The 71692-nt window shown below is 47.8% G+C and overlaps 4 protein-coding genes across 6 annotated transcripts in view; 3 read left to right on the top strand and 1 right to left on the bottom strand.

Moving 5' to 3' along the window:
- Positions 1 to 49, top strand: part of LOC119457361 (uncharacterized) — an 8566-nt gene extending 8517 nt beyond the window's left edge. The window contains exon 4 of one of the 2 annotated variants that reach the window (XR_007467612.1): positions 1 to 49. This exon is cut by the window's left edge and continues 88 nt beyond it. The gene's annotated coding sequence lies outside the window, so the exon portion shown is untranslated. The other variant, XM_049669981.1, reaches the window with a different exon arrangement.
- Positions 50 to 104: 55 nt separating this feature from the next.
- Positions 105 to 2369, top strand: LOC119459238 (uncharacterized). Its single transcript, XM_049669980.1, has 3 exons — positions 105 to 174; positions 259 to 593; positions 738 to 2369. Exon 3 carries the CDS (start codon positions 786 to 788, stop codon positions 1428 to 1430), a length of 645 nt encoding a protein of 214 aa, XP_049525937.1. The 5' UTR covers positions 105 to 174; positions 259 to 593; positions 738 to 785; the 3' UTR covers positions 1431 to 2369.
- A 188-nt stretch (positions 2370 to 2557) lies between these two features.
- On the bottom strand, positions 2558 to 5511 carry LOC125946474 (uncharacterized). 2 transcript variants are annotated; one of them, XM_049669976.1, is made up of 3 exons: positions 5128 to 5511; positions 4287 to 4413; positions 2558 to 3654 (listed from the first exon to the last, which is right to left on the bottom strand). In XM_049669976.1, the coding sequence occupies exons 1-3, from the start codon at positions 5455 to 5457 to the stop codon at positions 3647 to 3649; spliced, it is 465 nt and encodes a 154-aa protein (XP_049525933.1). In that variant the 5' UTR covers positions 5458 to 5511; the 3' UTR covers positions 2558 to 3646. The 2 variants fall into 2 exon arrangements, with proteins under 2 accessions (XP_049525933.1, XP_049525932.1); XM_049669975.1 differs by lacking the exons at positions 4287 to 4413; positions 5128 to 5511 and adding an exon at positions 3850 to 3953.
- Positions 5512 to 13212: 7701 nt separating this feature from the next.
- Positions 13213 to 25000, top strand: LOC119459239 (uncharacterized). The gene is made up of 4 exons (XM_037721057.2): positions 13213 to 13373; positions 15384 to 15644; positions 18612 to 19019; positions 24978 to 25000. Exons 1-4 carry the CDS (start codon positions 13289 to 13291, stop codon positions 24998 to 25000), a joined length of 777 nt encoding a protein of 258 aa, XP_037576985.2. The 5' UTR covers positions 13213 to 13288.
- The last annotated feature ends 46692 nt before the right edge of the window (positions 25001 to 71692 follow it).

Below are 71692 nucleotides of genomic sequence, written 5' to 3' on the forward strand. Positions count from 1 at the left end.
ATCCTGTGAGTACTGCATTCATGCAATTGCAGCAAACCAGAGGTTTTCAGCAACATGCTGAGTGCAAGTGTTACATTCTTGCATTATTTATTTATTTATCAGACGTGAAGTTCTCTGAGGCTGGTGTTCAAGCCACCACTTCGACGGCTGAAGCTTCAGTGAACACCACGTCATGTAAGTACAGTCGCACATATCTCATAGCAGCCTGCACCTGAATATGACACGCGTAGTAATGTATTGTCTGTATGTTTCTTTCAGTGCTAAAGGACGCTGAAACCCAAACAGATATCACAAGCAGTGCATTAAACAGCTTCGAAGGCGACAACCAGGCCCTACGTGCAGAGCTAAACGAAGTGAAGGGCTCTTTGCGTAGACTTCAGTTGTCTAAAGCTTCATTGGAGCAAGACGACAACCGTGTAAAATTTTACACTGGCCTACCAAGCTACACAGTTTTGATAGCGCTGTTCGCGCTTCTCGACAGTGGTGTGTCGCACAGCGCAAACAATGTGCTTACTAAGTTCGAAGAGCTTGTGCTCACACTTGTGAGGCTGCGACTAGGAGTGCCCTTGCAGGACCTGGCGTATAGATTTGAGGTAAGTGGACTGGTGGAATTTGTATTGTTGCGAGCACTTATTTACAGTTGGCATCACGTATATGTTATAATACTCTCGTGGGCCAACATTTGGTGGCAAGATGGCCCTGTTTGCTTTATAATAGTGACTGGCTTTATCTTTCAGGTCAGCCAAGCCACAGCAACACGAGTAGTCAACCGGTGGATCGCGGCCATGCATGTACGACTAAAACAGCTGGTGGACTGGCCCAGTCGTGAACAATTGCAGCAGACCATGCCAATGGCCTTCAGAAAAGCATTTGGCACGAGTGTGGCAGTCATTATAGACTGCTTCGAGATATTCATTGAGCGCCCTTCGTCAATGCTCCCTAGGTCACAGACGTGGTCGCGGTATAAGCACCACAACACGGCAAAATATCTGATAGGAATAGCACATCAGGGAGCAATCACTTTCATTTCCAAAGGGTGGGGAGGCAGGACAAGCGACAAGCTTATAACAGAGTCGAGTGGAATGTTGAACCACCTTCTCCCAGGTGACACGGTGCTCGCCGACAGAGGATTCACGATTGGTGATGCCGTAGGCATTCATCGTGCACGCCTTGAGGTTCCTGCATTCACAAGGGGCAAACCTCAGCTATCAGCCTGGGAGGTTGAAAAAACTAGGAAAATTGCGAATGTGCGCATCCACGTGGAACGTGTGACAGGTTTGCTGAGGCGAAAGTACAAAATTCTTTCAAGCACCATCCCTATTGATTTGCTAGCAGTGCGAAGCGAGGACACTCTAACACAACTTGACAAAATTGTTGCGGTGTGTGCTGCGCTGACAAATCTGAGCAAATCGGTTGTGCCTGTTGACTGATCTGGATGCGCCAAATCTAAATTTTACTTAAAGGGGTTGAGACACCAAATTTTGAGGGTATAAAAGGCCTGCTGCAGGCTTCCTCTGTATGAAAGGACACTCAACATGAAGTGTTCGACACAGCAAACGTGTTAAATATATTTTAATTTGCTTCCAAAGAGTGCCTAAATGCTCGTTCTCGCGATCGAGACCCATCGCTAGCGCGATTAACACCGACGTCACTGTGTTGGAAGCGTAACGTGTTTTAGTGACGTCATACCACATTAGAGCGACGTACGATGAGCGGTGACCCACAGCACGGGGCAAGCCTCGAGTCTAGAGTGCAGTATAAGCTGCATCGGACGAAGACACAGTCGGAATCGGAGCTGCCGCAGCTAGCGATGGCAACTGTCGGCGTGGGTTTGTTTGCTTGCGCTGGTACAAAACGTGTGTGCGAGAGCAGACGATCCAGCAGTGCGTGCGTGCGTCACAGCCTTGTGGGCCCACGTGACCAAGCTTCCTAGCCAGTGACGTCACTGTCCAACTCGGCGCCGAGAAACCGAAATTGGTGCACATAAATAATGCGATATTAAATTATTTACCGAGAATATATGATCCTTCCAGCGTGTATCATGCTTTATGGAGCAATAAGAAACGTTTGAAACAAACAACGCGCAAGCCACAAATTTGATGTCTCAACCCCTTTAAATGAAGGGGCCCTGCCACACCTAAGGATCTGCCATGTACTGCAACGGAAACAACTGCTGGTGTAATGAAGCAGAGGCCGCCCCTGTGTATGTGCCAACTGAAGAGGAAGACGAAGTATCGTGCCGTGATCGCGAGTGAGCCCCGTGCTACGAAAAGCCCTTGCAGTGCCTACCTTTACGTAACGTTATTGCAACGTTATCGGCAACAATAAACCTCGTCGCACTGGAAATAAAGTTAATCTTTCCACCTAAATTTGTCTTGCACAAGTTCACTTTTCGTTCCTTGAAATCCGCTCCTACCCTAATCCACCATGTTTTGCCATGTGCATTACATGCCGAGCCCATTATGTTAAAGAACCCCAGCGACCCAACGTGTGCAGCACTCATGCTAGAGAAAACACTGCAATAGAAACAAAACTGCTGCGAATGAAAAATACCTGCTGTCATCCAAAGATTCCACATTTATTAGACTGCTCCTTCATAATGTACTTCGCTATGTAAAATTCAGTGATAAGGTGAACAGTTTGATGACTCTGTTCAGTTTCCCCTTGTATGCAGCAATATTTTGTAAGGCTAATTTCACAGAACAAGTTCACTAGGTCCTTTCATGTGTGCACTTACATTACCTATAACAGGACTACAAATATGCATATTTATCACTTTCGGGGTTTGCAACCCTTGCAGAACCAAGCCTTCGCTTTCGCAGGGCGCTTCAAGTTGGCACACTGAAAGTGAAACCATTTACCCTCACAGTCTGGGCCACTGCATTCTACCATGTCTCCAGACTCTGGACCACCGCAATAACAGAAATGCAGTGCTCCGTCATCAGAAGAGTCTTCAGGCCCATTTTTGTTCTCTGAAGATGTTGTCCAGGTCTTAAATAACAACTCTGGCAACAGGACTATCTTGAAAAAATCCCTACTCCTGTTCACGACCCCTTGACAAAATTCGGCATCCAGGAAGATTCTTTCAAGATGGCTATCTGCTGGTGTCCACACAAAAAAGTCGCAATAGCTGCGCTGGCAAACAAAAAGCTGCATTTGTATTTGCGTGTAGTAAGCATGTTGTCGTTTCAGCTTTAGTGTATTATCACTAGCAGCAACTTCTAAGCAGCCACTTTTCTGGGTCACAACGTCCTTTACACAAGCAGCTGAATATGGGCACTTAATTTCTAAAACGCCATCTTGGCAGCAGGCACAAGAAATCAGGCCATCTGGGCTTGCTGCCATGTGGGGCTCATGTGAACTAATATGCAATCCAGACTTGTTGCAAACAAACTCTTTGTGCTGGCTGGATGCTTCAGCAACGTATTGGTTCCTGGCAGTGTCCTCCTTGCGCAGACCCCAATTAGTTGCAGCAGAAGAAAACTTGCTCTCCTCCGGGTAGCAGATCTTCTTAACCAGGCTCACAGATGGCTGAGTCAAGGTCGTTCGGCAAGCTGCGTGGGCTGTCGATGCTGTGACCCGGCCTGCTCTGAAGGCGAACCACGTTGGTGAGGCCGACTGACCTCTCGTTGCCGCTTCCACATCTTTACAGACCTGCATTTTCAATACAATGACTTTTCACACTAATTCAATGTACATGATCACAAAACTGCACTTAGCTAGCAGCAACCATGCAGGTTGGGCAATGTAAACACTGGTAGTTTCAAGCTTTTAGCAGTGCCTTGTCTGTCATGCAACATGTAGTTACTTTATATCAATAAAGCTATCCTTCAATGGAAATATAAATACCTTTGGCTCTACAACATACGCCTGGGCAAACATTTCGCACTCCTCCAGCATCGCATCCCTTGACAATGGCTTGTCTCTTGCCAAGTGTCCGAGAAGAGCAATGGAGTGCTTCACTTGCACAGGAATGAACTCCTCGCAATAGTCCTTTTTCAGTGCCAACACTGCAGAATATTTGCCAGCCTTCTTAATTCTGTCGAGAAAGCCCTTCCATTCGCACTGTGAAGGCTTCTCAATAGTGGTGGCTGGTTTCTTTGAGGATGATGATCGATGTCCATCTAGCCGCCTTTTCTTGGTGGTAGCTGACGCAAAGTCGATGTGTGCAAGTGGCGCACAAGGCACAGTACTTGAGTATGGAGGCAGCCATGCATTTTCCTTATCAGTGCAAGCCTGACCATCACGAAAGTTTGAAGCTGCTTCTAAATAGGAGAGCAGTGCACCAATGTGTGAGCAGGCTTCGCCGAGACCCGCCATACACGTGCAGTGTGCAGCTTTGACCATTCCATCCTGCTTGACAAGAAGCCATGGCTCGAGTGGCTGAGTGGAAATTGCCTGGGAGTGGTTTACCTGCAAACGGAGGAAGTGATCTATTTAGCTGCTGGTTCTATGCATGCTGAGAACACAGGTTGCCCCACTGCACAAAAAGCAAGGCGAGTTACTAAATCAGCAGTGAGTGAAACTAATGTAGGTGTATCCATGAGTGTAAATAAGCAAAACACCAGCGAATGGTTTTTATGCTTGCACAATCGAATCGCAACTGCGCATACGTATGCAAAGCTCGCGGCCTCGCCGGTAGCGATAATTTGTAGAACGTAGTAAACGCTTGGGCAGGTGACGGGAATTTGCAAAAAAAAGGAAGGGGGGGGGGCGGAGAGGGGCTGGAGCAAGGTGAACCGCTGGAAGTAGCCGCTAAACAGCAAGTGTTTCTAAAGGTGCAGCATGGTGGTAGCTGACTTGTTGCGTACAAACGATTTTCTTTGGTATCGTTTTCGCTCCCTTAACTCCGGAAGGCACTGCGTTGCTGGACGCTGCGCTGCGCGAAAGCCTACTCCTGAAATTTTCATCTACTATCAAGGAGCAACGGTACATAAACGATGAAAAAAGTGCCGCTCGCTGGCAGTAACTTGAGAAAGTGCTACGATGTTTCGCTGCGCAGCGAAACATTCCGAACACGAATCACACTACTGTCACACACATTGGCAAGTATTACCCGTTAGCGTTACAATTCGACCCGGTAATACAAAGACCAACTAGCTGATGTAGCGTTTTAGATTGTCTTACCTTCGTGCGCACAATGACGTGCTCGCCGTGTCTTCTCAGCTGGGGTTCTTGAACAAAGCCGCTGGTCAAATAGTTGTGCGACTCCAGGGATTTTCTTGCTTTCAGCTGTTCGTGAGTTATGAAGCTTGTAGCGTGCACAAGGTAGTCCTTAATATCAGAAAGTTCTACCTTGGGTACGAGCGCGAGATCAAATGACGCCTCTTTGCCAGTAAGCATAAGTGGATCGACGCCACCGCAAAGCTCCACTTTCTCGACGTAGCGCACCTTCGCACCGGACTCTAAATTCTGCGCGTACGTGCTTAAGTGCATTAATGAGGGGCTGGCATTCATGCTTGCAAAGTTGCAAGAGATAGGCACTTTAGTGACTCCTCCTAAAGTAAAAAAAAAAACACACACATCGTCAGCGCTTCAACAGCGGAGATAGGCTTTGTTGACACCGGCTCCCCAAAAATATGGCGGTTTCATAGTGGCCAACGCAGCTTGTGCCCTTTCCGCTACAGCGCCCGCCAGACTGCTCTTCCGTGACGTCACGTAAATACCACCTATTAGTACCACAGAACACCTATTTAATGCAATCAACCGTGTTAGCTATTAATGTAGCTATAATACTATCCCGTATTCAAGAACATTTCCACTAAACACTCCAATTCGACCCAGAAATGTAGCTTATACTATCCCGCATTCAAGTACATTCCTCCACTAAACACTCCAATAACCTAACTCCACTTCGACCCCATGATGATGATGATGATGATTTATTGGCATCCCCTTTGAAACGAGGCGGCGACAAATAGTCACCTAGCCTGCTTGATTTAATCAGGTATACTATACATGTTCTTTATCTTGCATTTTTGTATACCTATCATTATTTTTCTTTTTCAAAAATTTACCTTGTACCGCTGCCTATGATTTTAAGAGATCAAAAAAGAGACCCCAAAAAGTTTATGGCAGCGCCGCCCCTCGACAAAAGTGTCACTATGCTTTATTGCCACTACGCTTCAAATCTTGAGAGCTGCAACGTCTTCTTTAGTCAAGGGATGGCGCTGTGAGAGCTCCCTATGAGAACCCCCCTCATAGGGTGCATATACAGTAACTCTACCCGGTAAAGTAGAGCAAGAAGTTTGAGTCGATGATGGGTTGAGAAAACAGCATATATCTGTATTAGTGGAGGCCCAAAAACAAGGAAAGTGATAGATTTTGTAGCAGTAGATGTTTATCATGTTCGGTGGTTTGTTGACCGGAACTGACCGGAATCGCAGGCCCCCAACGACGGTAACGAGCGCCACCACCTCTTCACAATGAAGACGTTCATCATATCCATCCATATGCGCTTTCATCCGTCCATGAATCCACTGCGTTCGTTGTGCCAAGTTTGTTCTTTATTCTCGTAGAGTTTCTCACTTTATTATGGTGTTATAGTGAGAAACTATGTTTATTCTATGGTGTACTGCAACGTGGGCTTAGGCAAAACGATCGTCAACAATCGTGTCCCTCTATTTACGCTCGCGTAGTCGGTGCAGCGGCGCGAAACTATGTCGGAATCCCGCCCCACAAAGCGCCGTAAGGTGTACCTGGATCGTCACAAGTTCTTTCAGGTGCCTGTATCAAGTCTGTACAACCGACTAAAGGACCACGCCGCAGCTACGTCAAAAGTCACGAGCACAAGTCTCTGCAACGGAGACGACTCTCCGGCTTCGGAAGAAACGAGCGCACCGTGTGTTGCACACAGTGACGACGACGGCAACGACGACGACGGTGCCAATGGCAGTGCGGGCACTACTCCGAGCAGTTCTACGTTAGGGTGCCTCGATGCCAGCGCCGCCGTTCAGGGTGGTGCCAACCTTTGACCGCCCCCGCGCCGCCGCTTTCTCGCTGCGACGCCATATTGTGTCACAGCGAGCCGTTGCGATTGCTTGGTGCCGGTGCTGAGTTCGAGGCACAGTGCGCGCGGATGCTTCGCGGACGCTTCTACTTGCTAGACAGTGTTCAGCCGCATGACTGACAAGCTATCAAGTGCATCGTGTCGACATGACGGGCTGTTGTGTTCCCAAGTGCGCCGGATCGACGCGTAAAGGACTGCGTTGTTTTCGCTTCCCCCGGGACCCAGAGCGACGGAAGAGATGGGAAGCCCAAGTAAAGCGCGATCACTGGAAGGCAACGGATAACTCCTGCATTTGCGAGGTAAGTGTCAAGAATTTTTAGACTACCGCACCGTGTTTTTCATTTAAATAAGAAAGTATTCTCTGATCCTCGCTCACGTACCTACGTTCGCTCACGAACTAAGTAAGCACTGCACCGATGCTGTCTGAGTAGCGTATGGTTTGCGAGCGCGCGTCGCATAGGCTTTTTTCGTTTTGATGGGCGCAGTCTGTACCCTTATTTTAAGGACTGACGAAGATGCTTAGCCGCGAAATAGTCTTACATTAGCTACGAATCGTCACGTAAGCCACCTGTTTTCCTTTTTCACGGGAAGCACACATCGTGTGTGTCTCTTGTTTCTTTTTTTTTCGGTACTGGTTATTTGGGACTAAAGAACGCAGTGCTTCGTCTGGGGAGAGCGGCTGTTTTGTACGTGGTAAGCGAAACATTGTGATTTTCTCTGATTTCTCAGGAGATATCTTGCGGACCTCAGGGTGTTACGTTACATAGTTGATTTTTTAGACTTGTACATATTTGTAGCGTGGTGATCGTAAGCCGATGGCCATTCGTGCTCATTCCCGATCGTAGTGGGTACTGTGACGGTCTTTAAATGCCTGTGCACGGTATGCCCAGGTGTAGTAGAGTTAAGGGGCATCATGGGACCAAAATGTTTCGGCGCTTTCTGGCATGGTGTCTGTTGTAGCCTGTGCATTTCTTCGAAACGTGTGAAGCGAGGTAATACAGCATTGCTTCTGCTAAAATTTATTTTTAAGCACTGTAATGGGTTCTCAGTATTTACAAGGCAACTTTTCATATCAATAATCACTTTTGTTGTTTTACCTGTACTTAGAAACACTTTGAAGAGGACCAGTACGAGGGAAATCGACAGGATGGGCGCCGTCTGTTAAAGTCAACAGCCCTACATCATCATGGACTATATTTTCTAAGTGAAAAACATTGCTAATCTGTATTTGACTCTCTTAGTTTCATTTACGGTTTTTGTACGTGATATGTATGCAGTGTTGTTTATTTTTTCAATGTAGTTATCAGTGTTCTAATGGTTATTTATGAAATGTTCTGTACTCGCCATCGATGTGTTTGGCTGATGCGACGTATTCGATGGTAGCTGATGTATGTATTCTGGCTGGATATCTGGCTGGATATCTTGATTAATATTACCCGCGGTTGCGTTTTCTTGTTTGCATTCTTGTTTTCGATTTATATTGTGTGTAATAAGGTTGATGCACTCACTTGAAACCCCCCCCCCCATGTAATGAATAAATAAAAAAAAACTCTCCCTACCCCGAATTGTGTGTGTCGAGCCTACCTTGCGAATTAATTTTTTATCTCGTCTTTCAACATAACCTTCAGGCGCCACACAGTACATATAATTTTTAATGTACATATCTCTTTCATGATTGATTGTACTAGACATTATAAGTAAATGTATTTTGTGCATCGTTTGATTTCTTGTGTGTACTACGCAAGATTGACACAGGCAAGTTACGTTACATTTTTCTCTACAGCACTAACTAAACCTTATTTTCACATCGCAGTTTTTTTACACCAGCTTAATCCTGTCAGCACACAGTTTTGTGGGCAAAAAAAGCAAAATTGCGTGTAGATATTGTCAAATAATTGCAACGAACGCGAAGAGCACGCGCGACGCAAGGGAAACTAACCGCCGTGCGCGAGTGACTGGCCACGGTAAAGGAGGCGTGACGTGTAAACCAAAATACAACAGCGAAAAAGAAAAACTTCCACACACAGGGGGTCGCAAACCTTATATACCAAGCATCGAAGCGCAAAAAAAAAATCAGTGCGTATTTTAAACATACACACGGCATATTAAATGTGATTGAATTAGGCAACTTGGGGCATGTTCCCGGCGCCATACATTTACGTCTTCGACCTTCGACGAGTTAACGGCTATTGGTTATAAAGATATGCAGATGGGACACCGATAAAAAAATCCTCATCAAGGCAAAGCACTTGGAAGCGCGCCGCGAGTAACACTTTATGAACGCAAGCGTAGCTGAGTCTCAGCTCGTGTGACACAATATGGCGGCGCCAGCGGGGTTGTCTCCACCCTGGACGGCGGCGCTGGGCATCGAGGCACCCTAGTTCTACGTACAGCAGTAGCGCGCACTCGCGAAGTGACGACGAGCAAGGGAGCTCTGAAGATAGTGATGAAGAGAGCGACGGTCTTGAGGAGGCACAGTCTGAGGACGGAGACAATCGCCAGTTTTCTGGCTTTAGCCAGGAAACCTTGCCAGGCTCACAAGTCACGAAAGCTGGCGCAATTGCGGCAGTTATGTCATATGCCATTGCCCACGGTCTCACTTGGACGGCACTAGGTGATCTTTCAAAGCTTATTAACTTTCTGTTTGGTGCCAATGTATTGCCGCGCAGTGAGTACATGTTTCGCAAGCTGTGGAGTAAAGAAGCAGAAGAGGTGCTACAATACTATTATGTATGTGATACATGCAGTGCAGTAATGACGCCACAAGGCAAAATGGCAGAGTGCCCAATTTGCGAGCGCATTGAAAGGCTTAAGGCCTTGAAAGAAAAAGGCTCATTTTTTATCATCCTTGACTTTCACAAACAGCTCAGCTTTTTGATAGAAAAAACAAAATCTGAGTTAGAGTCGAGTTTGGTAAAAGCACGATTGCTGGTATCGAAAATAAGTGATATCACAAATGCTCGGTGCTATGCTAAACTGAAGAAGGCAAGAAAACTTGCAGATGATGACTTGACACTGACCATAAACACTGATGGAAGCCCGGTCTTCAAGTCGTCAAAAACATCCGTGTGGCCTCTTCAGTTCATTGTTAATGAACTGCCACCGCATTTGCGCTTCAAGCACCCGGTACTTGCAGGACTTTGGTTTGGCAAGTCACATCCAAACATGCAACTCTTCCTCAACAAGTTCGTGCAAGAAGTGAACAGCACGAAACCAGTGAGATGGACTTACCAGAACAAAGTGCATACATCTAGACCTTTCGTACTTTGCTGTTCTGTGGATGCGCCTGCAAGGGCAGCTGTGCAAAACATGGTGCCCTTCAATGGCTATTTTGGGTGCCCTTGGTGCCTTATAAGGGGTGAGCATGTGGAAGGTGAGTAGTTCGTTACTTTCTTGCACTCTTCTCCAGGACCGAATGTGTGCAAGACAGTTATGCATGTTGGAAAAGTCACACACTGCAGTGTTTTGTACAATTTTCATATTTCTTATTTGCTTTAGGGAGCATGAGATATGTCACAGAGCCAGTTGAGGCACGGACTTCTGACCTACTCAAGAGAGATATGAAGATGGCACTTCATTACAAAGATGTCATCAATGGTGTCAAAGGACCTTCAGCATTGATCAACTTGGAAGGTAACAAATGTTAATTGTTTCCCTGTCAATTTGCTTAACTGATTGCTTAACTGATACGGTGCTACACAGAGCACTTCTGATTGAACTTGAGTCTAATTGGAATCAAATTTCTTGATCAGTGATTGTGTCCTTTGTGTAAGCTATAAAAGCCAATCTGTTACGTCCGGATTTGGCGCATTAAAAATGCCCAGCGTTAATTTTGCTATTTGTTTGTGGGTTGTCCAAGGAACATGCTACTGCTTTTGACATTCTTGACTGGTGTCAAAAGAGCTGTCCTTCAAACTAGATGTGTGAGTAGACCACAGTGGCTACTATTATTTTTTATCAAATAGGCTGATTTCACCACATTCAGAACACATGCACCAGGGCCCTGTCAGCACCATGGTTACGGCAATCCTTGACGCTTTCACACTGTACTCAAGTTCAAGGCAACATTAAGACGAATGCTGAGAACTATGACAATGGAGACTTTGCAGTGCAATTTAGTGGGTATTTGGGAGAGTGCAGAGCATTTGCTCTACCCCATTCCAATGTTAAATCTTTTTGTTCTCACTTCCCTGGCTATTAATCTCGAGGGGTAAGTTTGTCATGCTGCATACGCAAAATACTTTGTACCATTGTTGCAATTCAGCCTGCTAAGGACATCTGCTATGGGCATGCTTTGTGGCAGCAGTTTTCTAGTGAATGTTATTATGAAATTGAGTCTGTTGCAGATACATCTGTTTTCTTACAGGTGCTTAATTACACTTACTGCACTAATTAATGGTAAACTGCACCAGCACCCTAAATTCGCTTGGTCGTGGACCAAAATTCAAGAAGTAGTGAAACAATTCTGACAAAAACGCAGCTAGCCTTTCATTTACTGAAATCTTTGTTTACCATGAAATTATTCTTTATTCTGCGTCATTGCTCCCAAATCTATCAGATAACTCCTTTGGGTTGGACCCAAAAATTGGGTTCCTTGCACTCGGGCTGTAGGGGCACGCAATCTTCAGACTGTACAGCACCAGTAGTGGTTCAAAATTCACCTGGTTTGCTGATGCCACTCCACAGCCTCAACCTATCTTTTTTTACACTGACTGTACAGAAGTGCATGCAGCGTGGCTGTCACATCAAGTACAGGTCACTAGCCAAAGCGCTGCACACCAAATCTACATTGGCATCCGAGACCTCTTACAACTGATGCATCTGACGTAATTGATGGCTATAAAAAGCTATGAAAAAGATGCGTGGCTTTGGTGGGGACACTTCAGGCATCAACAGACATGTAGATAAACAATATATTTCTCATACTCATTAAATTACACTGTTTTGTGTGATTTCATAAAAAAATTACATTTAATAAAGGAGAGCCTGAAGCCCGTGAAGTAGTGAACAGGGGGAGAAAGGAAGGAGGCATTCCTCGGTAGTTGGCATCAATTGTAAGTCGCTGGAAAAGTGGTAGTGAACACTTGCACGTGTAGGGGCGCTTGCTTGTAATTTTACAGTATTTATGCTTAGGCTGAGGATGTACAAGTTAGCAAAAGTAGGATATGTTGCTGGCACTATCTTTATATAAGCTGTCATTGACACATGCATAATTGTCATTGGCCGCTAATTCTGGCAAAATGAAATAGTGTAACAAATGGTTACATTAGGTGTCTGTGTTGCTTAGTTTTGCTTTTACAAAATGTGTGTCCTCTGGTGCAGTTGCATGTTTTTGTGGGTTTTATGCGAGTGAAAAAGGTCTAATGTGTTTCTTATATTGTTAGTAAGCAGTTGTTGCGTTATGTAATTGTGAAGATTGCATTGCGAAGAAACAGCACACGCAAAAAAAAAGCAGAGACAAGAAAGATGGACAGGCTAAATGGTGTCCGTTTCTTCGCGCTGTTTCCCCATAATGAAGCCAAACAACAAGCTCAAGTTCAGACCCTTTCAGAATATTGCATGTTGGTTATCTTGTCACTGGTGTGCCCTATGACAGTGTTGAAAATTTCTCTTTTTACATTTCTTTTTGTCATTGTTTAGTATGCTTTCAATTACATTGTTAATATTCTTGATTATGTGCCCTTCAAGAGTGCAAAGTGTTCTTGCGCTGTTATGTACAGTGCCTTCTGGGCCAGTCAAGCTGTTTATGGCTGCTTTTAGTCAAGTGTTTGTTTCTAGCATATACTGGAAACAACATTGCAGTTGAACTAGATAGCACCTCGGTGGCATGAGCACTGTGTAGTGCTCCTAATTTTAGAATATTTTGGACGATTTTCAATTTCATAGCAAAATGAAAAGTTTTCCCGCTAAAGATAGCAGATAGAAGAGAAAACAGCGCTCTTTCCTTTCTGACTATTATCCCTTGTGGTGTGAATTCACAGTGAATAGGAAAAATCTTACTCAAATTTTACTCAAAAGTTGGTGCTGCTTCACATTGAATCAAAACCAACCTGGCCAACTTTCACCGTTTTAACAAGTGCTTGTATTTATGCTAGCAGTTGGTTGGTTGGTTGGTTGGATGAATGCAATACCTGCAAGTAATTTTCTGAGCTTTTATTCTCTTGTTTTTGGCACAATTAATATGCTATTTTAAACACACTACTGTGAACTGTGTTGACTCACACAAAGCATGCTTTCATTCTAGGTTTTGATCTCGTGAATGGTCAGAGTGTGGAGTACATGCACTGTGTACTTCAAGGTGTCACCAAACAACTGACTGAGACGATCCTTTCATCTACAAACTGCAACCAGCGCTTCTATGTTGGTAATGTAGCAATTTGAAGTTATATGCAGTTTATTTCGGTGTTGCTTGATCATTCACATGTCATTTGGATATCTTGCCACATAGCTTAGAGTGTAGAATGACTTGCTATTTTGAGGATAGCAGAATAGCAGTCCTCAAAATTGCATTGTATGTCCAGTATACAACACAAAAATCTGACTGCAACAACAGTCACTGCTTCTTATATACTCAGGTTGAGGTCCCAGTTAGTCAGACATCAAGGGCGGTATTCTGTAAGAGTCTACTTAGTGGACTGTCCATTTTGGCTGTCGCTGATTGGCTGCTGCTTCATGTGCAGGAAGAAAGGAGACTGGCTGGCACCTTCCTGCACGTCAAGCAGCAGCCAATCAGCGACAGCCGAAATGGACAGTCCACTAAGTAGACTCTTACAGAACACCGCCCCAGCACATCCTACTGTATGTAGTCATAAAAAAATACTGTCCATGCACTTAAGGGGATCAAAAATTGATTTTCTAGAGGGTGTTTTTCTGTGGCATAGTGCTGAGTATAACCTCGAAGGTACATAAGGACATGGTGACTTTTTCTAAAATTATGTGAGTCTTTTAGACAATCGCATCTTTTTCACGGCACGATGGCACATGTGCCCTGCCCTAGCAGATTAATCGCAAAACGTTTTGGAAGGGATGTGCGTGCAGCTGTGTAGTCTGATTTTGGGGGAAAGTCGCCCCCCCCCAAAAGATGCACACAGATGCGCACTGCAAAAACTCGTGCCATATACCGCGTTGTAACTCCACTGGTATATAGGTCTACGTCAGTGCTGTGCCGAAGATGTGTGTAGTGTAAGACTGCAACTCTACTTAAACACATCTTCCAGGGGTTCGTCCCAACTGCACCGTGAACCATGTAGTTGCCACCTTGCCTTGATGGCTAGCAAATTTATTGATAAACCCCTGCGTTACACTTGGGACACTTACACTCTTCTTGCAGCATTGGCTCTCTCTTGCTGGTGGTGGCAGTGCGTGCCTGATTTCACATACTCGTTTAAGGTGCGGTAAGACTGGGTCGAGAAGGGATTGACAAGGCACTGCGACGCCAGCGATTGGCCAACTATTCAGCACAGCGTGTCGCTCAGACCATTTTATCTTAATAGGCCGACAGTGACCGCAAGCAACAGGCACGAGTTGTCATAGTGTGACTGGCCTTCTTGTCGACGGCACCTACAAAGTCAGTGTGTTGACCATGATCACTCGACCGAACCCCTCACGATTGGCCATTGAACTGACAATGTGATATCTGCAGTGCCTTTGCTTGTATATATAGTTATAATCACGCTCAAAATTAGTCTAAACATGCCTCCGAACTTGGAATGCACAAGCTTCAGTTCTGTCAAGGTGTGCATATGAAGTTTGAGCCAATGTTGATCCTGACCTGACCCGTCCGTCTCTTTGTCTTATTTGTTTTGGTGTCGACCCATATGCTCTTGCAACAAAATTATTTGACTGCCAACTAGCCCAATCTGCCACCTTTCTGTTGAACGGAACTTAGTTGAGTAAATTTACTTCACCGTCACAGCTACTATTCACAACGCAGAGCAATGTCAGTGCTGCATTCAATTCCTTGGGCATTACCACCGTTTACTGCAAAGTTTGATGTTGGGCTAGTTGGATTTCCACTAGTTTTCCCACTTAGTTTTCCTGTGCTAGAATGACATTTCCACCATTTACATGTGTGCGATGTGTTGGAAATGCAATGCGATGAGCCATTGTCATAGTCATGTAAATACCATGATTTCAGGTACTTTCAACTGTAACTGTGAAACGATTGCTTTTTACTGAAGCACACTTTGTGGCTGCATAGCTTGTGGTGAATGCAAGTTGTATGAAATGCATCAGGTGTATGCATGATGTTTAGTCACTATGTAGAGGCAAGCATGAAGACGGCAATGTAGTTGCTTGTTTTTATTGAGAAATAGTGTGTTTTTAATAATTTTTTTATTATATGTGACTAACTCTACATTATTTCTGTTTGCAGGTGCACCTTCAGTTGCTGCAAAGATAGAGTCACGGCTACTTGCCATAAAGCCCCCACACTGCGTGACCAGGCTGCCACGCCCACTCAAAGATCGCGGCCACTGGAAGGCATCAGAATGGAGGCACTGGATATTGTTTTATGCACTCCCTTGCCTTGATGGTATCCTGCACCCCGAGTATTGGAAGCACCTGTCTCGGCTCTCAGAAGGCATCCACATCCTCCTTCAGGAAGAATTGGATGCCCGTGACATTGACAGAGCAGGTAGTTTTCGTTTTACCATGTAATTAGTAAATGCTGCATTGAATTCCGAAGCACTGCAATTTTATAGTGTGCCTATGTGCTTAGATATACAGTTAAACCTGGATGTAACGAAATTGAAGAAAGTCCGAAGTATTTCGTTATATACAGGGTTTTGTTACATGCAGTTTCACGTCAAAAACCGGAAATTAGCATGCAAAAACAACACAAAACGAGGCTGATATCACTTGATGACTGATATATTGATGACATCAAGCGGCGTTCCAAACAAGCTAAATCATGCAATGCGGCTTCATCATCGTGCGCGCCGATGGAACGACGCAAGAGGTCCAACGCGTCCATCACCTCTCTCGCGGCAGGCACGGCAAACAGCAGATCTGCCTCTGATGCACCTTCCTTATCACTGCAATCTTGCATGGTTTCAACAAGCGCCGCATCTTACATTTCTTCAGTACATACAGCGCCATTGTCAGCATACAAAAATACATCAAGTTCAACGTCGTGAGCACACCACCATTCGCACGTAGCGCATCCCACACTTTGGGGACATCAGGTGTGTTTTCGGGCTCCTCTTTGTCGTCGCAGGATCCAGCTTGAACTACCTCTATTTGGGCCTTGGTGAAGCAATTTGACACCGTCTGCGCTCCAACTTCCTGCCACGATGCGGCAAGCATCTCAATTGCTTGGTATATGTTTATCTTCGTTTGCCATTCAAAATGGATGTTCAGCATAATTTTATCCATCACCCGATGGCAGTAGCAGCATTTGAAGTGGTTGATAATTCCTTTGTCCAATGGCTGTATCAAGGATGTGTAATTGAGAGGACAAAATATAAACTCGATGTTTAACAGCTGAAGGCCATCGACGTGATGCGAGGAGCAGTTGTCAAGCAGCAAGCAGATTTGCCGGCCTTGATGCTTGACGTCTTCGTTAAACCCTTTCAACCAGTAGGGAAAGATAGCCCGCGACATCCACGCTTTTGAATTGGCCACATATTTAACTGGCATTCGCTTCGTTCCCTTAAAGCATCTGGGCTGGGAACTTTTCCAGATAACTAACGGGATTCCTGTGTCACTGCCATCGCTGTTGGCGCAAAGCAAAACCATCACGCGGAGCTTGCTTTGCTTGCCCCCGCGGCAGTCTTCTTCTTTAAGTGCCAGCGTATGATTTGTCAACATCTGATAAAACAGCCGTCTCATCAGCGTTGTAGACGTCAGCCGCCTCGCAGTGACTCAAAATGCCAAGCAGCTTCTTTGGCCACCCATGATGCAGAAGCATTGCTGTTGGCAGAGGCAGACTCGCCGCTAATGATTTTCCCGATGACTCCATTTCGGCTCTTAAATCCTTACAACCAGCCGTTGCTTGCTTTGAAGTCCTCGTGGCCCAGTATGCATGCAAAATTCTTCACTTTTTGCAGCAAGATCGCGCCTTTTATGGGCACGTTCTGAGTCCGTGTGTCCAAAAACCACATAAACACGGCTTTGTCCATTTCGGCGTAAGTCGACAAGTTCATCCTTTTTTTGTTTGAACTGGTACCTGACTCCACTGCACTGCGAATGCTATCTTTCGCATTCAAGATAGTCGACAGGGGGCAGGCTGGTATGTTGAAACAGCGGTGACCGCAATCACTATTAAAAGCTTGTCCTCAAAAGACAAAACTTTGCGCTTCCTCGCCGAACTCATTGTCGAAGTGAACAAACACCGTGAGATATGTGCGACACACTGCTGAAGTTAACACTCGCGTCGCGTCCGTTCTCACGTTCACAAACCTGCCACTGTGCCACCATACTACAGTGTACTAGATTGGGGGAGTGGGTCCAATGAGGGCTCTGCGCTGAGACATTTTGTATTGAAAATCCAGGTGGCGCCACCGTCGCTTTCTCCCGAATGAGCGGCCCCGCTCACTGGCCAGACGCTTGTCGCATTAGAGACCCTACCGCAGCTGCATGGAGCTTTGACAGGCGGATACTCGGTGGCGGTAACACTGAATTTATTCCCCACCGACCTATTGTAAATCAAATGGAAAAAGAGTGGCGGAAAGAACGCAAACGACGCAACAACGACGGTGCGTTGAGCAGACAACAGCTACTCAGCCCGCGAGCTCGCCTCAGCCAATGAGCGCAGCCGAAACAGCCGGAGCCAACATTTGTTGGCCGGAGATTCAGTGAAGCGATGGCAGTGCAGCCACATTTTCCGCCTTTTTTGCTTCACCCTCAGTGCTTGCTAAGGCGTCCGCTGGACCCACTCACCCATTCTAATAAACTCTACACCATACAATGAAAAACCGACTTCGGTGCCACGCCAACACGCATAAGCCTAAAAAAATACTGAAACACAAGAAGGCACGGTAGTGACACCTGGTGTCACGATGCATAAGCGAAAAATGCAGAGGCTCTCCGCTTGTGGCAGAGCGGCACTAAGGGAGCTAGCGACTTTCATCATCGCGGCACACTGACTCTATTGCTCTGGCTCGCGGCGATCGCATGCGTTCCTCTTGGGATTGGCCGCTTGCCTTATTCATCAGTTACAAACGTTAAGCATTATTTGCCCAAATTTTCGGCAGAGCTACTGCTCACGATCATAAATGATGAGCGTAGAAAATTTGTTACATCAAGGTCAGTTGCCACAATGCCTTTGTTACGTCGAGGTCAGAAATACATGGGCTTCTGTGGGGGGTAGCGGGGTTGGGAAATGAAATTTTTTTTAAATCCTGGTATTTCTTACATCCAGGTTTAACTGTATATGCATAATAAACACCCCTGGGTGGTCACAATTAATCTAGTGTGTCCAACATTTGGTATTTCTCATAGCCTACAGTGCAGCTCGTGGTTGTTTAAACCTTTTAATTGGAAATTATGTTGTGTAATGTTTACAGAACTTAACTTACTGAAATAATTTTTGCAGTGTTAAAGTTCTTTTGAAGTACTGTTAAACACTTGCAACATCTTGAGGCAATGCTTTCTTTTTCAGAGGCCCTCTTGAGCAATTTTGTTTGCCGCTGCGAGACGTTATACGGCACAGCATTCATGACGTTCAATGTCCACGCCCTGCAACACTTGGCAAACTGTGCTCGCTCACTTGGACCACTTTGGGCACATTCAGCGTTTGTGTTCGAGGGGGGGAATGGCAGCATTGTGCGCCTAGTGTCAGCTGCAAACGGGCTGCCATGGCAGATAACTGAACGAGTCATCATGGCACAAAAGCTGAATCAGCTGATAGAAAGTGTCCTGTTGTCTCCTTCAGAAAGAGAGCTCTGCAATGAGTTCATTGGTTACCCACCCATAAAAAAGGCATTGAATGTTTGCAATTTGACTTTGTTGGGGAGGGGAAAAGATAGAGTCCTCAGTGCTGATGAACAGGACAAACTTCGCCATTCCTGTGGGATATCCATAACGAGGGCTGTGGAGTATGAGTGTTTTGTGATGAACAAACAAGTCTTTCACAGCACTGCTTACCAAAGGGCATCTAAGTCGGACACAAGGTTCATCAGAACAAACAGCAGCTGCTACAAATGCATTGAAAAGATACTCTTTGTAAAAGAGGCAGACATTTGTGCTCTCTTCTGCAGGCCACTAATTATTGCTGATACAACTGCAGTGCCTCCTCACATTAAGGAATGCTTCTTGTCACCAGACAGTGATTTAGATTTATTGTTTCCAGAGGAGGTGGCCGACACCTGTATGTACATAAATTTCACAAATGAAGAAAAAACATTCATTTGTGACTTGCCAAACAAAATTGAAAGAGATTAAATTTGGTTGTAAATGCATAATGAGAGGGGGCCCATAAAGTAAGAATTTTTCATTCAGGTGGGAGAGGGGCGTTAAAACTGATGTACGTCACTAGATACACACAGCTGCAAGCTGTCAAGGCCCTACCCTCCGGATGGCGTGACCCCGTTCCTGCCCGCCGGTCTGCTTCGCCCCTGCCATGGCGACACCAACACCTTCCTTTACACCCTCCTTTTCTCCCACTCTCCCCTCCCTGTTGGCGCTGAGCCGTGCTCCCTCAAGGGCTGCAGAAGATAGCGCCAACCCCTTCCCTTTCCAAATGAACCACTTAGTAGTACTAGATACACATACTACACTGTTTCCGAAGGCAAGCAGTGACCTTGTGCAAAGTCAAGTCTGCTCACTGCATTGCTTTCTTATAAGCCTCTATTGACTGCATCAGTTTTGCTGTGGTGGACATAACATCTGTGTGCTTAGTTTAGTTCATTCCTGTCCTGAGAATTTTTTTGACATCAAAAGGCTTGCTAATTTTAAATGTGTACTGTAAGTCCGGGCAGTCAACTAGCATATTTACATAAGTAATTATGTGATGTGGTTAGGAGGAAATGCCTTATTGTGGGAATGTGCAGTGGGCTTGTGCACCACAGCAATACCCTCGCCCACAGAGCATGTGGCACTTTTTGACAAAATGTGGGATGACAACCGTACAACATACCTGCTCCTTGAATCTTGCCCCCGGGAAGTAATTTCCAAGGCTAAAGCAAGGGCGTAACTTTTTCATGTCAATTTGTTTTCTGTTAATCACTAAATTTTTAATGACTCGTTCATTGTTAAGAGCTATCGTTATTGAAATATCACCAGTCCATTTGCTATTTTCAGTTGCCAATTACTACAAATTTATTCCTGTTTTTGAGTATAGCGATGCATAACTACTAAAAAAACAATTGAAGCTTCTTATTTTTTGGTATAGAAGCCAAGCTGTGCTTTTCTTGTTCTCCATGTGGTACCCAGCATTGTGAGGAATGTCATTTGCTCAGGCACAGGCTACAATGCGTTTCCGTCGAGCGGTGTCGATGCAAGGCAGGCTGCCAATGGTTCAAGCTATTTCTCACTATGATCAGCACTACTTTGATAAAGCTCCACACATGACATACTAGAGCTTGCCAGATCTAATTGTTTAGTTGAACGGAACAAAGATCCAACAACACGATTCCAGCAATGAAAAAGGTTCAGTTCTTCACTGTAGCTGCACAACTCTGTGCGACCATTTTAAAAATCCAGAGGAACCAGATTTCTGCTTGTTCCTACCAGCAATGCTCAAGAAAACATTAGTATTTGTGAATCTGGCACCATCTAGTGTATCTGCATTCATACCAAATTGATTACACTTCATTTGTCTGTGACAATCGTTATACAAAAGGAAATATCTTGACAAATGAGACTTGTCCTTGGCATGGAAAGAGTTACAAGAAAGCCTGTTTAGAATATAGAGGAGGTAACGAGGAAAATGAATGAAGCACTGAGGGAAACTTGATTTCAAAGGTTCGAGAGCAGTTTTGAACATGTTTAAAAGCACTGGGAGGAATGTATTGTCTCTGGCTAAGTTCTTTGCAGGTAATTAATATTTGGTAATGCTTGACAAACTGTTTTAATGAAAAAAAGCAACTCCAATTACTTTTGGGTCTCGTCATAAACACAGCATACTTTAAGTGGCAGGTGACAAGACGGCTAAAACAAGTGGTTGGATAGTGCCTCTAAGCTGCTAGAACATTGTACGGAACAGTGCACACATGGAGAAAACATGATTTTAATTCATGCCAGTACAGCTTCAGCATTCCTTGTACTTTATCAGAAAATGTGGCTATGACGCATTAGATGTATTGAAAGCTCAGTCTGTAGGCCTCATCTCTAGTAGCTTTAAAAAATTGTGTTGGAAAAAGCAGCGTGGTTAAAGTAACCATCATGATGCAGGCAGAATGAAAAAAATTTAGGAAATTTAAGAGTTCTCTTAACGCATTATAAGACAAGTAGAAAGAACAACACGTCTGATTGGCAATGCCATACGGAACCGAACAAATCCTGAATAAGAAGTCCAGCATTCTGAAGAAATATGGTTGGAATGAGAAATGGACGTGAGGTTTTTATGGTTTTAGAATAATTACAATTGAGCAAGTCATTGACATTGAGAGATGTCAAAATGGATGGCTTTGATGGTTTGGCCAGGAATTGAAAAATGGTAGCTGCTTTTTAAAAACTGCAAGCTGGGCTAGCTGATCTTAGGTCGAACTTTCAGTGTAAAATGGGGATGGAACAACAAACACATGGACATTTGTATCTGTGTGTACCTTGTTCTCTTTGCCCTTTTTGCACCTAAATAAATATCAGTATGAGAGCTCTGATATTGGCAAGGAGGACTGCGGTCTGCCTAAGAGGTGGCAATAAAATATGCACAAATCTTTAAGCACTAGGACCCTGAGGGAAGGCTGGGTTGCTGAGAGGGCAATGTAGAGGCAACTGACGAAGAATAGTGACCTCATTTACAAATGTAGGAATGGACAGAAGGATAATCAAGGTGGGAATGCTAATGTGCATTGCATTTACGTAATGTGGAAGCATTACAAAGCTCCTATCAAAGTATGTGCTTCTGGTGATAGGTGACACTTTCATATGGGCTATTTGAGCTATATATATTATTTGAAGTGTAACTGCAAATTAAGGGAAAGAAATGGTCTGGGCCAGAAAGTAAACGGCTGTAACAAATATTCTAAATGACATTGAGAGAAAAAAATAGAGGTTGGCAGGTCATGTGGTGCCTAGGGCAGATACCCAGTGGATCATTGGAGTTACAGAATGGGCGGCAAAGGAAGCGAATTGCAGTCGAGGATGGCAGAAGATTAGGTGGGCTAATTAAATTGAGAAATTTACAGGTGCCAGTTAAATTCGGCTAACGCAACATGGGTAATTGGAGATCACAGGGAGAGGCCGAAAAACACCTGTGTATTTCGATTTACGTGCACGTTAAAGAACCCCAGGTGATCGAAATTAATCCGAAGTCCCGCATGCGTGCCTCATAATCAAGTGGTGGATTTGGTGCGCAAAACCCTGTAATTTAATTTTTTTAGAGGCCTTCATCCTGCAGTGGAAATACACAGTATGCTGATGATGATGACTATTTGATTAACATGCAAAAACAAAAATTCCTTTTACTTGTAAACAAGAGGCAGCTTTATTTCATACATGTTAACAAAAGTGGTTTTGTTACATTTTGTTCAACCTGTCCTATCTGCCTTTCATTTGCCTTCATTGTATATAGCTTGTGTTCTGTGCCTGTTTTTATGCTCTTGTGTCATTTCTTATCCATGCTCGAGAGTAGAGGGAGTACTACATGCAATAATTTTTAAGCGAAGCTTTATAGGCTCACAAGTTTCGGAGGTGGTGGTGCTGGTGGTGATGTCACGCTGAAAAGTGGGCCGATTCTGGTGATAGTGCAGAAAGGGTCCATGCTCGTACGGATTATGGAGCGTGCCAGCACTAGCCCGTGCTGGCACGCTCCAGCACGGGCTAGTGTTCCCAAAAAGATTAAAAAATGCTACGCTAAGAGATCGGGTGTCGGTTGTTCCTCTCCCGCAAGAGCCCACGATTTTACCAGTCTATGTGGGCGCTCGTTGCCACAGGATCAAGCTGTCGTATATGGCGGGCAGGGGTACTTCTTGGACGGATAGTCATTTAGCTTAAGAACTAAGCTCTGTAGCCGAGCAAGGCAGGTCTTTTGCAGCAAGGAGAGAACGCAGGGCATCTCCTTAGCAGACAGCGTGCTAACGCTAGCTCATTCGTGTCGCAAGTGCCACAGGTTGCGTCTAGAGACTTGTCAAGGGAGTGAGTTCTGAATAGTAAGCTCAATCTACGCTTCTTGTAAAGATTCAGCTTACAAGCATTTTAGCATACAGGCAACATAACAGGCCTGTCAATGAGACCAATGGCTTGCAACTGCTGCTTGCTGCTTTACTGTGCACTACCAGAAAACTACAAATCTGCTCTGGTTCTTTTGTGTCTCTTGACAGTGCATCCAAAATGTACAGGCGCAGTGTTGTAGCGATTTATATTCTGCTGTTAACTTCTTCAGCATGCACCTCTACTTTTCTGATTGAGATATTTTGTCGATTCTCAACAGTGACAATATATTAGTACTTTCAGTGAATGAACATCAGTACCTTTAAATTCACCTAAGGTATTCTTACGTGTTTTCCTGTTTGCCCACTGTAAAGCACATGATTTGCTAACCTGTTTCTCTGTTTATCTGCTGTATTTTTTGTTATTGCATTATAGCATTAAGGTCTAAAACAGCTCAAGTTTTGGAACATTGTATGCTGCCTAAGCTGAAAAGAATGTTTTATTTGTTATATGTATTATATTGTGTATGAGATGTTGAATAAACAATGCTGTGAAGATCAAACTTTTTGAACTTGTTCTTGGCCTAGTTGGTGTTTACTGAAGGACATGTATACACCACTACAAAGATGTAGAATAGACCGGATCATGGTGTTGTCTTGTTTTTCCATCTGTGCTTTGTCTTTTTAGCGGTAAATGTGTCCTCAAGTAACCCATTTTGAAGCAAAATGTTTTTTTTTACTTATCAACTGGCTGCCATGACCAACAAATGGCACACTATTTTGTTCTAATATGGGTCAACAGTGGTTTTAGTTACTGCACTTTTTGACAAAAAATGCTACAAATAAGTTTGACAAGTGCACCGAACCTAAAATGAAATTTTGGTGGAAATGAAAACATTATTATTTCTTGAGATGGAATCGAACACATTGTTCGTGGCTTATATAGAAATTACCTAGTTTAGATTGTGAAGAAAGGTAGTGAGAAATTGGATTTTGTGACACATTACTGTGAAACAGTACTAGGGCTGGATTCCTGCAATGTGACTGCAAAAGCCAGCATATTATTTTAAAGCACATTCCTTATATTTTATAGGTGTCGTGTTTTATTCCATGCATACTGTGGTATAAAAAACTTCATGCTTACAAGCTGTGCTGCTTATGTGGCAGCAAATACAATGGTAAAACTGGCATCCCTCTTTGCGTTTAGATACGCATTACACCATATTGCAGTTTCGTACGGATTCTAGTTCTCATTGTGCATTGAAGCTGAAATTCTTTGCTCCAGATCGCTAAGGTTTTCAAGAGACAATATACTTCTGAATGGCAATATGCTGAACTGTGCATCACTTGTCAAAGTACAGCTGTAGTAAAAGCATCATTTTGCATTTGAACACCTAATTATTTTTGTTACAAAGTACACATATGGCTTGGCTTGACTTGTATGTGACCAAAGCAGTGGACAGGAAACCATGAAGACACATTGTTATCATTTCAGAAATAGTTGAGCAGTTCAAGGAGCACGAACTGTATAACATTGACTCGATAAACAATATTATTTCTTATGGCTAAGGCCACGCTAGTCAGCTTCCCATATGTGCTGGTTTAAATTGCCATGGTGTTTACCTATCACTGTTTCCAGCATAGGAAACAAACACGGCTGTGACTGCACACTGAAAAATTCTTAAGAATGTTCAATGTTCTTGTCACTTCTGCAGTATTGGAGATCCTTGACCAGTAACTTAAGCCTGAACTATTGCAATTAAAAAGATGAGTACGACCAAAATTGGTGGTTGGTCTATTTAATGCCTACGTCTACGCTAGCACAATTTACAGCTTTAATAAGTAGAAGACAATGCATCCCCTTGTAACAGTACTTATACAGAACACTATTGATAATTTATTTTGTGATTGGGACACTTAGCATTTATATACTCAGTCACCTGTTGTGCAGATTGGTGTGCCTGATGTCCGGATTTCCCAATTGTAGATGTTCATTGCATTACGTATTTAGCAGCATTATTTAAATGCTGTGACTACACCAGAGTTGGAACTGACCCCTTCTTAATGAAGTCAACAAGGATGTTGCCGAATCGAAGTGCGATTGTTAGGGGCAGATCAAAAGGCATGCATGGACACACAGATACGTTATATTGTAGCTGTACCACGTAATACTGCCGATTGACACAAAACTTAGGCTGAACATCATTCTACATCCATAAAAATTTGAACTTGTTCAGTTTTATTTCCACTCATAAAAGAAAGATTTTAGTCGTAACATATAAATATGTATAATAGTGCAATAGCATGGTTTCACGATTATTCACAACAGAATGAAACCTTCATTCCAGCATATCAGAAATGCTACTATGGGCTTTCCTTTCCGTTAATTGTGCTTAAATTGGCATTTAAAACTGCAACTCCGTGTATCAAAAATTAGTAACTCTGTCCCTGTATATGCTATGAGTTTTTGTGCCCACTGTATTGCTCGCTGCTTTCGAGTGTCACCCATTACGGCCATGGCTATTTAAAGTAAGCATGCCCACCATTGTGTCTTTCTTACCCAGTATCTGGCTCCTATATCCCAGCATTGTATAGCACAACCCATCATCCTTCACACTATACCCATCTATTGCCCGTTCCTCTCCAGCATGCCCAAAATGATGGGCACAGCCTCCCAGCATTGTAGAACGTTACCCACCATTGTTTACACTACGGCCACCATACTGCCCGCTGCTTCCCAGCACTGCCCACCATAGTGGGCACAGCCCTCCCAGCACTGCCCACTATACTCACCATGAATTCCATCATGCCCGACACGCTTTCCATTATACCCAGTATTATTTCCAGCACCCACCATGCTGTTTTTTCCGATAGGGCGGGCAGCCATCCGACTCTGCCTGGGCGTCCCTCGGAGCTCCCAGATCGCCACCACCCTGGCAGAGGCTGGAGCATGGCCTCTGTCGCTCCTCTTCCTGCAGTAGGGGCTAAGGCACGTCGACCGCCTCCACCATGCTCCTGACGGCAGAGGCCTGCTGCGTCGCCTCCAGTCCCGGCCATCCTCACAGATGGGTCAGCTGTGCCCCCTCTACGAGGAGGTGGTCGGCAATCCTCCGGTGAACGTGGTACAGCTGCCCCCACCACAGAGGCCCCCAGTCCCCATCGCCACGGAGCTCCCCGGGATTTCCAAGAGGCGCTCGCCTGCCTGCGCCCTGCAGCAGACGGCCGCCTGCCTCCTCGATGAGACCCTCGGAGACCACCTCCTGGTGTACGTCGACGGATCGGTGGTACCGGACACCGGCTCTGCCACGGCGGCCTGCACGGCACCAGCCCTGCAGAAGAGCAGGCAGTGTCGACTGCCCAGACACGCCAGCTCGACTGCAGCGGAGGTGGCAGGCCTCCACTTGGCCGTCGACTTACTCTCCGAGGAGCTTCCTGAGGTACCGGCGGCCATATCTGCGACTCCAAGGCAGCGTCAACCTTTCCCTTTCCTCACGAACCACTTACTACTACTCTTGTCGGCCGCACAGGCCACGGATGCATCCAAGTGATGGGGGGGTGAGGGGGTGTGCACTGTTTCGTCACACTGTGTTTGTTCAGGAGGCGAGTCGATCTCGCCATGCACGGGAGAACTGGTTGGTTTCTCGACGGCTTGGGAGGGGGCGAGATCATGGCTCACAGTTGCGTCTGAGGTAGCTGCAGCGTCGTGGGAGGCTGCGGCCTTTGCGTTTTTGGGCCTTCGCAGGGCCAGACGTGCTTGAACGTAGGCGGGAGAGGGGAAGGCGCTTGGTTGCGCGCTTCCTTTTTCCGGCCTTGCCGTTCTTGGAGGCGGGTTGATGGGCCTCGGGTGGTTCCTCATCACGGAGGAAGAGCCTTCGGGAGGCTTGTAGGAGGGCCTCCATGTTTCGCGAGCAGCCGGGGGTGCCGCTTGGCGCAAAACCGGAGTCACCGTCCGATTGGTCGCCCATGGTGATGGCGCTGGGCTGGGGGGCTACATGATGAATGTAGCCGCCTACCTACACAATAACTCAGTTAAACAACTAAAGCTCAACTCCCGTAGGAGCGGTCGTGGGAGAAGAACAAAGGCGGCGCGGGGAGCAACACAAAACACGTCGTACTCCGATTACGACGCTGGGAGGTCTAAACTGCTACATTGGAGATTGTTGTGGAAAGGGGTGAAAAGTTGGGTGAAGTGCAACGCGATAACTGTCTCTCAATAGAGCACACCTCAACCGCGTTGCACAGAGGGGAAGTGGGATTGACAGTTAGAGGAGAGAAAGATCGCAGAGAGAGCAGCAGCAGCATCCGAGGCGCCGGAGGCGCGGGAAAAGGGAGGTCAAAGTTTAGACACGGTCAGTTAGGCCGGTGTCGTCAACGAAGCTCAGGAGGGCACGGTAGAGCTTCAGGTGACTTGAAGAGCAGCCCGAGGGGTGCAGAATTTCGTGTGTTGAGGAACATGGGAGGCCGTGCGCACGGTAAATGCGGGCGAGGGTGGCGCGCGCCGTGGAGAATGCAGGGCACTCGCAGAGGAGATGCTGCAGCGTTTCGGAAGCGCTGCAGTCTTGGCAGAGAGGCGAGGGGGCTCCGCGGAGGCGATGTTTTCGCTCGGCAGGCCAGACGGAACCGGTCCGGAGGGCGAGGAGGAAGGCGCGCTCTCTTCTCGTGAAACCGGATTCCGTAAGAAGGCGTGGCGGGCGCTCTTGTGCGACGCGGCTGTCGGGGTGTCGCAGGGCAAGGGCGGCAAGGAGACGGACTACCCCAGTGCTTAGGATTCCCCAACCTCGGCGGTAAGCCGGCGCTTCCTTACTTCCTTGTTTTCCAGGTTGTGTTGGTATATCTAGTGTGTGCTAGATAGACGTAATTTTGTGGGCCTAGATAGCGCGAGCCACGCGGCTGCGCAACCGCGATGGCGAGCCAAAAGCGGCTCAAGCCTTTTACGTTCTTCGGGCGTGTCCCGCAAGGCGTAACCACTGTTGAATTGACAAAATGTCTGACGCAGAATTTCACCAAGAGTGAATTAGGTGGAGTGCAAGACTTCACTGGTGGGAAGTATGAAATCTTCCTGAAAACGCGCGCAGCGGTCGAGCGGTTTTTAACCGAACCTGTCGTCGTAATTCGGGAGACTGCCGTGCAGTTCGAGTATCGAGGAACCCGAGCGAAGGTTTTCGGTGTTTTCGGATGTTCTGCCGAACACCAGGACATTGAATTGACGAAGGCGATGGAGAAATACGGCAAGATTCTCAGCGTGACACGAGAGAGTGTGCCTGGGTTTCCTTCAGTAACCACCGGCATCCGCCGCGTGAAAATTGAAATGAAATCTGCGGTACCCAATCATTGACACCACTGTTCAATGCGAGTTTCAAGGTGTAGTGCGAGTGTGTAGGCGCTGCGGTCAGGAAGGCCATTTTGGCGCCTCCTGTGACACTCCGCAGTGCGTGAGATGCGGGGCATACGGCCACGACGTCTGCAACGACCCATGCCCGAAATGCGGAGAAGACCACGCGGTCAGCCAATGCGAGAAACGCACGTTTGCCGCGGTGGCAAGTCAGGGGTTGGATGGTGAACAAGAAAACATTGTCGTGGCCGACTACTGGGAGCAGGCACGCCCAGTGTTCCCCCAACTTTTGGCGACAGTGGCAAACAGCTCCCAAGATAAGAAAAAGCCTGAGGAAAGCCCGCGCCCGCCAACAGAGCAAACCTTTAGCAACGGCGAGCAGGCAAGTCCTGTCAGTACCGAACAGGGAGCACCAGAGGGTAACCAAGAGCAGGTCACTGCCGTTACCCCAAGCGTCAGTGCAAAAGACGCTGGAGAGACCCCGAACGCGGCTGTCAAACGTAAGAGGAAACCAAAAAAGAGAAACTCTACCACCAGCCCCACCAAGGAAGGAACAGAGTCAGATAATGAAAGCTCCAAGGGTTCGAGCGATAAGCCACATTGCAAACGGCAAATCCTCGCACGCAGCTCGGACGAGAGCAATTCAGATAGTGAAGCAGAGAGTATGAAGTCAGTGGAGTTACAAAGACCCCTATGCCAATTCTGCCACTTGAGCAATTGCGATTGTTCCCAGCTTTCGGACAATACGTACTCGTCGTCTAGCGAGGGCGTGCCCTTGGCCGCTGCCTCCCCGTAAAGGGAAGGCTGCCCCCCTAACCTCTGTATTTTAGGCGCACCTTCCCCCGTCCTTCCAAGATGGCTCTTTCACTCAAAATAGCTTCTCTCAACTTTCGGGGTTTGACGAGAGCAGCTAAGCAAGAGGAAACTATAAAATTGGCACGCCAGATGGGAATTGATATCCTGGCACTTCAAGAAACTTATATTCACCACATCGATCAGATGCGGCAATTCGATGTAAACTTTGGCACTAAATCTTACTGGAATTTTGGAAGGAAGGGTTCAGCCGGTGTCGCAATTGTTTTTCTCCATGACTTGAATGTAAAAGTACTTCGCTATGAACGGGACAATGCAGGTCGCACTTTAAGCATTGATTTAGATAATGGCAACAGAATAATTAACGTGTATGCCCCCTGTAAACGCGGTCAAAGAAAATTTTTTCAATCATTAGAGCAGTACCTTGTAGGACCAGCTAAGGTCATTCTCCTGGGCGATTTTAATTGTGTCTTAGAAATGAACGACAGGCGCTCCAAACGCGGTACGCCCAGGCGTATGGGGCGTGATTACAACGGTGCGCAAGCACTGCGCTCTTTGGTAGACGAAATAGGACTCGTAGATGCATGGAAAGCCTTACAGCCCAGGCAATCTGGAATGACGTGGACAGCTCGCGGCCTCGAAAGCCGCATCGATCGTTTATATGTTTCAAATACCTTGGTAACTTCTTTTCAGTCCGCGTGGGTATTTCCCACTGCGTTAAGCGATCACTCTTTTTTAGTTTTCCGCTTCACTGACTACGGTCTGGCGCCACGAGCAAAGGGATGCTGGCGCCTTAACATAAAGTTACTTGAGGATCCGCGCGTAGTTGATGAGATCAGTGACGTGATAAAAACCTCTCTCAAGTCTGAGCCGACAGCTACAGCATGGGAGTCATTCAAAGCAGCCGTCAAGGTATGCTTCCAAACATGGGGCACAAAGCTAGCCAGACAGGAACGCGAGGAGATAAGGAAAGTCTCTGACGCCATTTTAATACTCAGCGCACCGCTATCACAAGGCCCAAGCATAGCAGGTGCTTTGTGCGAGCTAAGAAAAGAGCTCCACAGCCTGCTCAACAAAAGGTGGGACCGGCTGCGTGCCACAGCACGCGCAGAAAGATGGGAAAGAGAAACGTGGTGCTCGAGACATCTCCTACGTCGTCGGCTAGCGACGAAGGGTTCCGCCCTGTGCGCAATCACAGACCCAGCCACGGGGATAACAACAACAAAGCCCGAAGAGGTAACAGAAGCTGCCAGGCTCTTCTATGAGCAACTATATCAAAGAACCCAAGGCACTCCCCGGGGCTTCCCTCTGAAGAGCCCAGAAATTAGCCCAATAGTTGTGGACATGCCCTTCGATGCCGAAGAACTCTTCCTTGCCCTTAAGGCTATGAAACAAAACAGAAGTCCAGGTACAGATCGCCTCCTACCAGCCTTTTACACAAAATTCTGGCCCCTTCTGGCCAAATATTTCACGGCACTAGTCAACGCTTCCCTAGATGAAGGGAAATTACCAGTTTCGCAAAGAGAAGGATTAATTACGCTATTATGTAAGGACGAAACAAAAGCATCCGACCTCGGAGCATGGCGTCCCATTACGCTCTTAAACAGCGATTATAAGATTATCGCGAAAAGCCTTTCGCTTCGTCTGACACCTGCACTGACAGACATAGTCGGGACCTACCAGGCATGCTGTATTCCTGGTAGATCAGCTGAATTGCATGGATTAGGCCTTAAGGACCTATTAACATGAGCTGCGTCGAGAGATCTACCAGGGTACGTATGCTCACTAGATCAAGAGAAAGCCTTCGATAAAGTAAGCCATGAATATCTTTTCCAGGTACTAGAACAGGCAGGAATTAGCAAAGATTTCCGCAAACAAATCCAGTGCTTGTACAATGGCCCAACATCCGCGGTCTTAGTACAGGGAAGAACGTCGGCAAGCTTTCCAATAGAAAGAGGTGTGCGCCAAGGCTGCCCGCTTAGTCCGCTACTATATATACTAGCCATTGAGCTACTATTACAGAACATTTTCTCTGAAAGTGGCATTAGAAATTTTCCCCTTCCAGTTGGTCCGCCATGCACCCCGATATTCGCATACGCGGATGATATTACGGTGGTCGTACCAGATAGTGATTCGGTTGCTAGTTTGCTTAACACAGTCGATTTGTACTGCCAAGCAAGTGGAGCAAGCCTCAACCGCGCCAAAAGCGCAATAATGAGCCTGCTTCCCGAGCTAGGATCATCAGGATGTTTGCATGGTCTGCCTCGCAAAAAAGAAATAAAAATGCTTGGCTACATATTTGATAGAGCAGGGCCATCCCGCAAGTGTACTTGATATTTCGAATGGAGTAAAAACGAAGCTAGAAAAAATATTTCGCTTCCTCTGGCATGGAGGACCAGATAAAGTTAAGAGAGTAATAGTAAAACTACCACGATTTAAAGGTGGCCTAGGTGTTCCAGACTTGAATGTAATGGCACTAGCTTTACATACCAAGTGGACACAGACATTCAGCTAACTGAGTCTAGAGCTATTTAAGACTCTGGCTTACTTTTTCCTCAGTACGAGAATTGTTTGTTTCACCGGCCCCCCTCTCCCACATTCCGCACCCCGCTCGGAATTCCCCCTACCCTTTTATAAAGAAGCCGCGAATGCACTATGCACTATGTAAACTGAAGGAGGTCATTCCAGACTTTGACATAAGAAACACGGCTCTCAAAGTGCTCATTGAGCACCTGTCCCCGAAGCTCCCGAAACAATTGGAGCACTTCAACAAACCGGCTGAAAAACCGAGTTGGAAATTGATCTTGGCAGATTTTCTCAATGCACGTAGAGCATCATTTATGTGGCGTTTCGCTAGAGGGTGTCTACCCATTAGAAAAAGAGCCTTTGTAACAGCTCAGGCCGGGCTCAACGAAAACTGCCCATTTTGTAATGCAAAAGAAACACCTGAGCACATATTTTACGAGTGCTTGATCCCGGCAGCACTAATTGAGAGAACGAAAAATCTCTTCAAACTGCCGGGAGTGCCATACCAAACTGTCCGTTTTTTTAAACCCACTTTCTAAGGAAGGGGTGAACCAATTTGCTCTCCTGATGACCGAGTGTAGCTACCAGGTATGGCTTGCGAGATGCAAAGCGACGTACACTGACAAACAGCCAGGCCTCCACGAGGTACTGGCTAAGATAAGGAAGGAACTTTGGTTCCACCTGGAACGGGAGAGACGTCATTTGGGTACACTCCAATTCTCCCAGACATGGTGCCGACCGATGATAATTTTCTCACAACAACAAGGAAAGATCGTTGTGGAGTTCTGAAGAACCTGTTCGCTAACTACGAAAGCGCTTGTAGCGCGCTCACATGCACCGCGAGCCGCTCGTGCCGGAGTATGGAGGCTCGAACTCGTTCCGAACATGACCTCCGCCTCTAACCCAAAATCTCCTTCACCCATGCGGTGTTGGGGGCCTTGCTTGAGGCGGTTGTACGGATGATGATGGTCGGCTGAGATCTGAATTCTCACTAGGGGACAGCACTTATTTGAGCTGGCCTCTCTTCCATCTGACAAAGCAAGGCACGGCGGGCTCGTGGGCGCGCTTCGCGAGGTCGTCTACTCGTTTCCGGCAATACCGACATGGGAAGGTATCCACTGGAGACAGAGATCGCACCCCTGTTGCTGCAGTGCGTGGAGTCTGCAGGCTACTCGTTGCGCCAGGAGTGGGGCGCGCTCGTCGAGGAGAAGCTGGTGGAGAGCGGCCCTAGAGTCGCTAAGAATTGCCACCCTGTTTAGGAATGGCATCTCTTCAATAATGTCGGCTGCCAGGTGGAGCCCGACAAGCTCAGCTGTGGTGGAGGAGGCGCGATATGAGAGGCGGCACTGTCTGGCGATGTCAAGGTGTGGCACTACACAGGCGGCGGCGGCGGAACCGTCCTGACGAACAGAGCCGTCTGTGTAAAGGTGAGCCCTCCCCACCAGGTCGTCCTGGATGCGTGCAGCAGCCTCGCACGACGGCGCAGTGAGGCGTGTGGTGCTTGGAGCGGACGCCCGGCAGGTCAAGGCACACGCGCAATGGTACACGCTTGTTTGGTGGCGGCCAGGCTGCAGGGGGGTCGACCACAATGCTGTCGTAAATCTCGAGGAGTTTCCCCACTCGAGATTTAGGGAGTTGGCGCAGGTAGGACAGGATGGGGCTGGCACCCGGGGCACGAGAGAGGCGCTCGATGTGGCCGAGGGCGCGGAGATCGGCTGTGAGGGAGACGGGCCAGGCGCCGGTCTCTGCGAGGGTCTCCGCGACACGGGATGTTCGGGGCAGGCCGTGGCACATTTGGAGGACACGTCGATGGTCGACATCGATGTGCCGCCATTGAGATGGTCGCAGGTCACACAGCGGCAACGCGTACAACACACAGGAGAGGGCGACCGCATTGTACATACCCGCCGCGAAGGAGGGGGGGCAGCCAGCGACTCGCGCGAGGAGAGCACGCACAGCGGCCTCGACACGGCGCATAACGGCACGGAGTCGCTTCACAGCGGGGGACCAGGTCAGGCGGTGATCGATAGTGAGCCCCAGGTAGCGGACGATGGGTCGCCAAGGGAGGGAGACACCATCGATGATGATGCGGGTGGTGGCGCGGGGGTGGACCATGAGGGCCTCCTATTTGGTCGCGGACAGGCGGAGGCCAATGGCACGGAGGAATTGGCCGACCGCATCAACAGCCACCTGGAGGTGTCGACGCATCTCCGCCATGGCCGAAGGAGGGCCACGGACGAAGAGTGCCACATCGTCCGCATAGATAACGGCGAGCACAGGAAGGTGCCCACTGTTTCGCATGCACTCGCTGATGGGCGCAAGCGCAAGGTTAAACAGGAATGGGCTGAGGACACTCCCTTGTGGCACGCCGCACGTCACAGGACGGGGAGAGCTGATGGCCTGGCCGACACGGACAGCAGATGTCCTGTCACTGAGGAAGGCTCGTATGTAGGCGAGAAGTCTGCCCTCCACGCCTAGGGCGCGTACAGCCGACATGATGGTTGCATGGGGCAGTGAGTCAAATGCGCTCTGTACGTCCAGCAACATAAGTAGGCGGCGTGGCCATCGCGTCTCGCTTGTTCCAGGGTGCCCACGACGGCAGCAAGGCAGTCGGCGGTGGAGCGATGGGCGCGAAAACCACACTGCTCTGGGGGAAATGCGCCACGGACGTCAGCGATCCACTGCAGCCTGGACAGAGCCATTGCCTCCATGGTCTTGCCAGGGACAGACGTGAGGGAGATGGGTCTGTATGAAGTGAGGCTGCGGGGGGGCTTGCCACGTTTAAGCACAGGGACGACGAGAGCACATCGCCAGGCCCCAGGGAGGGGACCCGTTGTGCATGACATCATTGTATGCATTGAGGAGGAGGCGGCGCTGATCATCGTCCAAGTTGCGGAGCATTTGGTGTGTAATTCCGTCCTGCCCGGGAGCACTGCGGCGGCGGACACGGCATAGGACGCGCTGGAGCTCGTGGAGAGTGAAGTTCTCGTCGCACATGCTTGCAATTGCCTGCGCGTGGTCAGTTCCTCGCACGAAGACAGCCGCGTAGAGAGCGTGGAGGGCGACCGCAGGGGCGCCGAGTGTGGGTTTGGTAGCGGGGGCGGCAAAGGCATCGGCCAGCTGTTCAGCGAGGGCAAGCTCGCTAATGCCGTGTGCCACGTACCGCGATGGCCAGGACTGGGGAGCGGGGCGACTTGGCGTTGAGGAGCGCAGTGAGGATGCGCCAGCCGCGGTGTTGGTTGCGGGGGTCATCGAGGGAAGAGCAGAGGCCCGCCCAGCTGCGTCGGCGCAGCTGCCTAGCGTGCCGCCTGCAGACAGCGTCGAGCCGGTTGTAAATGGCCCAGTCCGCGGGGGCACCGGAGCGGATGGCACATCGCTGAGCTCGCCGGCGATCTGCGCGGACGTTGAGCAGCTTAATGTCCCACACTTTGGGAAATAGTATCTCGAGAATGAGACTTCATTAAGCACCACTATGGCTTGGGTGCCTCTTTGTGCATTGTACAAGGAGTAAAGGTGGGCGAATGTAAATGTTTTCGAATACGAATTGAATAAAATATTATGTATCAAATATTCAATAGTCATACGACGACACATGTACCTGTAGTAGCAATATTTATTTCCATATAATTAAATTAGGTACCACACCTGAACTCGTGCAAGAAGAGAGCTAAATATTGGGGACAAAGGATAAGTTTTAAATGCAGGACTACTAATTGTTACGTGAAAAAAAATAACATAAATAGTCTATCAACAACTTTAGAGCCTGGCTGCAAAGAAGCTTTCCAAGAAAGAATGGCTGCTGAATGGCTAGCTTTCAAAAACATGCAATATATTGTTCCCAAGAAAACATCAGTTGCAGAAAAAAAAAGAAAAGCTGATGAAGGACCTACGTGTCGTAGACATATGTAAAACTATTCGTTGCAAGGAAAACAGCACAGATATGTAGCATAAAAGATCAGTCTGCTAGATCAAGAGATGTGTGGTCACCTTACGTGAAAAAAAACGCTTATGGGAAAGTTTTGTTGCCAATATGACTGAAAGATACTTTCGTCAACGTGCTTGCCTTTGGGAGGCTACATACACTTGTTCACATGCAGGTACTTACCTGCCACGTATTCATTGTTAAAGAAGTTAAATTAATATTGCCACCTGGTGTTTTGAGCCCGCAAACAATCATCATTGGGTGCCCAGCAAGAACGGAGAAGACGAAGAAATCGAAGATCCCGCGCCAGATGGAGAACCGTGCCTTCGTGTCTGGCTGCTCGTACTGTTGCTTGCCTTAGCGCGTGACAAACTGGTGGAGGTGCGGGGTAATCTAATCTATGCACCAAACCCCTCCGAGAAGCAGGAGCTCCAGTCCCGTACCGGTGGTTACGCCTGTACACCGCGCCAGCAGAAGTATCCGTGGACAAGTCCCTGAATTTGGGCCGTGGACAAGCCCCTGACTCCTCCCAGAGACAATGGCAGCTCCGACCATCCCAACCGGTATGGAAGGCAGTACGCCGATTCGGAGGAAAAATGCGAAAATAAAGTTGAAGTTGTACCCTAATCCATCCGCGAACGCCGAATCCCTTCCACGGTGCCATGCATCAGGATGTTGAAGATTGGCTGGTGCACTATGAACGTGTTGCCTCGTTCAACAAGTGGCACGACGCAAACTGAAAAACGTATATTTCAGCCTCAACGATGGCGCACGTGTTTGGTATGAGAACCGTGCAGATACCCTAACTACATGGGAAGAATTCAAACGCCGTCTTTTTGAGACGTATGCGAGCCCTGATCGCCGAGAACGAGCTGAGCGTGATCTCCAGTCCCGTATACAAATGCCGAACGAAGGTGTCGCAATGTATGTCGAGGACATGACGCGTCTCTTTCGACGAGCCGACCCCAGCATGTCGGAAGAAAAGAAGGTGCGGTACCTGGTGCGCGCAGTGAAAGAGCTGTTCGGCGGTCTCGTGCGTAGTCCTCCCAAGACTGTGTCAGAATTTCTTTCCGAGGCCGTCACCATGGAACAGACTCTTCAGCAGCGGGTACCATCATACGAACGCCAAGTGAACGCTGCCTCACCTACGGACTTCTTCGGAGCTCTCGGGGGCCACGTCAATTTCTTTCGAGAGCTCATCAGTTCCGTAATCCGCGAAGAACTCCAGAAACTGTCGATACCTTCGCAGCCAACGCTCAGCTCTTTGTCCAGCGTTGTCCGTGACGAAGTCCAGCATGAGCTAAGAGAAGCACCCTTCAACACAGAAGCTCAACCGCTAAGACCTGACAGCCCCCGTATGTCGTATTCGCAAGCCTTGCGGCAACCCGCCCCACCTTCCTCCCCATTTCGCACCGCGGTCCCGGGCATACTACAGCCCGACCAAGTGGCATCGTATTACCACGACAACCGACAGGCCCCAAGAAAATCAGACGTGTGGTGGGCACCTGATCGTCGTCCCCTTTGCTTTCACTGTGGCGAAGCTGGGCATGTCTACCGACAGTGTTCATATCGAGAGCTCGGACTACGCGGATTCCCAGCAAACTCGCCACGACCTAGGTTCGGTGAGCGTCCTCCTGCAATTGAAGAATACGTTGCCCAGCAGCGGGGATCCTCATCAGCTCGACACCAGTCACGATCCCCTTCGCCGCGGCGATTTTCTCAGACTAGCCGTACGTATTCGAGCGTGGTGCAGGGTCGGTCGCCCAGCCCACGCCGGGAAAACCAACCACAGCGGCCTTCGAGGGCGAGGCCGCTCAGTCTGGACGTGCTCAAGGACCCCTGCTGACGCGTACGCGGACCAACGATACATCGACCACGACAGTACCTGCTGATTACGGAAGAAAAATTTCCTTGGACATTCCTGTATTGCTCGACGGTCGTGAATTGACTGCTTTAGTGGACACTGGAGCGGATTATTCATTAATCAGCGAAAAACTGGCCACCCTTCTAAAGAAAGTGACGACGCCTTGGAATCGAACGCCAGTTCGTACAGCTGGCGGGCACATCGTCACACCACTCGGCATGTGCACGGCACGAATAGAGATTCGCGGGTCCACGTTTGTTGCCAGCTTAAGCATTCTCCCTGAGTGTTCTCGAGACCTAATCATCGGCATGGACTTTCTTAGGGAGCATGGAGCTATCATCGACATTAGAAAACGCCTCGTCACTTTTTCGACAAAGAGCGCCGCAGCGACGACCAACACCTTCCACCCTCGAGCACCTCTCTTCGTGTCATCGACGACACTGTAACGTTACAACCGCGTGCAAGTGTCGTGGTTCAAGTAGCATGTGACAGACTTGCACGGTGTAGCGGTCGCAGAAAGCAATCACTCTCTCCTGCTTTCTCAAGGTGTTTGCGTAGCAAGAAGCCTTATTGATCTCCGTGATGGCCACTGTGACGTTCTTGTCACGAACTTCAGCTACGAACACCGCCACCTTTTCCCCGGTACTGTCATCGCCTACGCCGACCCAATCGCCAATGTCACTCAATGTTTTGTTTCCGAGGCAATGGACACCGCTGAAGCACATCTACGCAACGTCGACATTAGCCCAACGCTTCCTGAAGACAACAAACAACCCTTGCGCGATCTGTTGCTCGAGTTTCACTCTTGCTTTGCACGGTCGTCGAAGATACGTCAAACGGCAATTACGAAACACCGTATCATCACCTATGACGACGCGCACCCCATACGGCAACAGCCTTATCGTGTTTCCCCGACCGAACGACATGCCATTCAAACGCAGGTGAAGGAAATGCTTCAAGACGGCGTAATACAGCCTTCATGCAGTCCCTGGTCATCGCCAGTCGTGCTCGTTAAAAAGATGGCACGCTTCGGTTTTGTGTTGACTACCGGAAGCTAAACAGCGTCACAAAGAAAGACGTGTACCCGTTGCCTCGTGTCGACGATTCTCTGGACAGGCTGAGGCGCGCAAAGTATTTCTCTATCGATCTGAAAAGTGGCTACTGGCAAATTGAAGTAGATGAGCGGGACCGAGAGAAAACTGCCTTTGTGACTCCGGACGGCCTTTACGAATTTAGAGTACTCCCTTTCGGCCTCTGTTCCGCTCCAGCCACATTCCAGCGAATGATGATACCGTTCTCGCTGACCTCAAATAGAAGAGCTGCCTCGTCTATCTCGATGATGTCGTTGTCTTTTCGGAAACTTTTGACGAGCACCTTCGACGCCTTCGGAATGTACTCGAAGCCATTCGATCGGCTGACCTTACCCTCAAGCCTGAGAAATGCCATTTCGGTTACGAGGAACTGAATTTTCTCGGTCACGTCGTGAGCGCGGCAGGTGTTCGGCCCGATCCCGAGAAGACTGCTGCCGTAGCTGCTTTTTCAGCTCCAACAGACAACAAAAGTATCAGACGATTTTTGGGCTTTTGCGCATATTATAGACGCTTCATTGAAAATTTTTCGAAGATTGCAGAGCCGCTATTTCGCCTTACGCGTGACGACGCGCCATTCCTCTGGACTGATGAACAACAGACCGCCTTTGCCGAGCTACAACGTCGATTGTCTTCTCCTCCCGTGCTCGGTCATTTCGATGAGGACGCTGACACAGAAGTACGCACTGACGCCAGCAATATCGGTCTCAGAGCTATCCTGGTGCAAAGGCAAGACGGGACTGAACGAGTTATAGCCTACGCGAACCGCACTCTGTCACGCGCCGAGTACAATTATTCCACCACAGAGAAGCAGTGCCTCGCGGTCATTTGGGCTACTACAAAGCTCTACAGGCGGCCATTTAAAGTTGTGACCGATCATCATGCTTTGTGCTGGTTGGCCAACCTCCGAGACCCTTCTGGACGATTAGCACGTTGGAGTCTGTGACTCCAGGAATTTAACATCACCATCGTATACAAGTCAGGCAGAAAACATGAAGATGCTGACACGCTATGACGAGCACCTGTTGGATCCCAGAATCCTGACGAGGAAGATGACAGCGCCTTCCTGGGAGCCCTCAGCGGGCCGGATCTGCTCGCTAAACAGCGATCGGACACTGAGTTAACACCTATCATCGATCACTTAGAAGGCGGCATCGCGTCCATTCCTCGCTCTATTTCGCGACGGTTGTCATTTTGCCTACGAGAGGGCATCTTATGCAAAAGAAACACAAGTGCTGGCGACAAACCACATCTTCTAGTAGTGCCTCAAGCCCTTCGCGACATTTTATTAGCCTGCCACGACGAGCCGACATCTGGTCACTTGGGCTACTCAAAGACTCTGGACAGGGTGCGACAACTGTACTACTGGCCTAGACTGCCTGCTTGCGTCAAACGCTACGTCAAAGGATGTCGTGAATGCCAGCGCCGCAAGTCACCCCCCTTCAAGCCTGCAGGCCTTCTACAACCTATCGACCCTCCTCGTAAGCCGTTTGATGAAGTTGGAATGGACCTTCTTGGACCATTTCCCTTGTCTTTCTCCGGCAATAAGTGGATCATTGTCGCAACCGATTACTTGACGCGTTACGCTGAGACGAAGGTACTACCACGCGGGACAGCATCTGAGGTTGCCCAGTTTTTTATGCATCGCATTGTGCTTCGGCATGGCGCACCGTCATTCATCATCACTGACCGAGGGACGGCATTTACGGCGAAGCTCCTGGACGACATCTTCAAGTTGAGTTACACTAGTCATCGAAAGGCCACTGCATACCACCCTCAGACTAACGGCTTGACCGAAAGACTAAACAAAACACTGGCAGACATGATATCTATGTACGTGGATGTGCAGCACAAAACATGGGACGAAATCCTGCCTTACGTAACCTTTGCGTACAACACCGCCACGCAGGAAACTACACGATTCACGCTGTTTCGCCTCGTTTATGGTCGAGATGTTCAAACTATGCTCGACGCCATGATTACGTATGACGACATCGATCAGCTCGACCAGTTAGCTCCTGACGTCGAGGAGTACATTCAGCGCGCCGAGGAATCACGTCAACTTGCCCGTGTGCACATAAGACAGCAGCAGTGTACAGATGCAATAAGGTACAATGTCCACCATCGACAAGTACCTATGAGCCCGATGACCAAGTTTGGGTTTGGACCCCCATTAGACGGCGAGGCCTCAGCGAGAAACTCCTGAGCAAGTACTTCGGACCGTACACAGTACTAAGGCGTGTCAGCGACGTGAACTATGAAGTGATTCCTGACGGAGACCTGCCATCGTCCAAGCGCTGATTACCACGTGCAGAGATTGTACATGTCGTCCGCCTCAAGCCAGATTTTACACGGTGATGTTCATATAGTGTACTGGTGAACAAACTTTTTGCTGTAGTCGCGTCGTCCTCCGAAGAACTGCGAAGCGATTTTCTTTTCCCCGACCACAGAACGCAATTTTTGCTTCGTGTGCTTGTCCGTATGTGGGCTAGCGCGTTTACATTTTTTTGTGTGTGTTTGTCTTACCTAATTTGTGCACTTTCCGTGTACGTCTTGTGTTTGAGCATCGAGTCGATGCTTCGTTGGGAGGGGGAATAATGCCACCTGGTGTTTTGAGCCCGCAAACAATCATCATTGGGTGTCCAGCAAGAACGGAGAAGCGACGAAGTCGAAGATCCCGCGCCAGCTGGAGAACCGTCCCTTCGTGTCTGGCATTCTTCGTGTCTGGCTGCTCGTACTGTTGCTTGCGCTTGCCTTAGCGCGTGACAATATAATGACTCGAGAGCCTCCTCTGATCAGGAAAAAATAAGAGTTGTGTGGTCATATATAGATAACATTTAGAATGTCAAGGTACCCTTTCCCACATTATGCAAGTACTCATGAAATACAAGACTGCAAGAAACAGCATAAAACTAATGCAAAATCCATAACTCATTATGTATATGAGATTTCCATTTCATGTGGCAAAGTATTTCACAGGGCAGATAGGATGTGACATCTGTGATTCAGAGATACGTCATTGTATCGGGGCACAAGTATTGTACAACTGATAATTTTGGGAATAAAGAAATAACAAACATTGATTCCCAGTATGTCACCATGCCACTTGTATCCTAAAAAAACTATAATTTATATGTCAAGCTTGCACCATCATGTTTATGTGACCATACATGTGTACCCCATCTGTAATGAACCGTTGCTTTAAGTTATGACCACTGTCATGTCATTCCTGTACATTAATTGTGGTTTTGCACGATACAGCTAGAAAGCTTTTGAGCGGCATTGCAGTATTTTTCTTGTATGTGCACACCGGCTTTCTGTCACAACACCCACTTCGCGTCCATGATAAATGCTGCAATCAAGCAAAATAGTTTCAGACTAAGGTACCTAAACTGCTTTCATTCCAGGAAACCCCAACCAAGGTTTAGGTTCTTGAGGGCACAAGTTATTTGCGTCCTTTGATCTAAGGCTGTTTTCTGCATGCAATGAATTTTAGGATTTCTGCTGTGCAAATCAATGTTAACCTGATAAAACTGATGGCGAGCCATAACTTGCATTTGTGATACTAGTTACTACTGTGGCTAGATTAACCTATGGGCTAAGGGGGCTGCAACTCCAGGCCTGGGGGCCCTGTGAGAAAAATGTTTCCTTGAATTAAACTTTATTTCTTACGTACAGTACAGAATAAAACATAATGTGAACAAATACATTGGGATCCCTAGCTCGAGGCTAGTTGCGATCCGTAAGAAAACTATGTAGAGGAAGCAAAGCAATTAATTTAGAACAGACACATGTACTTAAACTCAGCAATAATATGCACTTTACATTAGAAGAATTAGAGAATACAATAAATACAAAGAATCTTCGAAATGCAAACGGTATCATTGAACATCTTACAAGTAAAGGAAAATTCACCAGAAAAAAATAAAAGTGAAGCGGTGAATGTATTAATAAACATACGAAAGAATATCACAAAAATGCAGTTTTAATTATCTCTGAAAATTAGCTGCATTTCTAACTTCTGTGGGCTGAACGTTCCTCTCGACTACTCCAACACTTCAAGTTCTCCATTTACCACACACATTACAGGCCTTTGGAACCAGAATATTTTGTTTTAGTGCGCTGCGTGTACAGCGTCCTGATTCGGTAAAGTTGGTAGCAGAGAGTGGGTAGTCAGTAATGATGCTATTATTAACCATTACAAGAGTTTAAAAATTTTGTAATGAAGCAAATGGTAAAATGTGTACGCGTTGAAAGAGCGTTGTTGTGTTAGCATTGTAATGTGAGGAAGTCATAAAGCGGGCAGCCCTCTTTTGAAGTTTTTATAATTGGCTCAATGTATGAATGGCCCCGAGATGTAACACAGTACCACAGATGGCTATGGAACAAGCTGAAATAAATTTCTCGAAGGGTTTCTGTATCAAAACAATTTCGGCACTTGAGCAGAATATAACAAGCCTTGCTGAGATTTTTGCAAAGCTTGTCAATGTGAGGTTTACATAGAAACGACTCATCTAATTTGTACAACCCCTTGATGGGCCCCTCAGCAATTTAAGAGGACCGTTCGCCAGGGCACTGTGGAAAATTTTAGTTATACTATAAAAGTTGTAAAGTGTCTTCCAAGGAGTATTCTACCACAAGAATTCTTTAAAACGGTATAGTAGCAGCCGAAATAGAAGCAAGGAATCTGTAGTACAAGAAGGTGACCTGCTCTTCGTGTACAGAGGCATTCTTTCTTTGTATGACCAGCAACGCAAAGGACCTTTCTCTTGCCTACTCCCATATAAGAAACCAGGGTTCACTTACTACTCCGTTTTTTTTGCAAAACACCTGAAGCACCTTTCTTCAATTTTTTTATTTAGATCATGACAATGGCATAATACATCCGTGTTATATTGAGAAGTCGAACTTCAATGAGTTTGTTGACATGATGGCAGATAATTAATGTAAGGAGATCGATCGTTGCGAAGGAGCATGAAGCTAAATATTGTTCCCTCGTCAATTCCACGCCTTACGTCTGTCATGTTGCCTAGCTTTCTGTTGTCCTTTGGCGAGGCTGCATGGTGACGTTCACAAAAGATTCACAAATGTTAGGCCCTTCTCACATGCCCATCTTGTACTATGAATTACTGTGGCGGTTAGCACTGGTAACATTAGTAGCCACCCTAACCGTGATTACGCAGCAACATGGCACCACCCATGCAGCCCAGACCACCCACTTCAATCCAATCCCAATTTGCACTTTTACTAGCTGTACACCCTGACAGCAAGAAATAAATGGTAAAATCCATCACTGCCTAGTCTCATCTCACACTAAGGACAAAGCATTAGGTATTTTTTGTTGTTCTTATTGAGATCAGCTGTTTGTTTTGACACTGCTAGGACTACACAGGTAGTAAAAGTGGCTCGATTTCTATTTAGCAGATGGCACCACTGCAGTAGCGATGGTGATGCATTGACGATGCAGAACGCTACGAAGGTTTCGTTGTTCACTGCATCATTAATTTCCTACTCTGCTCTAGTATGGTACGTCATGACAGTGGTGAGCAAACGCCAAATATGCGCTGAGCAGATGGCACGGTGCATGTGAACATTCATCAGGGGGTCCGCTTTTACTAAGACTGGCTAAGGAGGCTGCATTGAACTGCTCAGATAGCGTGTCGATGAAGCGAAGCCCCACAGTAGCATTCATGGTAACGCAGCTTATATAGTTACAACATAGGAACATTTGTTGCATCACTGCACCAACAGTGGTGGATGTATCGAAATGGTGGCAAGCATACGCTGAGCAGCTGACGTAGCGTGGATGAACACATCTTGAGGGGCATTCAACCTTCCTATTGGCTAAGAAGCCCTGTAGCTGCCTCAGTGGTGCAAGGACCTAGTGAGATGCAGTATAACTCGCAAATCACATTGTTCAGCATGAAAGGTTGGGCAGTGGCAGAGCAGGTGTGTTGCTGTGTCATCACATCCACAAAAATAGCATGCGGCACATTTGCATTGTTTACATTACAGCACATGACACCTAGCACAAAATTAATAATTGCAATACATGGAGCAGTGATATAACTTTTAAGCTGTTCCCTAGCCTCCCCTTTTCGTAAAGAGTGAAATGTGCAGAGACAACGCTGCAAACAAATAACACGTGCACAAAGCAAGGTAAGCTGGTTTGATACAATACCTATACTGAGATGCAAAGAGCACGAACGACCAGCAGTGCTTCTGCAGTGTTTACTTCAGAGCACATGCATAAAAAGCACCCTAAATAGCTTGTACTGTGTGTCCAACTAAGCAGCTGCTTAGCTACAAGAAAGTTCGGCTAAGGAGAAAGAGGTTTCATTATTTTTCAATGTATGTGTACAAGTACGGTTCCCGCCTCCTTGAATTTTGGCATCCTTGTATTTCGGGTCTAATGTTCTGTACAAACCGTTCTGTATGCACGGTTCACTTCAGAGCATATGCACATCGCACAAAACGAACACTTATATGCCTAGCACCACTGCGACACATTGCACGTATACGTAACAGTACCCTTCACTTCGTAAAGTAAGAACCCCAGCACTCAAACGTTCTGTACGTGTTCACGATCACCAAGGCGCATCGCAGCCCCCAAAACAGCTCACATGAAGCCAGGCACAAACAGCACATTACGAATGGCTGCGATGACGCGACAATAAAGCTCGTCGCTACAGGTCGTATTGTCACTTCTTAAAAACACAGCACTGCACAATGCATATACACGTACGCGCTTCGCAGCGATGAAGCACGCGCACACAACACCTGGGCACACCATACGCTGAGGTGGGCGATCGCACTCGTTTTCATCCTGGTGCGTACTGAATGCATGTGTCATGCTTAGTATGCGCCTGTATGTGATGGCCTTCGCGTATGTACTGCGGGTACTGCACACGCGAAATACGGCCCAACACACACGAAATCGCCGGTTTCATTGCTTTCGAACTTTGCGTAAACATAACACATTTCCGTCTGTTGCCGTTGACGATCGCACGCACTGAAGAGGTCAGGCAGGGTACAGCGGATTGCTGCGTTCGAGGACTATCTCTGCGAGTGCTCGATAACTCTTGCAATGATAAAAAACCACAAAAAACAAACTGCCACAGCAGCCTAGGCGCCTAGGCCTCGCGCTTCGCTTCGAACTAGCGCCACGTTTGTGCGGTCGCCGCATACATGCTGCATGCTGGAAAAAGTTCACGACCGCCTCTCATGACGTCAGAGCGGCCATTTTAAGCGGACCACGCAAGATGGTGCGGCTTGCGGCCATGGGCGGCTCGACCGTGTACAGGCCATATCTCCTGCAGAGCGTCGTGTAATAGACCTCTCCAAACAGCGTGACGTCACTATGGGGGCGCCTCCTCTCTGCGGCGCCGCCAAAGGGGGCGCTGGTTGGCAAAAAAAAAAAAACGCTCGAGCGACCTGTTCTCTCTGCATAAGAGCGCTGCTTGTATATCAACTGCCACGATCGTAAGTCCGGCATATTGCGATTTTTTGAAGTAACAGGATTTACTAACTGTAAATCCTCCATGATGGACATTTTCGCGGTGGCAAAATGACTGGTCTTCGAACACAAATTTGTATTGTCGTAAATGCACTGATTTGTGCCCCATTTACACTGTAGCTCAAAAGAATATACAAGATGAACTTCGTCTACAACTACACGTCGACTCAGTGGAGCCGTACCAAGTAGTGGCGCCTAAATTCAGAGGAGGGAGAAATGCAGAAAAACTTATTACCCTGCTTTAGGAGCATGGTAAGATACCCTATTGATGAACAAAATTAATCCGGAGCCTTTCGTTACACTGTCCCCCATAAACCGCTCTGCAGCTTAGGGATGTTGAACACCATAATTTAACTTTAATTATTAGTCTTGCTCATGTGAATGTACAAAGCAAAATCTTGCACAAGTACATGATCCGTTGCGCGCTAACTTCACTGTGTCTGCTACCTCCTTGGCTGCTCTCAACTTTACAAGACCCAACTTTTGCATGTTTATGTGCATTGTGACGGCGCAAAGTCCGTACCATGAAGGTGAATACACCAATACCGAACAAAAAGAAAGTTCAATTTTACTTCGGACCCGTGAGATCTGCTAAAATCGCGATAATTTCAGTGGCTTGCCTTTTGGGCGTTCCCCGTGGTTAAATGTTTACACGCAGCTTCGGCGACGGTCAAAACATCGAAGGAGCTCATTTGTAGTCATACCTCCCAGTCGATAAATTATTCCCAAACGAAGGGCTTTCTTTCATATTTTTTTCTGCACACAGCGCGAATGGCCCCGAAATACATGCGCTCACTAATCATCGCGCCTCATTCATTCTCACCTGTTCAATAATTACGGGTCCTGAAGTTCTGTCGGAGTCTGATTACTACGACTGGTCTTATTACACGCAAGACGCGTCCACAGTCTCGTAAGCGAGATGTATTGCTAAGCGCGCACTCACTCACTCTGCAAAATTGAGCCGATATTGTTGCTGTTCTCACCGCACACTTTACCACAGCAAATGTGGCACACTTCCTTGGAAAAGCCGATATTCTTCATTACACAATCCATCGCAGACAACCACCTCATCGTTCGCATTCGCAAGTAAAAAAGGCCAGCCACGTTTTCATCACAGTTTACCACACAGCGACGTTCTCCAACACATCACTGCTAATATGGCCTGCAAGAGAATTGCGGAGGTTGACATAAAAATAAATAAAATAAATAAAAATACGCGCTACGTGGCGCCCACCTACACCAACTACTGTGCGACTGCACCACGCAGAAAGCCGGCGGCGACTGTTTTGCCAACTAGGGTCACCGCACGTGCGCCGTTGACGTCACGCGTGACGTCGCCGCTGCGACACACCCCAGGAGCGGTCTATGAACGAGCAAGTCGACATGCTTCGACGGGATGTTATGCGACTATCAAACAGTCCCTGGGCGTCTCCGGTCGTTCTTGTTGCGAAGAAGAACGGTTCTGTGTCGACTACCGACGGCTCAACAAGATAATCCGCAAGGACGTCTATCCGCTGCCAGCAATAGACGACGTCATTGACAGCCTCCAAGGAGCTGAATTCTTTTCATCGCTCGATTTGCGCTCAGGGTACTGGCAAGTCACTATCGCCGAGGACGCTTGACCGAAGACGGCTTTCGTTACGCCCGACGGCTTGTACGAATTCAACGTCATGCCGTTCGGACTGTGTAATGCACCCGTGACCTTCGAAGGCATAATGCATACCGTCTTGCGCAACCAGAAATTGCACACGTGCTTGTGCTACCTCGATAACGTCGTCGCTTTTGCTCCGGACTTCTCCACAGATCTTCAATGCCTCCGGCATGTTTTTACGCATTTGAGCAATGCCGGTCTACAGTTGAACCGAAAGTGCCGATTTGCAGCACGGCAGGTGACAATACAGGGCTACGTCGTGTCCAAGGATGGAATTCTCCCAGATCCAGCCAAGCTTCGGGCCGTAGCCGAGTTCCCCAGACCTACGTCTATCAAAGAACTGCGCAGTTTCGTAGGACTGTGTTCCTACTTTCGATGGTTCATTCGAACCTTCGCCACTATTATATCGTCACTGAGGAAGCTCCTTGGCAGTAAGGGGCCCCTCGACTCGTCAGTGTGCGAGGATGTGTGCGGAAAGCTCCGTGGTTTGTTGATGTCTCCGCCCATACTACGCCACTACGACCCTACGGCCCCTACAGAGGTCCACACGGACGCCAGCGGTGTTGGCCTTGGCGCTGTCTTTGCGCAGCGCAAGCCAGGGTTCCCTGAATATGTTGTGGCGTATGCAAGTCATACGCTTACTAAAGCCGAGGCCAACTACACCGTCTCCGAAAAAGAATGCCTGGCGATCATCTGGGCCCTTACGAAGTTTTGCCCTTATTTGTATCGTCGCCCATTCGATGTCGTTACTCACTACCATGCACTATGTTGGCTGTCGTCATTGAAGGATCCCTCAGGCCGTCTCGCCCGTTGGGCCATTCGTCTGCAGGACTACGACATCTGCGTGCTCTACCGCAATGGACGCCACCATGTTGACGCCGACGCCCTCTCGCACTCCACCTTACCCGACAATGCCCGCTGCTCAGGATCTCAGCTGGCCGTTTCTTCCATCAACCTTCACACCATCGCTACAGGACAGTGCAAGGACCAATGGATTGTCTCGCTGATAGACTTGCTCACTGATCCGTCGGCAACACCACCCCCTCGCGCATTGCGTCGTCAAGCCCACCATTTCGCTATTCGCAACGAGCTACTTCACCGACGCAATTACAGTGCCGACGGCCGCCAGTGGTTACTGGTAGTACCCCGCAGTCTCCGTTCTAAAATATGCGAATTGTTCCACTCTGATCCGCAGTGTGCACACTCTGGGGTATAGAAAACTTACCACCGAATTCGACAACGGTACTTTTGACGGGCAATGTACCGGTACGAGCAGAAATTTGTTCGCTTCTGCCTCGATTTTCAGCACCGGAAATCTTCGCTGAACCTCTCGCCAGCAGGTCTACAACCTTTACCTTGTCCTACCCGGCTGTTTGGGCGCATTGGCATCGATTTATACGACCTCTTCCTCTGACGTCGGCTGGTAACCACTGGGCCATCGTTGCTGTTTACCATCTCACGCGATACGTCGAAACTGCTGCCCTTCCAGCGGCTACAGCACAAGATGTTGCATTCTTCCTGCTCCACTGATTCATACTGCGTCACGGTCCACCCCAGGAGCTACTCAGTGATCGAGGTCGTGTTTTCTTGGAAGTCGTCGACGCCATTCTCAAAGAGTGTCATGTCGTTCATCGCAAAACAACTGCTTACCACCCACAGACAAACGGTCTCACAGAGCGATTTAACTGCACGCTCGGCGACATGCTCTCAATGTACATCGCCGCCGACCACACAAATTGGGATGTCATTCTGCCCTTCGTCACCGACGCCTACAATACCGCCCCTCAGAGTACTACTGGCTTCTCACTGTTCTTATTGTACGGCCGCCACCCGTCGCACACGATCGACACGATCCTTCCATACAAGCCAGACACGTCTGAGTATACGCCTATATCTGCCACAGCCAGACATGCTGAAGAGTGTCACGACCTTGCGTGAACCTTTACTACAAAAGAACAAGAGCGGCTGAAGAGCATTTGCGGTGACACCACCACTTCTGCGCCCACGTTTTCCCCTGGGGCGCTCGTCTGGCTTTCAGTCCCTACCACCGCAACTGGATTCTTCGAAACTACTGCCCAAATACGAAGGCCCCTACCGTGTCGTCGAACGCACGTCCCCAGTAAATTACCTCATCGAACCCGTTGAACAGTATTCGGACATGTGCCGTCCAGGGTGCGACATCGTCAATGTGGAGCGCCTAAAGATATACTATGACCCACTCATGGTGACAACCTGTTAAGTCGCCAGGCGGCTCGCTTTTCACGCCCGGGGTAATTGTAGCGAGCGTTGGATCTCTGAAGTGGGTCATCCGCTCCAGAGCCTTAAAGTGGGTTTCCTCCGGTACATTCTAGTGGGTCGTTTTCTTCGACTCTCGAGCACCACTCGTGCTGAGCGTCCGTGCTGCGCTTTTCGACTGTCGCCCTTGCGCTGCTTCAAGTGCCGTCTATAAACATCCTTATAGAAACTATCGCATTATTAGAAGCTCTGGTATACATACGCTCACTGTCAAATAAGTATATAAGTATATATTCCGATTGTCTATTACTACTCATTGTGTTATCTTCTTTTACAACCACTAATGTCTATGGATATCAGGTCAAACTACTCATAACAATTTGTGATTAGCGCCGCATAGCTCTTTTATCATGTGCCAGCGCATCGAGGAATTGATGGCAATGAACTAGCAGTTCACATTGAAAATTCTGCCGCATCACACGGTTTATCAGGTTTGTCCTCGCCTCTTCAACTTCTATTAAAACACAAATGCGCACCACATCTTATGCGCAGTGAAAGGTGGTGTGGACACGGGATAACGGCGATACTGAACTCTTTCAATGGATTCCTAGCATCCATACTTTACCTCCCTTCTTCCCACCCCAAAAAATCCAATGCTCACTTCATAACTGCACACGCCCGGTTGCCTTTTTATGATTTTCGTTTTACCCTTTCCCCTAACAGTAATTGTGCGTTTGGTATGACATGCACAAATCTACAACACTATTTTAGTGAATGCCCTCTGATTGATCATTTTGCCCCTTTACTAAAAGACAACCATCAAACACAATAACACCTAATAATTATAAAGCAGTACTTACCGAAAAGCAGAAGAGAGCACTACTTATTTGACTTTACTGCCTAGTTTTTTTTTTTTCATTTTCTATTTTCACCTTCCTCCTCAGCTTTCGTTCTATAATGTCCTTAGTTATGCCGACTAAGGTGGAGCTTGCCTCTGGGGACACCATAGACGGAATGTCCGACCTCTCCATTCAACTCTTTCTCTGGTTACCACTCCTATGGGCACCAACTTTACCCCTAGTCCTAGTTATCCAGGACCATCGTCCACGGTGGCAGTTGGGCCAGTTCATTGACGGGAGACATGTGATCTGCCATGATGGACCTTCGTACAAACCATCCCCACCGACGTCTGCCTCAATATCTGGAACATTACTGCTTTCTCTTCTCCCTCTTCCTTTCATTGCGATTACAATTATATGGACACTCAAAGCAGATTTCTGCCGTCGCTGTGAGGTTTCATATGTCAAACAGCGATGAAATCATTGCCACACGCCACATGCTTTTATGTCCGAGTGAAAGCGCGTGCGAGGGACGCACCCTCAGAATGGAGCAATGGGGGACGGGAGGGAGGGGGAGTGACGTTTAGCTGCGGCACCAAATGCATATTTATATACAACGTTGTGAGGTGAGAAGGTGGTAAAGACTTCCGGTGCTGCTTGACGAGTGTCCCGTTCTGATCTCGTCGAAAACGTCTGAGCCGCCCCCGGAGGCACTGGCAACAATTACCATCGCCGCGCGAATTCAGTGCGAACGTGCCCCGCAGGGGCGTCTGCGTCAGCAGGCGTTTGGTGTGTTGCGACACCACGGACCCGAGCACACGAGGGTCGGACCCTCCCGCGTCTAACCGTGCGCGGCTTAGCCGTGTCCGGGGAAAAGAGGATCCTGGGGGTTGAGGCAATGCTGAGTGCTTGGACCTTTATGGCCCCTCGGCGGAGGCAACACACCCCTTTGACCTCGGCTTCACGTAGACGGCACCCCCGGACTGACCCACCCGGGGGAAATCGGTAGTTGCCTCTTCCTGTCCCCCTCTACAATCTGCGTCTTTCCCTCTTTCTTTCAATCTTTCCAGTCTTCTCCTCTCTTCTATTTACTTCCGACTTTCCAGGCAGCGAGGGTTAACCTTGTGTGGTGCAACCAACCTTGGCTGTACATATTTGGTTATAGCGGCAACGTACAGTTGGCGTCTGCATGACTTGCTTCCTATATGCCCTGCGGCGTCCCCTTGTTGGGCTCCATGGTGGGCGGCTGGCGTTTCTGCCGAAATTAAGATATACCTATGGATCGTGCTTTCCCCAAACTCCCTGATCGCCCCCAGAAACGGGGGCGCACCGAAGATGTTTTCAAGTTTTTTGCCCACCAAATGGAGAATTTCCCGCGCTACCATGTAGTACACAGTGAAAGACCAGAGAAGACTGTGAGGATTATCTCACCGTTCCTCGTTTCCAAATGTATCACAGAAGCTATAGGCCCAGGCTACAATGCAACTAAGTTGGCCAGCGGTGACCTACTCTTGGAGCTCCGCGACAAAAACTGTATGAAAAGCTGCCTAAACTAGTCTCTTTCGGACAAATCCCAGTTCGGTCACCCCTCACCGTACCATGAACACCATCCGTGGTGTAATCTCAGACGATGACATGATGGAGCTCACTGAGGAAGAACTTTTGGAAGGACTCAAAGAACAGAACGTGGTTAACGTCAAGCGAATTAAGATGAGGCGCGATGGAAAGGAAATTCAAACGAAACATGTTATTCTTACCTTTGGTTCTAGTGTGCTACCCGAGACCATTGAGGCCGGGTATGTCAAGATCCGTGTCAGGCCATACGTGCCTAACCCGCTCCGATGTTTTAAGTGCCAGCGATTCGGGCACAGTTCACAGAACTGCCGACGCCGTCAGACTTGTGCAAAATGCAGTGCCAATGAACACCTTTCTGAAACATGTCAAAACACTCACTGCGTGAACTGTGATGGGGAACACGCCGCATATTCACGGCCCTGCCCGTCCTGGAAGAAGAAAAAGGAAATCGTTACAATCAAAGTCAAAGAAAATATTTCGTTCAAAGAGGCACGCAGGCGGGTGTAATACCTGCCAAAGAACACCTTTGCCGAATTGGCGCGTCAGGGGGCAGCGTCGCAACGGCTTCCGGCGGCTGTCCGGCCCACACACAGTGAGCCGGCAGTGACGCCATCCGCCCCCTCGGCGGCTGCAGCTAGCGCTGCTCCGCCAACTCACAAGAAAGGGCCATCGACCTCCGGGCTCGTGGCCTCCAGGGCCTCGTCCCTCGAGGCGAGGCCTTCTCGTCAAACCAACCGCTCGTAAGAGCGCGCGTCCAGCGCCTCACAAAAGGCGATGGACACAACAACTGGTCAGACGGCGCCACCAGCGCCTCAGGAGCGGCGAGAATCTCGCGATCGCTCCAAAAAAGAAAAAGCCCGCATCACAGGGCCCGACAAGGGATCTGTAGCTTAAGTTAGTCTCCTTTACACACAGCACAAAAAACACTTTCAACATGAATACACAAATAATACAGTGGAACGTCAGAGGACTCCTACACAACCTCGATGACGTCAAAGGAATCCTACACAAGTTTAATCCGAAGGTGCTGTGTGTTCAGGAGACACACCTTAAATCTACACAATGCGAAATATGGCGTATTGCCGGAGAAAGTTGCAAAGACCGCGATGACACCTTCGTGTCATCCGGCGGTGTTGCTATCGTAGTTGACAGAGGTGTTGCCTGTCGAGAACTGAAACTTCGTACGCCCCTAGAGGCAGTTGCTGTCCGAGGAGTATTGTTTGACAGGCTAGTCACTGTTAGCTCTATATACATCCCTCCTAATTATCATCTTAATAAAACTGAATTTCAGAACTACATAGATGAACTTCCGGCACCATACATAGTTGTCGGAGATTTAAACGCACATAACACATTGTGGGGAGACTCTCGTTGCGATGCGAGAGGACGCCTAATTGAAAACTTTCTCTTTTCTTCAGGAGCATGTTTACTTAATAAGAAAGAGCCAACTTACTACAGCATGGCGCACAACACATACTCCTCCATAGATTTAAGTATCGTGTCGAGTACACTGATTCCGTACCTGGAGTGGTCCGTTCTGAAGAACCCTTTTGGGAGCGACCACTTCCCAATCATGCTAAAACTGACAAAACAAGATCTGTGTTCCCCGCACATTCCCCGATGGAAGGTTGACTCGGCTAACTGGGGACGTTTCCAAGAACAAACGTATTTAAGCAGGGATGATATTGCCTCTTTAAATATAGACGATGGTGTAGCATATATAACGGGCTTTATAATTGAGACTGCCACAACATGCATCCGTCAGACTAACGGACTGGCTAATAAACGTCGTATCCCGTGGTGGAACGAAGAATGCAAGGAAGCACGGAAAAATCAAAACAAAGCTTGGGGACGACTTCGCGACTCTCCAACCGCCGAAAACTTGATTAGTTTCAAACAAATAAAGTCCCAGGCTAGAAGAACACGTCGACGTGCTAAATAGGAGTGTTGGGAGAAGTACATCTCCGGTATAAATTCTTACACGGATGAGACAAAAGTGTGGAATCGAGTTAATAAAATAAAAGGCCGGGAGGTACACCCATTACCCTTAGTCAGTACCCATGGTGAGAGCCTGGAAGACCAGGCAGGTTGTCTGGGCGAAAACTTTGAACATGTATCCAGTCCGTGCCATTACGTAAAAACATTTTTCAGGTTCAAAGAACACGCAGAGCGAAAGCCCCCTGATCGAAAATGTTCACAAAATGAAGATTACAACTGCCCATTCAGCCTAGTTGAACTTAAAGCTTCTCTTACTTGCTGCAACAACTCGGCGCCAGGCGGGGATTGTGTCATGTATGAAATGATTAAGCACATGCATCCTCAAGCGCTGAAAACACTCCTGTCTCTTTTCAATGCCATGTGGTCGGCTGGGTATATCCCGCCCTCGTGGAAGGAGGCTATAGTCATCCCCGTGCTTAAACAAGGCAGAGACCCGTCCCTAGCCAGCAGCTACTGGCCAATAGCGCTAACAAGCTGTCTGTGCAAACCATTTGAAAAAATGATCAACAGGCGCCTAATCTGTTTCCTTGAAAATAACAAATTACTAGACCCCTTCCAATGTGGTTTCAAGGAAGGTATGTCCACAACAGACCACCTTGTTCGCATTGAGTCTTATATTAGAGACGCTTTTATACATAAGCAGTTCTGTCTTTCAGTGTTCCTCGACCTAGAAAAAGCTTACGACACGACATGGCGCTACGGCATTCTCCGAGATCTCTCTGCGATGGGTGTCCGTGGCAACATGTTAAACACAATCGAAAGTTACCTATCGAATCGCACATTCCGTGTAAGAGTGGGTAACGCTCTTTCTAAGTCACTCACCCAAGAGACCGGTGTCCCCGCAGGGGCGTCTGCGCAAGCAGGCGTTTGGTGGGTTGCGACACCACGGACCCGAGCACACGGGGGTTGGACCCTCCCACGTGTAGCCGCGCGTGGCTTAGCCGTGTCTGGGGAAAGGGGGATCCTGGAGGTTGAGCCGATGCCGGGTGTTCGGACCTTTAAGGCCCCCCGGCGGAGGCAACACACCTCTTCGGCCTCTGCTTCACATAGACGGCACCTCCAGACTGACCCACCTGGAGGAAATCGGCAGTCGCCTTTTCCTGTCCCCCTCTTAATCTTTTATCTTTCTCTCTCACTTTTCCATCTTTCCTGTCTTCTAGTCACTTCTTCTCACTTCCGAATTTCTGGGCGGCAAGGGTTAACCTGGTGTAGCTATCCAACCTTGGGTATTTTATATTAGGTTATAGCGGCGATGCATAGCTGGCGTCTACAGGTATTCCAACCTCGTAGCGTCCCCTTGTTGGGCTCGGTGGTGGGTGGCTACCATCGCCGCCGAATTTTCCAGTTTTATATGGCAAACCCTTTTCCCCCGCTGCCTGATCGCTCCCTGAAAAGGGGGCGCACCGACGAAGCCTTCAACTTCCGCATGAAACCAATAGAAACATTTCCCAAGTACCATGTGATACATAGCCAAAGTGAAACAAAGACTGTCCGTACGATATCCCCATTTGTGGTCGCAAAATCTCTTACAGAAGCAATTGGCACAGGTTACAAAGTAACTAAGATGGGAAGTGGAGACCTTCTTCTAGAAGTCCGTGACAATCTCCAGTACAACAAGCTGTCAAAACTCGTGGCGTTTGGGGACATTCCTGTCTCCGTGGGACCACACCGGTCAATGAACACTGTGCGCGGCGTCATCTCTGATGACGACCTGCTTGAACTTAGTGAGAGTGAGTTGTTGGAAGGATGGCAAGAACAAAATGTGGTTAAGGTCCAAAGAATCAGGATAAGGCGCGACAATAAGGAAATCCCAACCAAACATGTTATCATTACCTTTGGTACAAGCAACCTCCCTGAGACGATTGAAACCGGCTACTGTAAACTGCGTGTACGACCGTACATACCAAATCCGCGCCGATGCTTCAAGTGTCAGCGTTTTTAGCATGGGTCGCAAAGTTGCCGAGGGCGATCTACCTGTGCAAAATGTGCATCTAAAGACCATTCCTCAGAAGTGTGCACTTCCACAAACCACTGTGCCAACTGTGACGGAGACCACCCCGCCTACTCACGAACATGCCCGACATGAAAGAAAGAAAAGGACATAATAGAACTCAAAGTGAAACTAAACATCTCCTTTCCAGAAGCGCGCAAGCGTTTTTCTTCTTTAAATCAGTCTAATCCGTCCTACTCTGATGCGGCGCGCCGGGGGGCTGCACCACATCTTTCGGCGGCCGCCCGAGTCACACGGAGTGTGACAACGGTCACGCCATCAGCCCCCCTGGCAGGAGCAGCAAGCGCTGCTCCGCCCCCAACCAAGAAGGGCCAGCACTTCCGGGTCTGCAGGTCCCAGGGCCACTGCTCGTGCAGACAGGCCCGAAAAACCCCGCAGTGTGCTCGCCGAGCGGGCGGCATCCAGCGCCTCTGAAGAGGCGATGGAAGCAACCACCACTCCTCCGGTGTCTCAAACGCCGAAGGAACGGCGTAGCTCCACAGAGCCCGCCGGGAAAAAAGAAAAATCACGTATCACGGGGCCTGGAAAGGCCTCGTGAGCCTATTCGGTCTAGCTCTTGACACACAGCAATATACGCCTCCAGTATGGCTACACAAATAATACATTGGAACGTTAGAGGTCTACACCACAATCTGGACGACATAAAGGAACTCCAGACAAGTTCAATCCACGGGTTCTCTGTGTGCAAGAGACAAACCTCAATTCTACACACACAAACTTTCTGCGGCAATATGCCATTTACCGCAAAGACCGAAACGACGCTCTCGCCTCATCTGGCGGTGTCGCCATAATAGTCGATAAGGGTGTACCCTGCCAGCATTTAGAGCTTCAAACGCCTCTTGAGGCAGTTGCAGTCAGAGCAGTGCTTTTTGGTAAGTTGCTGACAATTACTCCTTTATACATTCCGCCAAGTTATCAACTCTCCAGAACAGAATTTGAAAGCTTTATTGCACAACTTCCGGAACCGTACATTGTCGTTGGAGACCTAAATGCACATAATACGTTGTGGGGCGACTCTCGATGTGATGCCAGAGGGCACCTGATAGAAAATTTCCTGTTATCTACAGGTGCATGTTTGCTAAATAAGAAACAACCAACCTTTTACAGCGTCGCAAACAAGACATTTTCATGCATAGATTTAAGCATTGCGTCAAGCACAGTCGTGCCCTACTTGGAATGGAAGGTGGTTATCAATCCATACGGGAGTGACCATTTTCCAATTATCTTAAGATTAACAAAACAAGACGAAAGCTCACCACATGTGCCCCAGTGGAAAGTCGACTCCGCGGACTGGCAGCGATACCGAGACCTTACACATTTGACCTGGGATAACATTCGTATGCAAAGTATTGACGATGCAGTGGCATTTTTAACAGCATTTATTGTGGATGCAGCGTCAATATGTATCCCGCAAACAAATGGATCGCCTTCTAAACGACGTGTTCCCTGGTGGAACGATGAATGTAGGGAAGCGCGAATAAAAAAAAATAAGGCTTGGAATAACCTCCGTGACTCGCCGACTACAGAACGCCTTATCATCTTCAAGAAAATAAAGTCGGAAGGTAGAAGAACGCGCCGCCGTGCCAAAAGGGAAAGCTGGCAGAAATACATCTGCAGCATTAATTCTTATACAGACGAAAGGAAAGTCTGGAACAGGGTTAAGAAAATAAAAGGCCGCGAAACCCATCCTCTACCTTTAGTAAACACACAAGGAGACACACTTGAGGACCAGGCCGATTGTCTAGGAGCACATTTCGAGCACATTTCCAGTACATCCCATTACACAGATACATTTCTAAGATACCAGCGACAAGCAGAGCGACAACCTCTGGGTCGGAAAGGCACACCCAATGAAGCATACAATCGTCCATTTAGCATGGCAGAGTTTCAGGCTTCACTCAATTGTTGTAACAAGTCTGCTCCGGGAAGTGACAGAATACTTTACGAAATGATAAAACACTTACACCCTGAAACCCACAGAACACTACTGTCACTCTTTAACTCCATGTTATCTGCCGGCTACATTCCGTCCGCCTGGAAAGAAGCAATCGTAATTCCTATTCTCAAAGAAGGCAAGGACCCTTCCTCGGCCAGTAACTATAGGCCAATAGCTCTGACAAGTTGTATATGCAAACTCTTTGAAAAAATTATTAACCGGCGCCTCGTCCATTTTCTTGAAAGCAACAAAATACTCGATCCCTTACAATGCGGTTTCAGGGAAGGTAGATCCACAATAGATCACCTCGTCCGCACCGAGACCAATATCCGTGATGCCTTTGTACACAAACAGTTTTTCCTATCAGTATTTTTAGACATGGAGAAGGCATACGACACAACTTGGCGTTTTGGAATTCTCCGTGACCTGGCTGGAATGGGAGTCCGAGGCAATTTGTTAAATGTGATTCAGAGCTACCTCTCTGATTGCACGTTCCGTGTTAGAGTTGGTAACGTTCTGTCTCGACAATTCACGCAGGAGGCTGGTGTACCACAAGGTGGTGTGCTGAGCTGTACTTTATTTATTGTCAAAATGAACTCGCTCCAAGCTGTCATACCACGTGCAATGTTTTATTCTGTATATGTGGATTACATATGGGTTTCAAATCATTTAATCTTAGTACCTGCGAGCGACAAGTACAGCTTGCCTTAAATAAATTGTCTAAATGGGCGGATGAGAATGGTTTCAAGCTAAACCCGCAAAAAAGTACATGCGTACTCTTCTCCAACAAGAGAGGTGTACTACCAGATCCCGCTATAGACCTTCATGGGGAACGTCTATCTGTAAGCTCCGACCATAAATTCTTAGGTATCATCTTAGACAATAAACTAACCTTTATTTCCCATCTGAAGTACCTTAAAGCGAAGTGCCTCAAGACTATGAACCTGTTGAAGCTGTTGTCACGGACATCCTGGGGAGCCGACAGGAGATGCCTGTTAAGCTTGTATAAAAGTCTAATACGATGACACCTTGACTACGGAGCCATAGTCTATAATTCTGCTACACCTAGTGCTTTGAAAATGTTAGATACTATCCACCACTTGGGTATCTTCTGCCTTGCTACAGGCGCCTTCAGGACAAGTCCTGTACAGAGCCTGTACGTTGAATGTAATGAATGGTCTCTACACTTCCAAAGGACATATTTAAGCTTCTCCTATGCCTTAAAGGTGAAATCAGATGTAGATCATCCGTGCCATTCAATTGCTCGCGATTTGTCCACGACCAGGCTGTTCCATAAGCGCCCAGCCACTAGGCCTCCTCTTTCCCTCCGGTTGAAAGCACTGTCCGAAGAAACAGACGTCCCTCTTCTAGAGAATGTCCTAATGGCTCCTACTCGGCTTCCACCCCCTTCGGAGTGGCAGACTATCGAATGTGACATCTCTTTCGTAGAAATTTCAAAACAAGCACCTGAGGCACATATACATTCACATTTCTTTGAGCTTCAGGAGAAATATTCCTGTGCTGAGTTTTATACAGACGCTTCAAAGTCTCCTGCCGGTGTTGCTTACGCAGTTGTAGGACCATCGCTTTTTACTATTCGGTACACTTAACCCACATACCAGTATTTTTACGGCTGAAGCATACGCGATCCTCTCTGCAGTAAAACACATAACTGAAACGACTCTCACTAGGGCTGTTGTGTTCACGGACTCTTTGAGTCTTTGAGTGTAGTCCGAGCCCTAATGAGTTTACGAAAACATAAAAACACTGTCTTTAACGAACTCTATGCATTGCTATGCTCAGCTTATATGGGCAAACAAGTAATCATCCTATGCTGGGTACCTGGACACCGTGGTATAAAAGGCAACGAAGATGCTGACGAGAACGCCACCTCGGTAGCTTTTAGCGACACTGACATAAACATACCCATTCCGGCCACAGACATTAAACCATACTTACGGCATAAGCTGAAGAAGCACTGGCAGAAAGACTGGGATACCCAGGTATCCAATAAACTGCACTTGATCAAACCTAAATTAGGGCACTGGATATCCGAAAAAACAGCACGATACAAAGAAGTGCTCCTTTGTCGATTAAGAATAGGTCACACCTTCGGCACCCACTCTTACCTATTGACTGGAAGTGATCCTCCATCATCCCGCAGGGGCGTCTGCGTCAGCAGGCGTTTGGTGTGTTGCGACACCACGGACCCGAGCACACGAGGGTTGGACCCTCCCACGTTTAACCGTGCGTGGCGTAGCCGTGTCCGGGGAAAAGGGGATCCTGGGGGTTGAGCCGATGTTGAGTGCTTGGACCTTTATAGCCCCTCGGCGGAGGCAACACACCCCTTTGGCCTCGGCTTCACGTAGACGGCACTCCCGGACTGACCCATCCGGGAGAAATCGGTAGTTGCCTTTTCCTATCCTCCTCTCCAACCTTAGTCTTTCTCTCTTACTTTTAATCTTTCCTGTCTTCTCCTCTCTTCTATATTCCTTCCGATCTTCTTGGAAGCCTGCCTAGGTTATTTCATATTCGGTTATAGTGGTGACGTACAGCTGGCGTCTGCAGGGCCTATGTTTACAGACACTGCAGCGTCCCCTAGTAGGACTCCATGGTGGGTGGCTGGCGTTTCTGCCGAAACATGAATATTTTATGGCTAATTCTTTTCCCGCGCTTTCTGATCGCCCCCAAAAGAGGGGGCGCACCGAAGAAGTTTTTAAATTTTTTGGCCGACAAGTTGAAAACTTTCCACGCTACCACGTTGTACACAGTGAGAAAACTGAAAAGACCGTGAGAGTGATCTCACCCTTTATCGTTGCAAAGACTCTGACAGAGACTATAGGACCAGGTTACAAGGCGACGAGGATGGCCAGCGGTGACCTCCTCCTGGAACTCCGCGATAAGAAACAACATGATAAACTACAGAATCTAGTGTCGTTTGGAGACTTTCCTGTGACTGTGACCCCGCACCGCACAATGAACACCACCCGCGGTGTTATTTCTGATGACGACCTGTTGGAGCTCACCGAAGATGAACTTTTGGAAGGATTCAAAGAGCAAAATGTTTGGCTGTAAAACGAATCTAGATGAGGCGCGATGGCAAGGAGCTAAAGACAAACCATATAATCCTTCGTGACTAGAGGTTGGGGCATAGGCTTGTACTACCTTCATTTTGTACCTCCTATTCAGCTTTATTACGACGACTGCTACCCTTTCATTAATGCTGTAGAATTCATCAATGTTGCCCGCTACGTTGTTATGCACTAGAAATCCTACCCCGGATTCTTTCTTATCTGGAAGACCTCTGTAGCAGAGGACGTGGCCGTTAGTCAGTACTGTGTAAGCCTCACCAGTTCTTCTAACCTCACTAAGGCCAATAATATCCCAGGAAATGCCTGATAATTCTTCAAATAGTCCTGCTAAGCTAGCCTCACTCGAGAGGGTGCGCGTGTTGAACGTTGCCAGGTTCAGTTTCCATTGGCGGCCTGCCTTGACCCAGAGATTCTTGACCCAGAGCCAGAGACCCAGAGACCCACTGACCTGTACAGTAGCCAAAACAGCCAAGCTTCTTCCATTCGAAATAGTGATGAACCGGATACAGAAGCTTCTTCTATAACTAGCGATGAAGTTAGAAGGGCCTTGAAAGACATGACCAGGGGAAAAGCGCCTGGAGAAGATGGAATAACAGTAGATTTAATCAAAGATGGAGGAGATATCATGCTTGAAAAGCTTGCGGCCCTTTATACGCAATGCCTCACAACTTCAAGTGTACCAGAGAGCTGGAAGAACGCCAACATTATACTTATCCATAAGAAGGGAGACGTTAAAGAACTGAAGAATTACAGACCCATTAGCTTGCTTTCAGTATTGTATAAAATATTCACCAAGATAATTTCCAATAGAATCAGGACAATACTTGACTTCAGTCAACCAAGAGAACAGGCTGGCTTCAGGAAGGGATATTCTACGATGGACCATATCCATGCCATCAATCAGGTAATCGAGAAATCTGCGGAGTACAATCAACCTCTCTATATGGCTTTCATAGATTATGAAAAGGCATTCGATTCAGTAGAGATATCAGCAGTCATAGAGGCATTGCGTAATCAAGGAGTGGAGGAGGCATACGTGAATATCTTGGCAAATATCTACAATGATTCCACAGCTACCTTGGTTCTCCACAAGAAAAGTAGAAAGATACCTATAAAGAAAGGGGTCAGGCAAGGAGACACAATTTCTCCAATGCTATTCACTGCATGCTTAGAAGAAGTATTCAAGCTCTTAGACTGGGAAGGATTTGGAGTGAGGATCGATGGCGAATATCTCAGCAATCTTCGGTTTGCAGATGACATTGTCCTATTGAGCAACAATGGAGAGGAATTACAACAAATGATTGAGGACCTTCATCGAGAAAGTGCAAGAATTGGGTTGAAGATGAATATGCAGAAGACAAAAATAATGTTCAATAGCCTGGCAAGGGAACAAGAATTCAGGATCGCCAGTCAGCCTCTAGAATCTGTAAAGGAATATGTTTATCTAGGTCAATTACTCACAGGGGACCCTGATCATGAGAAAGAAATTTACAGAAGAATAAAACTAGGTTGGAGTGCATACGGCAGGCATTGCCAAATCCTGACTGGGAGCTTACCACTGTCGTTGAAAAGAAAAGTGTACAATCATTGTATTCTACCGGTGCTAACATACGGGGCAGAAACTTGGAGGTTAACAAAGAAGCTCGAGAACAAGTTAAGGACCGCACAAAGAGCAATGGAACGAAAAATCTTAGGAGTAACGTTAAGAGACAGGAAGAGAGCGGTGTGGATCAGAGAACAAACGGGGGTAGACGATATTCTAGTTGACATTAAGCGGAAGAAATGGAGCTGGGCAGGCCATGTAATGCGTAGGATGGATAACCGGTGGACCATTAGGGTTACAGAATGGATACCAAGAGAAGGGAAGCGCAGTCGAGGACGGCAGAAAGTCAGGTGGGATGATGAGGTTAGGAAATTCGCAGGCGCAAGTTGGAATACGCTAGCGCAAGACAGGGGTAATTGGAGATCGCAGGGAGAGGCCTTCGTCCTGCAGTGGACATAAATATAGGCTGATGATGATGATGATGATAATCCTTACTTTTGGTTCTAGTGTTCTACCCGAGACCATTGAAGCCGGATACATTAAATTACGTGTCAGGCCATACGTGCCAAACCCTCTTCAATGCTTCAAAGGTCAAAGATTCGGCCACAGTTCGCAGAACTGCCGAGGCCGTCAGACTTGTGCGAAATGCAGTGCCACTGAGCATCTCTCTGAATCATGCGAAAACTCTCTCCACTGTGTGAACTGTGATGGGGAGCACGCCGCATACTCGCGGTCGTGCCCATCCTGGAAAAAAGAAAAAGAAATTGTAACAATTAAAGTAAAGGAAAATCTAACGTTCAAGGAGGCACGCAGGCGGGTATCCTACCTGCCAAAGAAAACTTTTGCCGAAGTGGTGCGTCAGGGGGCAGCGTCGCAACTGCTTCCGGCGGCTGTCCGGCCCACACACAGTGAGCCGGCAGTGACGCCATCCGCCCCCCCCCCCCCCCCCGGCGGCTGCAGCTCGCGCTGCTCCGCCAACTCACAAGAAGGGGCCATCGACCTCCGGGCTGGTGGCCTCAAGGGCCTCGTCCCTCGAAACGAGGCCTTCCCGTCAAAACAACCGCTCGCAAGAGCGCGTGTCCAGCGCCTCGCAACAGGCGATGGACACAACAACCTGCCAGACAGCGCCGCAAGCGCCAAAGGAGCCGCGAGAATCTCGCGATCGCTCCAAAAAAGAAAAAGCCCGCATCACAGGGCCCGACAAGGGCTCTGTAAGTTAAATTAGTCTCTTTTTTAAACACACAGCACAAAAAAACACTTCCAACATGAATACACAAATAATACAATGGAACGTCAGAGGACTCTTACACAACCTCGATGACGTCAAAGAAATCCTACACAGGTTTAATCCTAAGGTGCTGTGTGTTCAAGAGACACACCTTAAACCTACACAATCAAACTTTCTCCGGCAATACGCCATTTTTCGTAAAGACCGCGATGACACAGTCGTGTCTTTCGGTGGTGTGGCTATTGTAGTCGATAGAGGTATTGCCTGCCGGGAATTAAAACTTCGTACGCCCCTAGAGGCAGTTGCTGTCCGAGGGGTGTTGTTTGACAAGCTGATCACTATCAGCTCTATATACATCCCTCCCAATTATCAGCTACATAAAACTGAATTTCAAAACTACATAAATGAACTTCCGGAGCCATGCATAGTTCTCGGAGATTTCAATGCACATAACACCTTGTGGGGAGACTCGCGTTGTGATGGAAGAGGTCGCCTAATTGAAAACTTCCTTTTTTCCTCGGGAGCATGTTTACTTAATAAGAAAGAGCCAACGTACTACAGCGTGGCGCATAATTCATACTCCTCCATAGATTTGAGTATAGTGTCGAGTACACTAATTCCGTACCTGCAGTGGCACGTTCTGAAGAACCCCTTTGGGAGCGACCACTTTCCAATTATACTAAGCTTAACAAAACAAGATGGTTGCTCGCCACATGTTCCCCGATTGAAGGTTAACTCTGCTACCTGGCAACTTTTTAAAGAAATAACATATTTAGGCCGGGATGACATTGCCTCTCTTAACATAGACGATGCTGTGGCGTATATAACAGGTTTTATCACTGACGCTGCAGAAAGGTGCATACAACAAACTAATGGACTAGCTAATAAGCGTCGCCTGCCTTGGTGGAACGAGGAATGCCAAAAAGCATGTAAAAAGCAAAACAAGGCCTGGGGATTGTTTCGCAACTCCCCAACAGCCGAAAACTTGATTAATTTTAAACAAGCAAAATCGCAGGGCAGGAGAACGCGCAGACGTGCTAAAAGAGAGAGCTGGGAAAAGTACATCTCCAGCATAAACTCGTATACAGATGAAACGAAAGTCTGGAATAGGGTAAATAAATTAATAGGTCGGGAGTCACATCCCCTACCCTTAGTAAATAGCCAAGGTGATAGCCTGGAAGACCAGGCAGATAGTCTAGGCAAACACTTCGAATATGTATCGAGTGAATCGCACTATACACAATCTTTCCTGAAGTTCAAAGAACGCGAAGAGTGGCAGCCCCTTAATCGCAAAGGTTCATCAAATGAGGCTTACAACCAACCATTCAGCTTAGCCGAACTTAAAGCATCTCTCGCTTGTTGCAACAACTCAGCGCCAGGTGGCGACCGTATCATCTACGAAATGATTAGGTACTTACACCCCGAAACACTGACAACACTCCTCTCTCTCTCTTTAATGCCATGTGGGCGGCTGGATATATTCCTTCCTTGTGGAAAGAAGCCATAGTCATCCCGATTCTTAAACAAGGCGAGGACCCGTCTTTAGCTAGCAGCTACAGGCCAATAGCGCTAACAAGCTGCCTGTGCAAGTAGTACGAAAAAATGATAAACCGGCGCCTAATCTGTTTCCTAGAAAATGACAAAATACTAGACCCCTTCCAGTGTGGCTTCCGAGAAGGTAGGTCAACAATAGACCACCTTGTTCACATCGAGGCAAACATCAGAGATGCGTTTATACATAAACAGTTTTTACTTTCGGTCTTTCTAGATCTAGAGAAAGCGTACGACACGACATGGCGCTTCGGGATTCTTCGAGATCTTTCCGCGATGGGGGTCCGTGGAAATATGTTAAACACAGTCGAAAGCTACTTGTCTAACCGGACGTTTCGCGTAAGAGTGGGCAATGTTTTATCTAGAACATTCACCCAGGAGGCTGGCGTGCCACAAGGGGGTGTGCTTAGTTGCACACTCTTTATTGTAAAAATGAACTCCCTGTATACAGTTATTCCACGCAGCATGTTTTATTCCGTGTATGTCGATGATGTACAGATAGGTTTCAAATCATGCAACATTGCTATCTGCGAACGACAGGTACAGCTTGTATTAAACAAACTGTCTAAATGGGCTGATGTAAATGAATTTAAAATAAATGCAAAGAAAAGTACGTGCATACTTTTCTCAAACAAAAGAGGCATGACACCAATGCCAAATCTCACGATTAATCAAGAGGAACTATCCGTGAGCAGTGAACATAAATTCCTGGGAATAATTCTAGACTCAAAGCTTACCTTTATCCCCCATCTTAAATATTTGAAGGCAAGGTGTCTGAAGACGATGAACCTTTTAAAAATATTGTCGCGCGCAACATGGGGTAGGGACCGAAAATGCCTACTGAACTTGTACAACAGTCTTGTCCGCTGACGCCTTGATTACGGAGCTATAATTTATAATTCCGCAACGCCAAGTGCATTAAAAATTCTAGACCCCGTTCACCATCTGGGCATCCGCCTCGCGACCGGTGCTTTCCGAACAAGTCCGATCCACAGCCTCTACGTAAAGTCGAATCAGTGGTCACTTCATCTGCAGCGTTCATATAATAGTTTTACATATTTTCTTAGAGTACATGCGAACATTGAACATCCCTCTTATTCAACTATGAATGACGTGACCGCTGCCACACTCTTCCATAATCGGCCTGCAGCGAGAAAGCCGTTCTCTTTGCGTGTGAGGAATCTTAGTGAGGAAATGGGTGTTCCGGTGCTTGAACAATGTCCTATGGCTCCAGCGAAACTGTTGCCGCCGTGGCACTGGCAACTCATAGAGTGTGACACATCGTTCGTAGAGGTCACTAAACACGCGCCAGAGGCACACATTAAAATGCATTTCTTAGAACTCCAATCTAAATACTCGTGTACACAGTTTTACACAGATGCTTCCAAGTCACATGCCGGGGTATCTTATGCAGCCGTCGGCCTATCCTTTTCGGAATCCGGTGTACTCCACCCGGAAACGAGTATCTTTACGGCTGAGGCCTACGCACTATTGTCGGCTGTGAATCATATAAGGGCATCAAAACTTCAAAAAGCAATTATATTTACAGACTCCCTAAGCGTAGTGAAAGCTCTGATGTCACTCTGCAAAAACAAAAATCCTGTACTTACTGAGCTCTATTCCAGTTTATGCTGAGCGTATATATTTAACCAGCATGTGACTATATGCTGGGTGCCTGGCCATAGAGGCATTGAGGGTAATGTGCTTGCAGACCAGTTGGCCACATCAACTACATCGCAAGCTATTAATCCTGCGGCTACTATTCCTCCCGCAGATCTCAAGCCTTTTCTGCGAAGAAAACTGCGAGACCACTGGCAGCGCTTGTGGGACGCTGAAACAAATAATAAGCTTCATTTAATTAAGCCACAGTTAGGTTTCTGGTCACCCGCAATGAAAACACGACGAACTGATGTCCTGTTCTGTCGTCTAAGAATAGGACACACATATGGTACTCACAATTTTCTGTTGAATGGAAATGATCCTCCAACCTGTGGTAGATGTAGTGAGAGGCTGACCGTCCTCCATGTCCTCGTGGAGTGCCGGGAAGCCGAAAAAGAAAGAAATATTTTCCACAAGCGTACCGATATCATGTCCCGCTTCACCCCATTATGTTTCTTGGCGAAGAACCGATTTTTAATGCCAAAGCAGTCGTCGATTTCTTGAACGATGTGGTCCTGCATGTTATTAGCCCAACTAGTTCGTAGCGCATCCTCTCTCCAGAGGATGCCGCTGTGATAGTTTTTTATAGCACATGCCTCCAGGCCCTTGTGGTTCAAGGGCTTTGTTTAGGCAGTAGTGCTTCTTGCCAATTACAGCATCTTAAATATTTTAAATATCGTGTCATTCCCGCTCGATGCATTCTTCATTTCATAGTACACTTCATGTCATTGCCATGATTTTAGTACGTGTATATTTTACGCACTTTACAGCGATTATATTTAGGCCCTTTTACATCCACGCTTCATCTACTTCTCAGAATTCATCGCTCCACTGCACACTCACAAACACTGGCATGGCGCTCTTTGGCCATAACTGGCCCTTGCGCCATAAAACACCACACATCATCATCATCAGTGCGAACGTGGGCAAAACGGCGACGGCGTCGACAGAAGTTCTGCGCGATGCTGGTGCTGCTGCATGTCCAAGTTTATACAGCTGATAAAACTACTATCCTTACTCCGTATAGCGCTCTGCTAATTTGCTATCGCAATTGATGCTTCGCCTTGCGAGTGAAACTGCGACATTTTTTTCTGTCTTTTTCTTTTTTTCCTTTTTTTCTCTCTGCTTTCTCTCTTCCCCTTTCTTCTTTCTCTCCTACCTACTTTTTTTCTCTCTCACTGTCATCCTTTTTTAAACGTGATAATAAAAGCCGAGACGCGACATGCCTAGTGAATGCAGACACATAGCTATACACTCACATAATCTAGATGATGAGCAAATGGCACGACCTATTCTTTGGGTCTGCTAACCCTCGGTAATTTTTAAATTTTCCAATTGGCTTTTCACTCAATTCTAATTTGGGTTTCTACCTCTATTAATTTTATTTTGATTGGCTTGAGCCTGCGATACCTTGGTGGTGCGGGTTACCCTCACTTTCATTTGGGTTGTTTTGCTTCTCAAAGAGGGGCTCAAAAGTATGCCGTGTCTTAGCCGACATACGTGGCTGCTGCCCGTCTCGGCATGCTAATGCCATCGGTGTCAAAGAACCAGCCTTCAACAGCGCTGGCTCCTGCAGATGTTCACACTGATTTCCCTGGGTTCGCCCAGCTCCCTTCCAACACGGATGCGGTAGATGTTTCCCGTCAGGAATGCGGTGACAAAGCCGCGGAGGTACCCGCTGATGCCGAGTCTGTCCATGGCAGCCTCGACGACTGTATGTGGGAGGCCATCGTAAAGTGCAACAGCATCTTTTTCATGTGCTCTACCATGTGCAATTGCTTCAGATTTTGCATTTGCACATGGGTACAGAATGCTTTTCGACAACCCCTCAGGCTTCGTACACCTGCATGCTCGCTTAAATACTGATGCTGTAACTAGGCCAGTGCGTGCTGTATACCAGTGTTTGTTTTCGGCCTGAACAACTGTCTCCTCACAAAGTTTCCACTCTCTCCTTCTCACTGAGAGGTATGAGTGATTTTCAGTAGCTACTTATTTCTTCATTAGCTATATCGCTCCAGAGGTTAACACTGTCACCAATAGGAGACCCATAAAATAGTGAGGGATTGTGGGATACGCCGTGTGCTAACTGCTTCCGGTTCGAGTCGGCGCAGCCGCCACCACCGCTTCGCCGTTGAATTCCATTGATGGTGGTGGTGGTGGAAAACTTTTATTGAGAAGGCCCGAAATAATGAAAATTAAAAAGCAGCGTTGTGGGCGGCCTTCAGGCTGCCGGTTGTGGCGTCCAGGCCGTGCCTAGTCGCGACGTCCTCTGCCCAGGTCACCAGCCGGAGTTGGAGATCCGGCTCGGTGCTGGACAAAGCAGCCTCCCACTGCTGCGGACTGGTTAGGTGCCAAGAGGCAGGGGGCAAGTGTGCCGGGCAGGAGAATAAGATGTGATCGTAATCGGCGCGGGAGCTGTCACATAAGCGGCAGGCCGGCGAGTACGTCCCGGGGTGGAAGAGGGCAAGACGTGCAGGTGTAAGAAAGGTGTGGGCCTGAAGGTGGCGCCACAAGTGTTGGTGGTGCTGGGAAAGGGATTTGTGCGGTGGGGGGAAGGTGAGACGAGATAGGCGGTAGTGCAAGGTGATATCGTGGTACGTGAGGAGCGCATCGCGCGTATCCATTCCCGGCGGGGGCGGGCTTGCTCGGTCAGTCGAATCGCGAGCGATGGAATTGGCCGCCTCGTTGCCAGGATGGGCCGCGTGAGCGGGCACCCAGATGATTTGGATTGGGCGAGAGGGAACAGTGTCGGAACGCAAGATACCGGAGGCCGGGGATGCCACCCGTCCAACCGCGTAGTTGTAGACTGCAGGCTTGGAATCACTGAAAATGTATTCCGCGGAGGTTTGCGTGATGGCAAGGGCAATAGCTGCCTCTTCGGCCTCGACCGAGGTCGAAGTGTATACTGAGGCAGTAAGAGTGGGTCGAAAAGAGTTGTCAGTGACTGCAAGGGCATGGGCTGGGTAGTGGCGGTACGGGGCGGCATCCACGTAAGCCACGGCGGGTTGCCGTTCGTACTGACGCCAGAGCGCGGAGGCTCGCGCTGCTCTACGGGACGGGTGGTGTTCAGGGTGCATATTCTTAGGGAGGGGATTAACGGTTAGCAGGGAGTAGACGTGGGAAGGGATGGGCAGTGAGGTGGGAAGAGGGGTAAGAGGGGAGAGTTTAAGGGTAGAGAGAAGTGCGCGACCAGGCCGAGTGCGGGAGAGACGGAGGAGCTGGGCCGTGCGATGGGCCTCCGTCAGCTCTGTAAGGGAGTTGTGGACGCCCATCGACAGTAACCAAGCCGTTGAAGTAGATGTGGGAAGAGACAGGGCCGACTTATATGCCTGACGAATGAGGCTGTTGACTTTGTCTTCCTCGGTGCGTGAAAGGAAAATATACGGAAGAGAATAGATGAAGCGGCTGAGAACGAAGGCCTGGACTAGGCGGCGGAGGTCGTGTTCGCGCATGCCGTGGTGACGGTTGGCAATGCGGCGTATTAGGCGGATGGTCTGGTGTACAGTGTTTGTGAGTCGAGTGATGAGGGTGGTGTGCTTGCCATTGGACTGAAGAAAGAGTCCGAGAATGCGGAGAGTAGAGACGAGGGGAATGGGTGTGCCGTCAAGGGAGACTGTGAGTGGAGAAGGCGACAGGGGGGCCATCCCCCGAGGCAGAAAGAGCAAAAGCTCCGATTTGGCCGGGGAGCAGCTCAACCCGACAGACCGGGCGTGAGTCGCCACCGCGTCCACGCCCGCCTGGAGAGTGGTCTCCATGTCGCCAAGATTGCCGGTGGTCACCCATAGGGTGATGTCATCGGCGTAGAAAGCATGAGACAGAGCTGGGATAGTGCGTAGTGCACGTGCCAGCGGGAAGAGGGTGACGTTAAATAGAAGAGGGGACAAGACAGAGCCTTGGGGAGTACCCTTGTTGCCAAGGGAGAAAGAAGGAGAAGAAAGTGGGCCGTACGAGATCTCGGCTGTGCGGTGGGCGAGGAAAGCGGTCACGTAAGCATGGACACGGGGTCCGACATGAAGGGAGGAGAGAGCGTCCAAAATGGCGGTGTGGTGTA

The sequence above is a fragment of the Dermacentor silvarum genome, chromosome 7, assembly GCF_013339745.2.
Source record: "Dermacentor silvarum isolate Dsil-2018 chromosome 7, BIME_Dsil_1.4, whole genome shotgun sequence".
Taxonomy (NCBI): domain Eukaryota; kingdom Metazoa; phylum Arthropoda; class Arachnida; order Ixodida; family Ixodidae; genus Dermacentor; species Dermacentor silvarum.

Bases quoted from the DNA above. Each gene is read 5' to 3' on its own strand.
- LOC119459238 (XM_049669980.1), top strand. From the start codon at position 786: ATGCATGTACGACTAAAACAGCTGGTGGACTGGCCCAGTCGTGAACAA.
- LOC125946474 (XM_049669975.1), bottom strand. From the start codon at position 3,900: ATGCTGGAGGAGTGCGAAATGTTTGCCCAGGCGTATGTTGTAGAGCCA. The intron at 3,655-3,849 runs GTATTTATATTT...TTGAAAATGCAG, and splicing joins CGTATGTTGTAGAGCCAAAG to GTCTGTAAAGATGTGGAAGC.
- LOC119459239 (XM_037721057.2), top strand. From the start codon at position 13,289: ATGCACTGTGTACTTCAAGGTGTCACCAAACAACTGACTGAGACGATC. The intron at 13,374-15,383 runs GTAATGTAGCAA...TTCTGTTTGCAG, and splicing joins CAACCAGCGCTTCTATGTTG to GTGCACCTTCAGTTGCTGCA. The intron at 15,645-18,611 runs GTAGTTTTCGTT...TTTCTTTTTCAG, and splicing joins CCGTGACATTGACAGAGCAG to AGGCCCTCTTGAGCAATTTT.